Source organism: Carassius gibelio, chromosome B3, assembly GCF_023724105.1.
Source record: "Carassius gibelio isolate Cgi1373 ecotype wild population from Czech Republic chromosome B3, carGib1.2-hapl.c, whole genome shotgun sequence".
NCBI lineage: Eukaryota > Metazoa > Chordata > Actinopteri > Cypriniformes > Cyprinidae > Carassius > Carassius gibelio.
The window spans coordinates 35,242,691-35,313,979 of record NC_068398.1 but is presented as its reverse complement, the minus strand read 5'-3'; the positions used below and the strand labels follow the sequence as shown (position 1 = coordinate 35,313,979).

General features: G+C 40.9%; 2 long non-coding RNA genes across 5 annotated transcripts; both read left to right on the top strand.

Annotated features, from left to right (window-relative positions):
* Window positions 1-15,644: 15,644 nt before the first annotated feature.
* Window positions 15,645-49,852, top strand: LOC127953501 (uncharacterized). 3 transcript variants are annotated; one of them, XR_008153266.1, is made up of 4 exons: window positions 15,645-15,937; window positions 16,689-16,823; window positions 47,777-47,901; window positions 49,629-49,852. It is a non-coding gene; the product is annotated as an uncharacterized LOC127953501 (long non-coding RNA). The 3 variants fall into 3 exon arrangements; XR_008153267.1 differs by having other exon boundaries at window positions 47,777-49,269; XR_008153265.1 differs by lacking the exon at window positions 49,629-49,852 and having other exon boundaries at window positions 47,777-49,588.
* Window positions 19,242-39,637, top strand: LOC127953491 (uncharacterized). 2 transcript variants are annotated; one of them, XR_008153249.1, is made up of 4 exons: window positions 19,242-19,377; window positions 32,879-33,583; window positions 35,976-36,936; window positions 39,422-39,637. It is a non-coding gene; the product is annotated as an uncharacterized LOC127953491 (long non-coding RNA). The 2 variants fall into 2 exon arrangements; XR_008153248.1 differs by lacking the exon at window positions 19,242-19,377 and having other exon boundaries at window positions 32,802-33,583.
* Window positions 49,853-71,289: the final 21,437 nt, after the last annotated feature.

The window sequence follows — 71,289 nt, the reverse complement described above, 5'->3', positions numbered from 1 at the left end:
AGACAGAACAGGAAGACAGGGAATTGAGGAAGAAATACAGCATAACATTGGGAAAGTGAGGAGAAAAAAAACAACAACACCCATACTATGCTCCTTTTGGGAGTACAGAATGGGAATATGAAAAAACACCTCAGCAACAAAAGCACATACACCATTAACACAAGACTTTGCAACTGGGGACGGAAATTGGGGGGGTCGAGGTAATCTAGTGCAGGCAGCAGTCGTCCTACCCTGCAGCTAGAAAGCGCTGGTCATGGACCCGCTTGACAGACTGGCGGTACAAAGCGGTGAAGGCGAGGGATGGGGGTGGGGAGGTGAGTGCATATCTGTATATGTGTAAGAGTTTGTATATTAGTAGGCCTGGAGAGTTGCGATTCTCTCTAGATGCCTCAGTCCGCAGATTATACAGCGTCAAAGCAAGTTGCCATGGAGACAGCCTTGGTCAGGTCCTAGACAGAGTCAACAACAATCAACAGGTGTGGGGGAAACGGGTTGAGGGACGCAGAGCGTCTCGTTGCCATGCTTTCCAAGGGGAAAATTTGTTATCCAGCCAAAGCCAAGCTGGGAGTGGAGCCGAAAGAAGATAAGATACCAGTTGTTTTGGTCTAGTAGCCGCATTGCAATTTAACAGTCACTATGATTGTCTTTTTTGGTCTCCAAATCCTCCAATTTCCTTTCCAAATCTGTGAGCTTCACTGTGATGTTATCCATATTGCGGTTAATAGTCTCAGTCTCAATGCTGACCGCTCTGCCCACTACTTCAATCATGACGGGCAGCCTTGTGAGGCTTTAAACAGCTGTTCCCATCTTCTGAATTTGCCGATAATCCAGGGCAAAGCCTAATCCAATCAGCAGAAGACCTGTTATCATGGTTCCGAATAGGTAGATGTCTTCAATGTCCTCCACAGAAAGAGCCGCCAGACACACGACCCGCCAATTCGCCCCCGCGTCCATCGTGCAGCCCGCTGCGAACGTTCCGTCAGGACAGTCAGGTTCCCCTGAACCCAAGCTCCTCGTCGAGAAGATGGTGTCAATTGCGTTGAGAGACCAATTTATCAAATCCATGTTTTTAGTTTAGGAAAGCAGTGCAGAGAGTCCCTCAAAGTAGACAAGACAAGAGACAGGCGAAGCAGGCAAGGCAGGGGAAGAGAGGAAAGAAATGCGACCGCCTCCGTTGAGAGCTAAAGTAGTAGGTGGGCATAGTGGAAAGGAGAAGACAATGCATGCCATATCTAAAAGATATTACTGGCCAGGAATGACTATTGACATTGAAAACTGGGGGAGTTTTACTATAATTGCTATTTTATGTCCACAGTTCCAGTTCCTAAATATAAATGAGAACATTTAAAAATCAGTTAATTAATTGTATTTTTTATTTTTGTACCAATTTGCAGATTAAACAGTGTTTTGCGTGCCAGGCGAATAGATCTGTCAAAGTCCAGGAACAATACACTCCAGTAATTGTGTGTTTTATATTATTATTATTATTAGTGTTATTATTATTATTATACAATTTTTGTTCGAATAATTAATTGCCTAATTTGTTTGTGTACTGTAGGTCCATGAACCATGGGAGTTGGTAGGCATGGACTTAATTGGCAAGTTGTCCATGACCTCTTCTGGTAATCAGTACATTTGTGTGTTCAACGATTACTTTACAAAGTGGGTTGAGGCTCATCCACTTACCTCCAAGACGGCAGAAGAAGTAACAATGTGCATTGTTAAATTATTTTATCGTTTTGGGGCACCGAAAAGAATTCTTACAGACCAAGGCAGGGAATTTGTTAACCAGGTTTGTATTTCCATTTGCTCAACAACTTACTTTATTGTTGATGTAGTTGTTATAATTTTTATTATGACAATTTATTTATTTCCTCCAGATCAACATAGAGGTCTGTGAACTTTTCGGCATAAAACGTAGCCTATGTTCACCGTACCATCCACAAACCAATGGGTTAGTGGAACGGATGAATGGCACGATACAGAGGAAAGATTAGTAATTGTGTAATTGCAATAATAAATTGACAACAGAATGGTAGAGCGTGTGATCTACACAGAGGGCTACACAAATCAGTATCATTGATGGACTGTGAATATTCCTCCAAAATTGTGTGTGTGTGTTTGTGTGTGTGTGTGTGTGTGTGTATGCATGTATGTATTTACATCTCTCACATTTGCAACAAGATATTTTCATTCCTAAAATGTATTCTATTAATAAAATAAATAAATATGCATATGTGATATATGATTAAACTTAGAAAATTAACATATTTCATTTGATTAATTTCATTTATTTATATAGCACAAATAAACTGAACAGGAGTTGACCGCTGTGCTTTTCAGCCTAAAAGACTGAGATACATGATTAAAAAGAGAAATAATTCAACAACACATAATGAGTTGAAAACATAGTTTTTAAATGCCCAGGCAAGATGATAAGACTTTTATCTAAGATTTTAATTCATATAGAGGACAAGGATCTCAGATCTACGGGAAGGCTATTCCTGAGAATAGGTCCATCAATTGCGAACCCACGATCTCCTCTTTGACTCCAGCCATGTTCGAGGCTGTATCAGAGTGTACCTATTTGTGGCCCATAGATACTGACTACCTGAAATTTCTGACAAGCAAAAGGGTGCAAGACCATTTACAAATTTAAAAACAAACATCAATATTTAGAAATCAGTGAACTGGCAACCAGTTTAGAGGCATTAGAATAGATGTTGATGTTTGCGGACTCCAGCTAAAAATCTGGCTGCAGCGTTACCACATACCATATGGTATACCATATACAACCTTATTATCTTTCCAAGCACAGACTGTATTTAATTTGTCCAGCCAGAATGTTTTATTATGTAATCAGGATCAATCAAAACATTAGTATGCGTATTGACAGTGATTACAAAACAACATCATCAAACAAAACAGATTAAAACAAAAAAGATTAATTGTGACAAACTCTAAGAATCTAACTTAATATAAACAATCAGGTGATGGTGATTTGTTGTCTGTTGAGTTGGGGACTGTGTTTGTTGGAGTGAGTGAGCCAATGAAAATTTGTGTTTAATATAGGATTATCATACATAATAAAGTTAGTTTTGTATATATCAGTTTCATAAAGCAGTGTTTCCAGTTTAAAGTAGTACCAAGCTACACAAACAAAAAGTCAGTAGTAGTAACATAGAATTTTAATTTCAGCGCCCTAGGAAAACTGTGCCAGGAAAAACCACATCAGGACGAAAAAACAGCTTACAACTAAGTATTCCCCATTTCACCTTATATTTGTAAGAGAGGCACGCTATTTCTCTGAAGTTCCTGAAACTTTCAGTGTACGTTTTTTCACTGCATTAAATATATTTGATATTTTTTCACCTATTTTTATAACTTGCATAGATATCAAATTGTTAAAATGTATATAATTTCTTTATTTTTCTATACCTAGATTAATGCCACAGTGGAAGATATGGTCCAGGCAGGACCTTGTATATGAGGCTGCGAAAAATAATATGCAAGCCTCAAGGGACAAAATAAAAGAAAAAAAACAAGCTTCCAGGACGGCAACCCACACTTTTGTTCCTGGTGAAAAGGTGCTCAGGAGGAACATCCGAAGTCAACAAAGGAAAGGAGGGAAATTAGAGATTTTTTGGGACCTTTCACAATCACATCCATAAAAGGCAAAAGTGCAGATTTGATAAATGAGAATGGTGTGTCATTCTCAAAAATTAATTTTGATCACTTGGTGCCATTTGTGGACGAGGAATCTCGAATTCCTCACAGAATCAGAGAGTAAGCCAGTCAACCATCTGACAAATATTGTGATCTTGATTATGGTAAGTTGCATCCTAAATATAGTATAATTGTTGTAAACAGTACTTACTATTTGTAAATTTTTTCTTACATATATATCATACTATATTATACAGTTTTCTTCAGTTCCTAACAGAACTTATTTTCTTGTGATTAAGTTTGTTTAATTTCTCCAGTCCCCAGCACAGGGACTCCGGTCACCAGCACAGCGACTCCAGTCCTAAGGACAGCGACTCCAGTTCCCACCACAGTGCCTCCGGTCTCCAACACAGTGCCTCCGGTAACCAACACAGTGCCTCTGGTCACCAGCATAGTGACTCTGGTTCCCACCATAGTGCCTCCGGTCCCCAACACAGTGCCTCCAGTCCTCAAGACAGCTACTCCCGTCTCCAAAACAGTGCCTCCGGTCACCAACACAGTGCCTCCAGTCCTCAACACAGTGCCCCTGGTCACCACCACAGTGCCTCCGGTCACCACCACAGTGCCTCTGGTCACCAGCACAGTGCCTCCAGTCCTCAAGACAGCTACTCCGGTCTCCAAAACAGTGCCTCCGGTCACCAACACAGTGCCTCCGGTAACCAACACAGTGCCTCCGGTCACCAGCACAGTGCCTCCAGTCCTCAAGACAGCTACTCCGGTCCCCAACACAGTGCCTCCAGTCCTAAGGACAGGGACTCCGGTCTCCAAAAAGGGCCTCCAGTCACCAGCACAGTGCCTCCAGTCCTAAGGTCAGTGACTCCGGTCCCCAACACAGCGCGCCCGGTTCCCAACACAGCTACTCCCTTCCTCAGCACAGCGACTCCAGTCCTTAGGACAGGGACTACGATCCCCAGCACATTGCCTCCAGTTCTAAGGACATGGACTCCCATCCACAGCACAGTGCCTCTGGGACATCATGATATTAGTAAATCACATCTTAAATACTGTATTAATGTTGATGTTTTAAACAATGGTTATTGTTTTTACTTTTTTATACCATGGTCTAAAAATGTGTACTCAATTCTGATTTACCTGCAGGCCATTATTAACTCTGCTGTATCTTTTTTTGTGTGTGTCATACTGTATTTAAATCATTCCTTTGCTGACAAATCATCACCTTTGAATTATAAGGTTCCATGCAAACTTTTTTTTTTTTTTTTGTCAAAATCGATTTATTTACATATTCCTCTTCTCTGGACTTATTTTGGCAGGAATCAATGCAGTGTGGTCAGGAAAAAGTGGATGTGTACTGATGGCCAAAATTGGGCCATATAAAATCTTTACGATGGACATAGCATGCCTTGCACCTGGCAGAGAACTCGAGAGCGAGGTTTTCACTCAAAATAATTTTTATGTCTTATTGCTGCTTTAGTGTTGGATACTTAGCATTAAAGTAATATGAAACTCGAATCCTGATAATAATTAGTCAGTTTAAAAATCTGACATTCCTGTTACTAATATAACGTGTGTGTGTGTGTGTGTGGGTGTGTGTGTGTTTTTAAGGTTATTAATGCATACATTCTTTCACTTGTGAGGAAATATAACCAGGAGCATGAGGGCAAGGCCTACATGATTGACAGCTTTGCAATGACCAAAATATGGCAAGGGTCACATAAAATGTTAAGAAGGGTATGGTAATGTATTCCAGACTGACACCATGTCTACACTGGATGCGACAAAGTGACCATTGCAAATCATTTTAATGTTGTGTCAGTACTTCATAAATAAAACGAGGCAGCAGTGTACTGTCAAGGATTTGTTGTGTCGTGCCGAGGCCAGTGTATACAGCATCACTGATTATAATGGTTTCTATAGGATTTTGTTGCAAATGTATTGCTTCCATTCTGTATTAAGGGGGGGTGAAATGCTCGTTTTCACTCAATATCCTGTTAATCTTGAGTACCTATAGAGTAGTACTGCATCCTTCATAACTCCAAAAAGTCTTTAGTTTTATTATATTTATAAGAGAAAGATAGTCTGTACCGATTTTTCCCGGAAAAACACGACCGACTGGAGGCGTGACGTGTGGGCGGAGCTAAAGAATCACGAGCGCTAGTAGGCTTTTGCGTTGAGAGCGTTTGGAAGTTGTGACATTACCTTGAGATAAAAAAAACATCATCCAAAACAAACCATGGCTTTTTTATTTTATTTTAATAAAATATTTTATTTTATTTTATTTTTTATTTTATTTTATGATCCAGAATCAGATCCAGGGGCTGAAACTGAACGAGAGCAGCAGCAGCAACGACTCGCTCCGAGCGGGGCTCGAACCCGGGTCTCCGGCATGGGAGGGGACACACTAACAAGGAGGCAGAGATATTTTAAGCAGTTTGACTCACCGCCTGCGGTTCCAACACACGATCGTGACCCTTTTTCGTTGGGATTGCATCATCCTTAAGAAATAAACAATACGCAAATCTGTCATCAAACTGGGCCTTGTTTGTAAAACATGCATCTTCGAAATGCAGGGAACAAACAAAAACACTTGCACAACTCAGTTGATGCTCTGTAAAAATAAACTCCATCCACTGGTCCCTTAATGCTGTTTCTCTTTTGGTAATCTGTGCAGGGTTGTCTTGCCCTGGCAACCAAAAACACATTTCTTTTGTGACTTTTCGCGACGCTCTCGCTCTGATCAGTGAAGTCTGTTGTGCTCTCAGTGCTCTGCTATACGGGAGCGCGTGCTCTTCCGGCAGACGTGCCCGAGCACCCATATAAGGAAATTCCGCTCCATCTAACGTCACACAGAGCCATACTCGAAAAAAACTTTCCGAAACTTGTGACAAACCGGAAGGAGTATTTTGGGAACAAAAATACTCCTTCAAACGTACAACTTAATTTTTGAAACTTTGTCCACGTTTAGAATGGGAATCCAACTCTTTATCAGTGTAAAAAACTCAGTATGCATGAAATAGCATTTCACCCCCCCCCTTAAGCTAAATATATGTTACAGCTACCGTTAATGCTCTTATCTTTCCCTTCTAGTCTTTTTGTCCTTTTCCTTCTCTCCAATCCGATTCAGCCTCACAGGTGATCGGAGATGAGGAAAGTGCGTTCTCCGCTTTTTTGCAGTTCCCTGATTTTTATTTATTTTTATCCTTTTTTTCCTAATCAGTTTATCCTTTTCTAATAAAGCAGTGGTTTCAGTTTAATGTTTTATTGTTAATAAATGATAATGCGGAAAATAAATAATTGTTTTTGAATCTTCAGTTGCTTATTTGTCTCGCGAGAGTTGGCAACTGTGCTCTCATCTCGATGCGAGCCGACTCTTCTGATTCACTACAAGCATCGGCTCTCAGTGCCGCGTCTTTTGCGCATGACCCTATCATCACCCGCTATCATTTGTATTCATGCAACGAACAACTGTCTAAAGGCGCGGACACACCAGACTTTAATCGTGCAAAATTATTTCGGACACCGCTGCGAATATGGGCGGGAGTAATAAAACGGTCTTTCCTCAATTATCACAACATGGATTAATATGTGTTTGTACTGTGTCTTTTGCGACGGCGTCGAAAGCGTCTTATTATATTGTACTCTCTGTATCTCTCTCTATATAAATATATACACCCTAAGCAATAAAAAATTATAAAACATCCACATTCAAATGTATCATCTGTTCCGGTTGACACTACAAACCATGCAGATACTTTATTTTATTTTCTATAATCTTTTAAATATGTATTATATAAAATAGGACGCTGCGCTACAGCTAAAGTTATATAGCGCTTCCTTCATTCTTGAATTTCTGTACAGAGAGGTCATGCAGTGACGTATCGATCTTCTACTGGTCCCACATCTTCACGTGATGCGAATTCGCAGGTCAGAGTTCCCTATCTGTCGGTCACTACGAGTTATGTCGACCGACAAATGGGGTCTCACTTGGGAGGCCAATCATCTCTGATTTTAAGAGAAAACGCCAATGAAATTGGCAAGTGGATTAACACACCTGAGCCACTCCCCGTGCCAGCGGGTATAAATAGGGCGACAGGTGCATCCACTCATTAGATTTTTGCTTCGGAGCCGAGTAGTTGATGAAGAAGATCACTACAAAGCCATTCATCTTTGTTTTTGGTAGAGCTGTTCCTGGTCGGTGTGACGGCGCGTTACAGTGGTGTCCCTGCGAGCGGCGATTCCCCTGGGCGCTTCGACTAAAAGAGACAGTTCTCTAAAAGAGCAAATCACGGACGATTCGCGTCTTTTTCAAGATGCCGTTTCGTCCGTGTCCTTCTGGATGCGGTCGTTTCCTGTCTTCGGTTGACGGTCACGAGCGTTGTCTGCAGTGTCTGGGCGTCCAACACGCTGAGGCTGCGCTCGTGGATGATTCATGCGTCTACTGTGGGCGTATGAACATGGCAGCGCTGCGATCGCGTCTCTCACTCCTCAAGGGGAGTGCAGCAGACCCCTCTGTCGCCACCCGTCCCGGTCTCTCTGGCTCGAGCAGAGGGCCGCCGGCTGGCGCTCTGGGAGATCTGAGGATCACAGTGAGAGCTTCTCCGCCGGGCCACGCCCCACGGACCTCTCACTCCTCACGCAGCGACTGTCCCGTGCAGCTGCCGATTGATTCTGCTGGGCCGTCTCACAGCGGTCCCAGCGTGTCTTTCGGTGCGCCGCCCGAGGACCAGATGTCGATTGCTGCATCGGGGGATGGGTTATCGACCTCTGAGGATGAAGGTTCGGCGGGGCTGCCCCCCTCGGGTGTTGTCGCTACTGCCGAATCGGACTTGGAGTTGTCGGCCATGCTTGCCCGGGCAGCCGTGAGTATCGGACTGGAGGTGACTACACCGCCCAGTCCCGAGCCCTCACGGCTGGATGATTGGTTTCTCGGCGCGGGACGCGGCTCACAACCTCGTTCTGCTCCGGTGCCTTTCTTCCCGGAGGTGCATGAAGAGGTGACGAAGTCGTGGACGGCCCCTTTCACGGCCAGAAGCCGCTCTTCTCCCTCTTCCATCCTCACCACCCTCGATGGCGGGGCAGCCAGGGGGTACGTAGAGGTTCCCCAGGTGGAGAGGGCGGTTGCGGTGCACTTGTGCCCACAAAACGCCGCCACTTGGAGGAATCGTCCGCGCCTCCCGTCCAAGGCCTGTAAGCTGACGGCCGCACTCGCTGCCAAGGCTTACAGTGCTGCGGGCCAAGCTGCCTCTGCCCTGCATGCCATGGCTATCCTGCAGGTACACCAAGCCAAGGCACTCAAAACCATGCACGAGGGTGGTACCGACCCGGGGTTGATGCAGGAGCTGCGCACGGCGACCGACTTCGCCTTACGGGCAACGAAGGTCACGGCGCGGTCCCTCGGGAAGGCGATGTCCACGCTGGTGGTCCAGGAGCGGCATCTCTGGCTGAACCTGGCTGAGATGAGGGACATGGACAAAGCGCGCTTTCTCGACGCCCCCATCTCCCAGGCAGGCCTGTTCGGCGACACTGTCGAGGACTTTGCCCAGCAGTTCTCGGCGGTACAGAAGCAGACTGAGGCCATCCAGCACATCCTGCCCCGACGTGTCTCTCCGGCTGCCACCGTTCCGTCGCGGGTAGCGCCTCAGCCTGCTCGTCGCCGTGGGCGCCCCCCTGCGTCCTCTACGCCAGCTCCGCCCCGTGCTGAGAGTTCTTCGAGGCCGGCGCGTCGAGCCCCGCGCAGGAGAGCGGCGCCCCCCGTGTCACTCCCGGCTGCGAAGTCCTCCAGGAAGTCGACCAAGCGGCCCTGACACGGGCAACTCGGAGATGCGGAGAACTGCTCTTCAGGAGATGGCGAAGACAGCGCCACTCCTTCCCCCGGAGGAGGGCCGGGCGGAGAATCTTCAGTTTCTGTTTTGTTCTGTTCCGCCACTGGCCGGACGGCCAGTGGTACCCACATTTTCAATAAAAGAGCAAATTCTCCTTCCTCCGAGTTGCAAGGCTCGTGGCTTGACAATGAGCGACGCACAGCTTCCTCACTCTCACCCACGACGCCCCCTTTCGCCAGCGGCCATGAGGTCGCGGTTCGGAGACGCAACGCCTCTCCACGCGTCTCTGGCCAGTTCCTCCGGGAACACGAGGAGTGTGGTTGCGATGACCCAGGACGCTGTGCCTTCTGGGCCTTGCGGCACGACTCCCCATCGCTGCACCACTGCGGGTATGTCGACTGTCCCTTTGGTGCCACTTGTACGGTATCTGGGAGCGTGGCTTGCGCTGCCCAACCCGTCACGCTGGCTCATCCGGACGGTTCGACTCGGCTATGCGATTCAATTCGCCCGGCGACCCCCCAAGTTCAATGGCGTGCTCGAGACTTCGGTGGCAGTCCAGGACGCCCCTGTCTTGCGCGAGGAGATTGCTGTCCTCCTGGCGAAGGATGCAATCGAGCCGGTCCCTCCAGCCGAGATGAGGACGGGGTTTTACAGCCCTTACTTCATCGTGCCCAAGAAGAGCGGTGGCCTTCGACCTATCCTGGATCTGCGAGTCTTGAATCGGGCCCTACACAAGCTCCCGTTCAGGATGTTGACGCAGAAACGCATTATCAAATGCGTCCAGCCCCAGGACTGGTTTGCAGCGATCGACCTGAAAGACGCGTACTTTCATGTCTCTATCCTCCCTCGTCACAGACCGTTCCTGCGCTTTGCTTTCGAGGGTCAGGCATGGCAGTACAAGGTCCTCCCCTTCGGGCTCTCCCTGTCCCCCCGTGTCTTCACGAAGGTCGCGGAGGGCGCCCTTGCCCCACTTTGGGAAGTGGGCATCAGGATCCTCAACTATCTCGACGACTGGCTCATTATGGCCCGGTCCCGAGAAGAGTTGTGCGATCAAAGGGACTTCGTGCTTCGGCACCTCAGTCAGTTGGGGCTTCAGGTCAACCGAGAGAAGAGCAAGCTCTCCCCTGTGCAGAGAATCTCTTATCTCGGTATGGAGTTAGACTCGGTGAGTATGACGGCACGTCTCACCAGCGAACGTGCCCACTCAGTGCTGAACTGCCTGAGTTCCTTCAGAGGCAGGACAGTGGTACCACTGAAACACTTTCAGAGGCTCCTGGGGCATATGGCATCCGCAGCCGCAGTCACGCCGCTCGGATTGCTTCATATGAGACCACTTCAGCACTGGTTACACTCCCGAGTCCCGAGATGGGCATGGCGCCGCGGTACACATCGTGTCACCATCACACTGATGTGTCGCCGCCTATTCAGTCCTTGGTCGGACCTTGCCTTTCTACGGGCCGGTGTGCCCTTGGAACAAGTGTCCCGGCACGTTGTTGTCACAACAGATGCCTCCAACTCGGGCTGGGGCGCGACATGCAACGGGCAGGCAGCCTCAGGGTCCTGGACAGGACCTCGACTGCTTTGGCACATCAACTGCCTGGAGTTGCTGGCAGTGCATCTAGCTTTGCGACGGTTTCGTCCGCTAGTGCTGGACAAGCACGTGTTGGTCCGCACGGACAACACTGCGGCTGTTTCGTACATCAACCGACAAGGCGGGTTACGATCACGCCGCATGTCTCAACTCGCCCGTCATCTCCTCCTCTGGAGTCAGACGTGGCTCAAGTCGCTGCGCGCTGTCCACATCCCGGGGGAGCTCAATCGTGCAGCCGACGCGCTCTCACGACAGCTCACTTTCCCCGGGGAATGGCGACTCCATCCCCAGACGGTCCAGCTGATTTGGAGTCGATTCGGGGAAGCCCAGGTAGACCTGTTTGCTTCCCACGAGTCCTCCCACTGCCAGCTGTACTATTCCCTGTCCCAGGCCCCCCTGGGCACAGATGCACTGGCACACAGCTGGCCTCGGGCTTTACGCAAGTATGCGTTTCCCCCAGTGAGCCTGCTCGCACAGACACTGTGCAAGGTCAGGGAGGACGAGGAACAGGTCCTGTTGGTTGCGCCTTACTGGCCCACCCGGACCTGGTTTTCGGAACTCATGCTCCTCGTGACAGCCCCTCCCTGGCGCATCCCCCTGAGGAGAGACCTTCTCTCTCAGGGGCTTGGCACCATTTGGCACCCGCGTCCAGATCTCTGGAACCTCCACGTGTGGCTTCTAGACGGGACGCGGCAGACCTAAGTGATCTGCCCCCAGCAGTGGTAGACACTATCACTCAGGCTAGAGCCCCTTCTACGAGGCAGGCCTATGCTCTGAAGTGGAGTCTGTTCACGAATTGGTGTTCTTCTCACCGAGAAGACCCCCGGAGATGCCCGGTCAGAGTCGTGCTTTCTTTCCTGCAAGGTAGGCTGGAGCGTGGGCTGTCACCCTCCACCCTGAAGGTGTATGTGGCTGCCATTGCAGCACATCACGATGCAGTGGACGGCCGGTCCCTGGGGAGGCATGACCTGATCGTTAGGTTCCTGAGGGGTGCCAGAAGGTTACATCCTCCTAGGACACCCCTGATTCCCTCCTGGGACCTCTCTATTGTCCTGGCGGGACTTCAGAGGGGTCCCTTTGAGCCGCTGGATTCGGTTGAGCTGAAGTTCCTGTCTCTCAAGACAGCGCTCCTGATCGCGCTCACTTCCATCAAGAGGGTCGGGGACCTCCAAGCATTTTCGGTAAGTGAAGAGTGCCTTGTGTTCGGGCCGGCCTACTCTCACGTTGTCCTGAGACCCCGGCCTGGATACGTGCCCAAGGTTCCCACCACTCCCTTCCGAGACCAGGTGGTGAACCTGCAAGCGCTGCCCCTGGAGGAGGCAGATCCAGCCTTGTCGTTGCTGTGTCCCGTAAGAGCGCTCCGCATATACGTGGACCGCACCCAGAGCTTCAGAAGCTCTGAGCAGCTCCTGGTCTGCTTTGGAGGTCAGCAGAAGGGGAAGGCTGTCTCTAAGCAGAGGTTGGCCCACTGGATAGTGGACGCCATCGCCTTGGCTTACCGTTCCCAAGGCGAGCCGTGCCCCCTGGGGGTGAGGGCCCACTCCACACGGAGTGTGGCCTCCTCCTATGCGTTGGCGCACGGCGCCTCTCTGGCAGACGTTTGTCGAGCTGCGGGCTGGGCGACACCTAACACCTTTGCGAGGTTTTACAACCTCCGTGTAGAGCCAGTTTCCTCCCGTGTGTTGGGTAACAGGTAATTGGCGGGAAGGGCTGGCTGGGTGTCTCGCTTGCTGCGCCATTCCCCCTAACACGGGGATGTGAGCGCCTTCTTCTCCCAGTAGAGTTCCCCGGTTGGCGTACCCTGGTCGAGCATCCTCCAGCACCCTCGGCGTCAGACTTGGCGGAGCAGTCTGTCGCCAGGCCCAGTACTGGCGTTAGCATGCCCGGAGCCGGTCAGCCCCCGTACTGGGCTAGGTGTCCATATGGCTGGGTTCCCTGCGGGTAATCCCATATGTGTATTCTTCCACGGTAAGGTTTCCCTCTTGGCAAACCCGTGTCTTCCCTTGACAGATCGCTCTGTCTGTCTCTTCTGGCAGCCGTCCCATCCCTACTCCAAGGTAGGACCTGCCTCAGAGACCCCTTCCATATGTAGTACTGCCCCCTGGGTCAGTCCATATCAGTATATCCACATGTCACCTCCCTACGGGTAGGATGTGGTCTCCGTAGCGACCCTTCCTAAAGGCTCGCTTCCCCATTGTCTTGCCAGCTGAAAGAACAAATAGGGAAGATTTGAAGCAATCTTTCACTGAAGGTTGAAATCCCTTCCATTTACTTTATGTGGGCGGAACAGCAGCATGGCCTTCTCCAGCAGCGATGTACTCACCCTTTGGCCCCTTCGGTACCAAGGTCAGTGAATTTGCGCTGGGGCTTTGGGAAGGTTACGACCTTAAGCGTAGCTTTTGTGGCACGCCAAGGCTTGTCAACAATTGCAGCGCCTCAGGGTTGTGACAAGGTTCAGGTTATGGCGTTTTCCATAGGACCCCATTTGTCGGTCGACATAACTCGTAGTGACCGACAGATAGGGAACGTCTCGGTTACGTACGTAACCCTCGTTCCCTGATGGAGGGAACGGAGACGTTATGTCCCCATGCCACAACCTTGAACCATTCGCTGTTGCCGGGACACGTTCTCGGCTCCTCAGCGTAAAACCTAATGAGTGGATGCACCTGTCGCCCTATTTATACCCGCTGGCACGGGGAGTGGCTCAGGTGTGTTAATCCACTTGCCAATTTCATTGGCGTTTTCTCTTAAAATCAGAGATGATTGGCCTCCCAAGTGAGACCCCATTTGTCGGTCGACATAACGTCTCCGTTCCCTCCATCAGGGAACGAGGGTTACGTACGTAACCGAGACGTTCACCAAACTTGAACTTTGGAACGCAGCGAAATGCTAAATTTTTCGCATGAGCTTGCGTTTCCGGTCTGACGCATTCGCATGCGTATGAATGGAAGTCAATGGAGAGAAAAGTGCAGTGTGACCGCCCCATAAGTCCAAAAAAAAAAAAAAAAGATAACCATGTGACTTCAATGTATGTGTGCTAGTGATGGGAAGTTCGATTCTTTTCCGCGAACCGGTTCTTTCGGACGGTTCAATTCAATAAACCGGTTGAAAAAACCGGTTCATCAGTTCTTTCACGCTCGACGTAATGACGTCATTGGCGATGACGTAATGGCGTCACGTCTATCAAACATTCAAATATATAAAGTCAGTAACCATAACTTTAGTCAGTTAAAACCTCATAATCATGAAAAGTTTACATTTGAGTTTTGCAACAACACCTAAATACAGTAACAGCAATAATGTGCATATGAGGATTTAAGTCTTGAAGATATAAAGTAAATAAATTAGGTGTCATCAGCGCAGAAACCATGATCCACTTACTAAACATAATCCATTGCGATGTATTTGTTGTTAAATGAACTTACGTTTCGCCAGATTACCCTTCATCCAAGCCCTCGAAATACCCGCGCTCATAACATTACTAGTACAGAATCAGAATCAATCACCAAAAGAATGCCTTCGGTTCAGACATGCTGTGAGTCAGTTGGCTTCACGCTGAATCGCGCATGCGCAGTATCATCAATTCATCGGATCTCAATTCGGACGCGTCCGAGAGAAACGATTCTCGGTTGAGTGTACTGATGATCCGAAAACCGATGCAACCGGTTCTTGACTCAAGAACGAGAATCGCTCTAACCGGCACGTGCTGCAGTTCAGTGTCATCAGCTGCTCTACCCGTGTTCATGTTCTGTTTACTACAAACTCAATTTGTGAATGTGTCATCATTACAGTACAGATATCTCATAAATCATCCCTTATTTCCTATTAAACATTTAGAGTCTTAATTATTGTCCAACTTCCCTGAAAACCCATTTGGCCTATACATTATATACAATATACAGATTGGAAACATTAATCTAAAAAAATAATAATAATAAAAAATCAAAATAAAATATAGTTATTTTATCACACTTTCCGATGTTTAACAAAATACTTACAAAATTACACGCATGCGCAGTATCATCAGTTCATCGGTTCTCAATTCGGACGCATCCGACAGAAACGATTCTCGGTTGAGTGTACTGGTGATCCGAAAACCGAAGCAACCGGTTCTTGACTCGAGAACGAGAATCAGCTCAAATCGGACGCGTCCGACAGAAACGATTCTCGGTTGAGTGTACTGGTGATCCGAAAACCGAAGCAACCGGTTCTTGACTCGAGAACGAGAACTGCTCCAGCAGTGGGCGTGTTCGTTCATTATCTGGCTCGGCTCAGTGTTCATCTTCAGTTCGGTCTTCACAGCATTTCATTCAGTGTACTGTTTGAGTAAATGGATTACCCCGGGATATTGGTTTATTCTGACTCAGAGGGAGTGACAGTTACGTTAAAAAAGTTAACAGCTTAAGTAATTTGTGTATTTATGCTTATTGGAGACGTGAACCGTTTCAAACGATTCAGTTCGATTTGGTGAACTGGTTCAACCGGTTCACTAAGAAGAACCGGTTAAATTGAACGATTCGTTCACGAATCGGCCATCACTAATGTGTGCCACTTTGCATACAGAATCACTTTGGGGGGTGTTCGCACGACCAAAACGCTGAATTTAAAATTTTAAAATAGTCTCACGCCGAAAAACCGTTTATGTCCATTAACGAAAAATGGAGACGCCGGTTGCTTTCATGTCCGAAAAATAGACATTAATAGACAAAACGTCAGCAAAAAAAGGAGAGCGAACATGAATGAATGGAAGGACAGAGCAAGGAAGTCTTTGAGGGATGCTGGGAAACCATATGTGAACCGGAGAGGAGAGCAAAAACGAGGAAAAAGTCCACCAAAAGAGGTGAGTGAAAAACCGTATACAAAGTATCTACATAAAGTTAGCGGTGACAGTCAGGGGGGGCATGTAGGCTACTGGGCGTCGTCTACTACAGTTCATTCATATAACTCACTCTGTTTAAAGGTTCAAGTCATGAATGGGTCGATATGAAAGTTGAGAAAATTAGGATTCAGGGGACGTTTTAAACATGTCTCTAAGTTACTCCTTACAACCACGGAGAAATGAATCGAAACGCTTTAGGTGCGTCTCGAACACCAGCCCAGCTGCGTCTAATGTTAGGCCTGAATGTTTTTTTTTATTTTATTATTATTTATTATACCATTCATTGATTGTGTTATAAGCACTGCTGGCAGAATTTTCTATACATAAACAAACATATGTAAATTCATCCCCAGTCTTTAAGATGTTTAGAGTAGAATTTGATTGCTTTATGTCTTCACTGAAATTGGTAAAAAAAAAGAAAAAAGAAAAGAAAAGAAAAGTAATTGGCGTGTTTAAAATATTTTGATATAAATTTTGGACCCCTGTTACCATTTAATGCAACACTTTTTTTGTAATATTGTATGCTATGCTATGTTTGATACTTGTTATTTAATAAATAATAAAAATAAATTTAAAAAGGTAATAATAAAAAAATCCATTGATTGTGTAAGCTGTTATATATTCTAGCTAGTAACCTTAATAGCTGCTAATAGCTCTAGTGTTTTATAGCTCAAAAAAACAAAAACGCTAATGTTACTTTGTTTCTGTTAAGGGAAAGGCGTGCAAGGAGACATGTCCCAGGCAGTGTTCAAGCCTAACAGACCAAAGAAAACTCCAGCTCTTCACAGAGTTTTATGCTGTCTCTTATGAGAGGCAGCAGGCTATCATTATCCCTGGTTTGGACCAGGTATGCTAACTTTAGCAATTCATGACCATGTCATGTCAACAGCAGGGGCAGAGGCAGACAATGTAAACATTCGGGGCTTAGCCCAAACCTAGGGGGGTCCAGGGGCAAACTCCCCCGGGGAGATTTTTTCCCCCCATACGTCAGCTAAATGCACTATTTTGGATGCTGTTTGAGATAATAGAATGCCTAAAAATCTATACACTATCTGGGGAAAAAAAATCACCCAGTAGACTAGAGCCTACAACCTATTTTGTATTTAATTGTTCTCCAGCTATAGTGAATCCAAAACACCAAAAATGTTAAGGGTGACTCATTTTCACCCATGGCAACTAAAAAGAGGCAACCATTATCTGACTATTTTTTAGTTAGCCTATAAGCCTACATAGGAAATATTGGAATTTGGTGTAAACATCATTACTAATCTTAAGAGTTCAGTTCTGTTTAGTTTGTGCTTAGCTGACAAATTTGCTACATCAGAATCCATGCCATAATAATTTAGGCTGCTCTACTAGCAAACAGCTGAGGGGGTACTGTGGGAGATGAACCTGCTTTGGGCCACTTTCCGGAGTCCCTAGATCACTAACTGCAGTTAATCCACCTGCTGTCCCTTGCTGTGCTGCCTGTCCTTCCTCTTCCCTAGCTGACTCATTTGTGTGACAAAATAGTCCCTCAAACACAGTAAAATCAGAAAACATTAGCTAGCGAATAGTGATGGGTGAATGAAGCATTATGAAGCTTTGGGGCTTTTTTTTTTTTAAGTGCCAAAAAAGAGTGGAAGCTTGGGTGGCTTCAAACTCGGCAAACATCTAGTGGCGTGTAAAACTTATAACAGCCCTTTTAGCCCAAAACGCCACCATAACTCGCTGATAATAATTTAAGTCTCATGTGTGCAATAAAAGTTCCAAAAACATGTGTCTTATTATTAAATATGTATACTTTTTGTTCAGAATTTCTGCATTAAATATAGATGATATTGTGTAATATGTTACAGTAAAATAATGATGCGCAGTCCAAAAAGCTTATTCATTTAATTAGCAATACTCTGCTGCTTTATTCATTATTACTTTTCACCATAACAATTCATTTAATTATGTAAATACTAATACATTTATTAAAGCTGCAAGCAGCGATGAACGGGCCCTCGCACCCGGGCTCACCGGCAGCGAGTGGCTTTAGTTAATAGGTGAACGGTGAGAAATATGCGTTTAAACTCATAAATATAAGTAGAATATATCAATGTTTATTCCATATATGTGCCAATCTTCCTGTTGCCAGCAGGTGGCGCTATCATTATAATGGAATATTGGCCTTAAGATGTGTTCAGGGCAGGACTTTTATCGAACATGTGAGGTTTGGGGAGGATTGGACATTTTATGCCTGAGTTACAACAACATCCTTTTCATGGCGAAACATCAAAATTTGTCAGGCCGCCATGGACACGCCTTTTAACGAAACCTCAAGATCTTCACAATTTAAGATCGCAAAAGGCTTTAGATTACACTGACCAAGTTTGTTGTTGATCTGAATAAATCTCTAGGAGGAGTTTGTTAAAGTACAACCCCTGAAAATGGCCAAAACAACACTAATTTTGCAGAGAAAATTCTAAATAACTGACTTCCTGTTAGGATTCGGATTTCGTACCAAGAGACTTTTTCGTAGATATTGGTGTGTTACATGTGTGTACCGATTTTTGTACATGTACGTGAAACATAGCTCGAGGCGCACTCCGTTTAATGTGTATACGCAGTCCGTTGAAAGTGTATAGGTGGCGCTATCGAGCCATTTTGCCACACTCAATGGAATATTGGCCTTCAGATCTGTTTAGGCCAGGACCCTTATCACAAAAGTGAAGTTTGGGCAAGATCGGACATTTTATGCCTGAGTTATAACATCTTTTATTCCCATGGTGAGACATCGAAATTCATCACGGCACCATGGACACACCTTTTAACAAAAACTCAAGATCTTCACAACTAAACATCACAGAGGTCTTTAGATTAGACTGACCACAAAAAAGACATTGATGTCATAAAATTTCTAGGAGTAGTTTGTCGCAGTGTAAAATATGTAACTTCCTGTTGCCAATAGGTGGCGCTATGACTATAACTGAATATTGGCATGTAGATCTGTTCAGGTCAAGAGTCTTATCCAACATGTGAAGTTTGGGGCAGATTGGACATTGTATGTCTGAGTTACAGCCACTTCCTTTTTCATGGCGAAACATCGAAATTTGTCAGGCCGCCATGGACCCGCCCTTTAACGAAACCTCAAGTCCTTCGCAATTTATTATCGCAAAGGGCTTTAGATTACACTGACCAAGTTTGGTGTTGATCTGAATAAATCTCTAGGAGGAGTTTGTTAAAGTACAACCCCTGAAAATGGCAAAAACAGCACCAATTTTGAAGGGAAAATTCAAAATAACCGACTTCCTGTTGGGATCCGGATTTCGTACCAAGAGACTTTTTTGTAGGTATTGGAGTGTTACATGTGTGTACCAATTTTTGTACATGTACGTGAAACATAGCTCGAGGCGCACTCCGTTGAAAGTGTATAGGTGGCGCTATAGAGCCATTCTGCCACACCCGGTGGAATATTGGCCTGCAGATCTGTTCAGTTCAGGACTCTTATCACACATGTGAAGTTTGGGGAAGATCTGAAATTTTATGCCTGAGTTATAACATCTTTTATTCCCATGGCGAGACATCGAACTTCGTCGCGGCGCCATGAACAAGCCTTTTAACGAAAACTCAAGATCTTCACAACTGAACATCGCACAGGCCTTTAGATTAGACTGACCACAAAAAAGACATTGATGTCATAAAATTTCTAGGAGTAGTTCGTCGCAGCGTAAAATATGTCACTTCCTGTTGCCAATAGGTGGCGCTATGACTATAACTGAATATGGGCATGTCAATCTGTTCAGGTTCGGAGTCTCATCAAACATGTGAAGTTTGGGGCAGATTGGACATTGTATGTGTGAGTTATAGCAACTTCATTTTTCATGGCGAATCATCGAAATTCGCCAGGCCGCCACGGACACGCCCTTCAACGAAAACTCAAGATCTTCGCAATTTAACATCGCAAAGGCCTTTAGATTAGGCATACCAAATTTGGTGTTGATTTGAAGAACTCTCTAGGAGGAGTTCGTTAAAATACAACACATGGAAATGACCAAAATTACACAAAATATGCTCATAATATAAAAAATAACCGACTTCCTGTTGGGTTTAGAATTTCGCTCCAAGAGTCTTTTTTGTAGGTATTGGTGTGTTACATATGTGTGCCAATTTTCGTGCATGTACGTGAAACATAGCTGGAAGGCTGTTGATTTTCTTGGTATAGGTGGCGCTGTCGAGCCATTTTGCCACACCCTCTTCTGAATCCTATATCAGACGAAAATTTTCACCAGGTTTGATGCGTGTGCAAAGTTTCATGACTTTTTGAGCATGTTAAAGCCCTCAAAAATGCGATTCATTCGGGAGAAGAAGAAGAAGAATAATAATAAATATAGCTGCAAGCAGCGATGGCGGGCTCAAGCCACCAATGCCATCACCACCCCGGTGGCATCAGGTAAACTGTGCCCAGCGGGCACATGCATTCACAATATCCCTCTGGCAGTGAGGTTTTAAAGGATAGAGGGGAGCGTAGAGGGGAGCGTGCATTTGCAGTGGCTGGGCCACGACTCTGGAATACCCTGCCTTTAGAGATCAGACTGGCCCCTTCCTTGTCTATTTTTAAATCTTTGCTAAAAACTTTTTTATTTTCCTTAGTGTACTGACTACTGTGTTATGCTACATTTTGAAATGGGTGGTTTTAAATTTTTTGTCTGGTCTATTTTTAAGTATGTGTAATATTCTTGCTCTTATGTTAAAGCACTTTGGTCAGCCAAGAGGCTGTTGTAAATGCGCTATACAAATAAATTGAACTTGAACTTGAACTTGAACTTGATATGGCAGTTAAAGGGTTAATCCGAATCATCTAGACTTTAAAATCACATTCACAGAACAATATATATATATATATATATATATATATATATATATATATATATATATATATATATATATATATATATATATATATATATATAACTTTAGTAACACTTTACAATAAGATTTCATTTATAAACATTATGTTAACATGAACAATATTTATATAGCATTCATTCATGTCAGTTAATATTCCAAACTTAAACATTAAAACATTGTTTTATTGTGATTTTTTTCCAAGCACATTTTACCAATTCCAAACCATATCAATCTTAATAACTACCATTATTTTTTATTTAATCATTTATGAGTGCTATACAATAGTCCAGGAAAGCTGGAAGAGAAAAACAGGTCAAGAAGAACTGACAAAAGAATTGCAAAAGAATTAGGAATTAATGTGAAGATTAATTTTTAGTCAATTCTGCAAGACAGACTTTCAGGAAAGGAGGTGGAATAAAAATGAGCTCCTAAATCTTAATCCCGGATTCTGGAAGATATATTCCTCAAACCATCAAACAAGAGGAGGTGGTGCTGGTCCTTCACGAGTCAGTCTAATCTGTTCATTAAGCCTATATATAAAGTCTTAATATATAGTATTTCACAATACTTCATGGTATTCTAATTAAATATTTTTTTGGAATCTTAGATCTCTCAGAACCTGACACATTGTAATTCTGAGACTCCAGGAAAGTGGCAGTTCTGTAAAATGTTGGCGCTGGAGACTAAATGCTCACTGATAGTTTCACACCTAATTCACTTAAAACACACACAAACACACACACACAGTGACAGAGGGACAGAGTGACATCAGATGTATGTTTTTTAATTTTCTGTCATCCATATAATGTTGTATAGTCATGAAACTATGCATATTTCCTCAGAATGACTTGTCTTCTATGTGTACATTTTTTTGAAGTGTTTAGAAGCTGCACTTTTTTTTACTGGTTCCTTTTTTACTATTATTTCAAAAAATCACCACGACAAAACCATTCAAGCTATCCAAAATTCATTCACACCTGTTCTGTAAGATTAATTCTTTAAACAGTGGTAAAAGAGGATGTGGTGCTGAACCTTCAAGAGTCACTTAAAACGTATCTGTCCATAAAGCCTATTAAGAATTATTCTTAATATACAGTTCACAATACTTCAGCTTGTTATTCTAATTAAGTGAGGGTATTTATCAGTAAAATTCCTAAAATACATATTATTTTATTTGAAAGATTTCTATAAATTATTTAAATCATACTCGTTTCTCCAATAATTATTTAAAAGTAATCCTATAGCTCCCTCTGGTGGCCATTATAGGTACTAAGAATTGCAAGCTTGATTTATAAGTTATGATAGTTTTAATTTTATGCTGGCTCTTGAAAATGATAAAGCTATGAAACTTACTGTGCTTCCTTCAAATGAGGACTTCTACTTATATAAAAAATTATGAAGAGTTAGAATGAAAAATTTTAAAGATATAGTAAAATAACTATTGTATTATTTATGTTACTTTAATAAATCTCTATGGCAACACCATTTAAGCTATCCTAAACCCATTCACAATTTAACATCTCAGTATATTGGCATCATGTTGAAAAAGGAGTATGGAGTAGTATGAGGAGGAGTATGAATTCATTTACAGACTGATTTTATCATAAATCCACAATAAAATTTCTGAGTTCTGTATCAATCTGTGTTGTTGTTGTTTGTTTATTTTTATCTTTTATTTTTCATAGGAAGATAACTGACCCTTTACTCTCCTTTTTAATAAATGTGCTTATAAACCAAGGACAAGCTATTTATAGCTGTATTTATAAACTGCTTACTACTGACTATTAATATTGGGACAAGGCTTTATAAAGCATGAACTGACTATTTACTAATGAGTGCAGTCAGGGGCGTCGCTAGGCCCTAAACTTATGCCCAGCCCCCCTAAAAATTATTTGATTAATTAATTAGTGATCGCTTCAGTCCCCTTTAAAATCTCATTTGAGACGGTGGCAAGCTGCATCAAGTTCCGGCTCCTCCCCTGATCTGAGTCTGCACGGATTCAGCGCGTTTTTCAATCCACAGGGGCGCCGAGCAGAGCGAACATCAGAGAGTACAAGGTGTGTGTGTGTGTGTGTGTGTGTGTGTGTGTGTGTGCGTGTGCGCGTGTGTGTGTGCGTGCGTGTGTGCGTGTGGTGTGTGTGTTCTCGCATCCAATACCAGTACGTCTTCGCTGCGTTCACTTTCAGCCTTTATCACAGTGTGACAGATTTTTTTTTTCTTCCAACAAAAAATGAAGCGATTAACACCCATGAAAACATACTTTAGAAAACGATCATGATTTATTTTAATTTACTTTTTGAAATTGAAAACATATTATTGTGTATTTCGGCATTACATTATGCAGCCATGCAAAATAAATTATTAATGACACACATCATTGTCTGAAAGTACTAAATGGCACAGAGAGAGAAACATCATGTGGAGTTATTTTGTTTTCTATTATTAAACATAATTTTGTATTAAGTAATAATTAATCATTAGTGTATCATGATACATATATTAGAGTAAGAGTAGGCTAAAGGGATCTGTGATTTTTTTTTTTTTAAGTAATTGATTTATAGAAGTGGCAAATTGATAATGATGTTATTTTTAATAAATATAAATAAATATAGAATAGATTAAACATATTGCCAATAGACAATTACATTAATACATGTTTTGTCTATATTCTTAATGAATATTAGCTGGTTAGTTAAATGATTTGAAATGAAATAAATGTTCAGGGGCTGACTTGATGTATAACCAACCGTATTGTTGATTATAAAGGCTAAAAAGCTAAAAATTAATAATAATAATAATAATAAAAAAAATAAAATATAATAATTTATATTTCATTGTAGATGGATATACAACATTTTTTTTGTCGTGCGGGAGTAGGTCTGCAAATGAGCAACAGTCAGGTGAGAATAGAACAGACAGCCTCACACACACACACACAATACCACTGTGTTCCCAAGATTCATTGCAGTCATTGAACCCTTATGTTGTTTTAATTTTCTGCCAATTTCCACGTACATTTCATAAGAAAAAGCAGTGGTATCATCAAAGGATAAACATGAATGTCCTAATACTGAATCAGGAAGTCTTTATTGTAAAAAAAATTAAAAAAAATCTACATTCCCTATTCAAAATTTTCCAGTGACTGGTCACATGTAAAAAACTGTATTAGTTTTTTTTTACAGTGTTATATATGGCTCAGTCAGTACTCCTACTCCCATATATGAAATACAGGGAATACAATGGAATAGTGGATTGCAATAAGGTTAGTAGTATACAACCCTACCCTAATAGTAAAATAATATTTTTTAATCATACCCTTATTGGGGGCTGAGCCCCCCTAAAATCAAAATCTTAGAATCGCCCCTGAGTGCAGTTATTATAAAGTGTTATCAATGAATTTGCTAATGTTAACAAATTAGACATTATTTTACAGTGTTATCAAATCCTTAAATGACTCATAAGCATTTGTGAAAGTTCTGCTTGCATTACAGCTTAGTATTGATCTGTGAGCTGAACAGATTTACTGTTACATCTATGAGATTATGTAAATTCAAATAAATATAATGTCACAGGATGTCATAGGTCAGTATCAAATGAGTTTGAAATTATTATTTGCAGCACAAATAAGTTTTTTTTAGGATTTTTAAAAAACCCTAAAACTGTCAGAAAAAGGTTAAGGCCTAAGCTATTTCTATGTGAGTGGCTAAATTTATTTTTGTTTTTATAATTGTAATACACAAACTATGAAATTATACAAAATGTATAAAAAGGTAAATAAATAAATACGCACACATTAAAAAAGCAGCCAAGTCGAATGAGTTTCCTTTTTTATATAGATTAAAATTGAAGACAGAAGCAAGTGGTAAATGTGGTCACTTTAATATTCAAATCCAGTAGATCCAGTTTATGTTCACGTGGCTGTTTTCGTTTATATTCGCCAAGCTATTATGTATTTTGAAATAATCTTGTCCGTTATGTGTTCGTTCGTACGACGAAAGACAGAAACCTGCAGCTCAAGAGAAATGTTATTCTGCCAGTCGCGCTTTCAAATAGTCTTGCACACTTAAACGGGTCACAAACACCTGCATTTAGCTCTTGTAGTGTTACAATGGGTTTATTGTGTGCATTTGTGGAAATATTTTATTTAAAAAAGCTCTTAAACAAGAATAAATTCGTTTGTTTTGAGCTCGACACTGTACGCGCTGATCGGAGGCGGTGGTTTCAGATAGGCAGCCACAAATATTTCATTTTCACACAAACAGTTCAAAAACATCTGAATTTAGCTCTTGGTGTGTTCTAATTGGTTGATTGTGTGATATCGCTGTAATAATTTATTTTTAAAAGATTTAAAACAGGAATAAATTAGTTTTTTCTGAGCTCTTTACTCCAGACGCTTGTGATCACAGCGGTGATTCATCTCTCCTATTTCTCACGTATCTCTGGCCAGAAATAATTTATCCATGAGCCCTGAACCGGTAATAATCAGATATGTTGGTTTAGCTTGTCAGTGTGAATTAAATCTAAGTATTTGTTTGTATTTTTAACCGATTTAAAAGTGAAAGTAAAAGTCCGGGAATTGAACCTGTAGGGGCGCAATTTCTCTCAGACAATGGAAGTCTGAAGCACATATACTCAAACAGAGGGACAGAGTGAGATGAGATGTCTGACAGTTTTTTTTAATTTTCTGTTATCCATACAGTGTTGTAAAGTCGTGAAACTATGCATATTTCCTCAGAATGACTTTTTCATCTGTATGAAAAAATTCTTTGACGTGTTTGGAAGCTGCAATTTAAAAATACAATAATGATTCCCTTTGTAAGGTCATTTAAAAAAATCACCACGGCAAAACCATTCAAGCTATCCAAAATCCATTCACAATTTAAGTTCCTATCAGAAATACTGATGTGTGTTCAGAGTTTTGTGAAATTCTAAGTATGTTATTTGCCTCAAAATCACCTGAGAAGTATTCCAGTTTGACATGTTGCCACGGCAACAATTTTTTAGATATCAATATCCCCCTTGCAGATTTATATCAGCTGTGTTTTAACATTATTCTGATGAAGTTTGAAGCAAATCGAGTAATAATAAGATGCTGAATTCAAATCATTTTGAAAATGACACACTTCCTTCTGCCAGTTGGTGGCGCTATAACTTTGACTCCTAATAGTCACATATATGCGATCGACATCATACAACGAATAATCTGATGAAGTTTGATTAAAATCAGGAAATGTATGTGGATGGTATTAGACACTTCCTGTTTCTAATTTCTCGCCATAATTTCAACGCCTCGCCACGAGCAAACCGTTCGAGATATCAAAAATCCCCTGGCAATTTTTCATCCTCAGTGTCTTGAGATCATGTTGACCGAGTTTGGCGGCAATCGAGAAAAAAACCTATGACAAGTATTTCAAATTCCAGAGCATGCGCTTTTTACATAACTCTAAATAGCTGACTTCCTGTTGGGTGGAGCCTATGACATGCAATACGAAAGTTGTTCGGCACGATGAGATCTATATGTGTACTGAGTTTCATATGAATATGTGCAAGTATGTGTGAGCTATACATCAACATTTCTGACTGTGTTCCAGGGGGCGCCGTAGAGCCCCTGTGCCACGCCCGGGTCCCAGCCTCTGCAGGCTCCTAAAGGCCACAGATTCCAAAGTGTGCGCAAATTTTCAAGAGTTTTTGAGTATGTTAAGGACCCCAAAAGCCCCCACAACTTTGACGAAAAATTTGAATACTAAACCCTAAATAGCCAACTTCCTGTTGGGCGGAGCCCATGATATGCAATACAAAAGTTGTTTGGATTGATGAGATTTATATGTGTACCGAGTTTCATACGTCTACGAGCAAGAATGTATGATATATGGCCCTCCATATTCCAGGGGGCGCTGTAGAGCCCCTGTGCCACGCCCGTGTATCAGTCTCTGCCCGGCCCTAATGGCCGCAGGTTCCAATCTGTGTGCCAATTTTCAAGACTTTTTAAGCACGTTAAGGGCCCCAAAAGCCCCCGAGACGTTGGAAAAAAATAATAATAATAATAATAAATATAGCTGCAAGCAGCGATGGCGGGCTCAAGCCGTCAGTGCAACGCCACCCCGGTGGCATCGGGAAAACTGTGCCCAGCGGGCATAAGCATTTACAGTAACCCTCTGGCAATCAAGTTTTAAGGGATACGGCAGTTAAAGGGTTAATCCGACCCATCTAGACTTTGAAATCACATACACAGAACAATATATATAACTTTAGTAACACTTTATTTTAATATATACAAAAAATGCATAAGGTGTGCATTGTAGCTGACACCTAAATTAACACATTAAAATTGTTTTATGACTGCAAGTCTTTCTCCTCAAATGCTATTGAGCTTCAAATTTGCTTTTGAGTCCATGTGAAAAAGTAGCATAATTTACATATGACTTACAGTTTGTTTTAATAAACATCAAACATTTAATTTTATTGTGCATTATAGCTGTCACGTAGATGAACAATTACAGTTGTTTTTATGACTGTAAGTCATACTCTTCAAATGCTACTGATGTTAGAAAAGTGTATAACAAGATCACATATAACTTTAGAGACGGTCCCTAAATTTGAGACTCTCGAATGTCCAATGTCAAGCCAAATTTATGCCTGTTTTTTTTTTTTTTTTTTTTTTTTTTTTTTTACTTTCTCTAATTTTCTTTTCTCTGTGCCTGATTGCTTATGTCCTTTACCCGGGCTGATGTCCATCCAAAATTCAAAAATTGAGCCGCAAACATGAGGTGCGAGTGATCGCGAGCGCGGATGGGAGAATGGTGAATGTTTTTTTTTTTTTTAGCAACTGGGATGGTGTCCCCTCTGGACGTTGGTGCCCTATGAAGACTGCATACTCTGCATATAGGGAGTCGCGGTACTATCTGGAAGATATATTCCTCAAACCGTCGTTCAAGAGGAGGGGATGCTAGTCCTTCAAGAATCACTCAAAATATTCCGTTCATAAAGCCAATATATAAATTCTTAATATATAGTATTCCACAGTACATCATGTTATTCTAATTAAGTTCTTTTTTTTTGGGATCTTTTACATCTCTCAGAACCTGACACATTGTAATTCTGAGAGTCCAGGAAAGTTGCAGTTCTGGAAAATGGTGGCACTCTAGACTAAATGCTCCATTATAGTGTCACACCTAATTCTTAACTTTAATTCTTTTGCAATTTAGGTGTTTCTGTTCTTCTCCATCTGTTTTTTTTCTTTCTGACCCTTCTGACCCAGTAAGCATTTTGCTGTCCAGTGGTCATGTCTTTACTTTGTAATTACTGTAGTGATCTAATTTTGAATATTTCTCATGAGGATCTAATAATTTTGTTTTTTTTTTTCAGTCTGAGTGAAATGTCTTTTTTGGCTCATTTTATCAGTAAAGGAAAAGTTCCTTCATAGTTATTTTTTTCTCTTCCAGTCTTCATGGTCAACTACGTGTATATCACACTCGTTGCCTTTTTTTAGTGCAGCTCAACCAATTCACATCCCATTCGTAAATTTTTTCGATATCACAAATCCCGGAAAATGCTTGTTGTAGTCCAAACAAATTTTTTGTTGTAGTTTTTAAAAAGTGATTTTTGTATAATTGTGCATGTTCAAATTTCATATATATATATATATATATATATATATATATATATAATTAAACATAACCACAGCACCACCAAGTGGACAAAACCTTTACCATCCCCAACGTGTCTCCTACTATATATATATATATATATATATATATATATATATATATATATATATATATATATATATATATATATATATATATATATATATATTTCAAGTGTACAGTTTACTTTTATTGCATATTGAAATAAATATGTGCTTATAAATCAAGAACAAGCTATTTATAGCTGTATTTATAAACTGCTTAGTATTGACTATTAATGTTAAAACAAGGCTTTATAAAGCATAAACTGACTATTTACTAATGAGTGCAGTTATTATAAAGTGTTACCAATGCATTTACTAATGTTAACAAATTAGACATTATTTTACAGTGTTATCAAATCCTTAAATGATTTATAAGTTTTTTTTAATAATGATTTTATTGACCTATAAGCATTTGTGAAAGTTCTGCTTGCATTACAGCTTAGTCTTGATCTGTGAGCTGAACAGATTTAATGTTACATCCATGAGATTATGTAAATTCAAATAAATATCATGTCACAGGATGTCATAGGTCAGTATCAAATGAGTTTGAAATTATTATTTGCAGCACAAATAAGGTTTTTTAGGATTTTTAAAAATCCCTAAAACTGTCAGAAAAGGATAAGGCCTAAAATATTTCTATGTAAGTGGCTAAATGTATTTATGTTTTTATAATTATAATACATAAACTATGAAATTATACAAAATGTATAAAAAAGTAAATAAATAAATACGCACAGACATTTAAAAAAAGCAGCCAAGACGAATGAGTTTCCTTTTTTATATATATAGATTAAAATTGAAGACAGAAGCAGGTAAATGCGGTCACTTAATATTCAAACCGAGTAGATCCACTTCAGATTTATTTCTCAAAAGTTTATGTTCACGTGGCTGTTTTCATTTATATTAGCCAAGCTATTATGTATTTTGAAATAATCTTGTCCGTGATGTGTTCGTTCGCACGACGAAAGGCAGAACCCTGCAGCTCGAGAGATACGTTATTCTGCCAGTCGCGCTTTCAAATAGTCTTGCACACATAAACGGGTCACAAACACCTGCATTTAGCTTGCTGTGTTATAATGGGTGTATTGTGTGCATTTATGGCAATATTTTATTTGAAAAAGCTCTTAAACGAGAACAAATTAGTTTGTTTTGAACTAGTGACACTGTACACGCTGGTCGGAGGCGGTGATTTCAGATAGGCAGCCGCGAATATTTCGTTTTCACACAAACAGTTCAAAAACATCTGAATTTAGCTCTTGGTGTGTTCTAATTGGTGAATTGTGTGATATCGCTGCAATACTTTATTTTTAATAGCTATAAAACAAGAATAAACTCGTTTTTTCTGAGCTCATCATTCCACACGCTCCTGCTCAGAGCGGTGATTCATCTCTCGTGTTTCTCACGTATCACTGACCACACATCAATTATTAATGAGCACTGACATGGTAATAATCATATATGTTGGTTTAGCTTGTCAGTGTGAATTAAATCCAAGTGTTTATTTGTATTTTAACCGATTTAAAAGTGAAAATAAAAGAGAGTCTCCTCCCTTTTTTTTGCGGGAATTGCACCTGTAGGGGCGCTATTTCTCTCAGACAATGGTAGTCTAAGCACACACACTCAAACAGGGGGATAGAGTGAGATCAGATGTCTGACAGTTTTTTAATTTTCTGTTATCCATACAGTGTTGTAAAGTCATGAAACTATGCATATTTCCTCAGAATGACTTTTTTTCTGTATGAAAAAAGGTTTTGAAGTGTTTGGAATTTAAAAATGCAGGAAAATTAATAATTCCATTTTTACTGTCATTTAAAAAAATCACCACCACTAAACCATCCAAGCTATCCAAAACCCATTCACAATTTAAGTTCCTCAATGTTTTTTCAACATGTAGACAAAGTTTGGTGTGTATAGTGTTACTCTCCTCTGAGCAGTATGCATTAATTCACAGCTTAATGTAAAAAAAATCCACATTCAAATCAAAGTAGCCGACTTCCTGTTGGTCGTAGCTGATGACTGTGAATTAGAAAGTTGTCCGTCTTAAAAAGAACAATTTTTGTACTGAGTTTGGTGTTTGTAGCTAAAACTAACCCCCCCACTTTTGACAAAAGGTGGCGCTATAGAGTGCCTCTTCCACACCCTCTTATGAACTTTTGCCAGTGTCTAGCTGTCACTAATACTGATATGTGTTCTGAGTTTGATGAAATTCTAAGCATGTTATATGCCTCAAAATCACCTGAGAAGTATTCCAGTTTGACATGTTGCCACGGCAACAATATTTTTAGATATCAATATCCCCCCAGCAGATTTATATCGGCTGTGTTTTAACATTATTCTGATGAAGTTTGAAGCAAATCGAGTAAAAATAAGATGCTGAATTCCAAGCATTTTGAAAATGACACACTTCCTGCTGCCAGTTGGTGGCGCTATAACTTTGACTCCTAATAGTCACATATATGTGATCGACATCATACAATGAATAATCTGATGAAGTTTGATTGAAATCAGGAAATGTATGTGGATGGTATTAGACACTTCCTGTTTCTCAATTCTCGCCATAATTTCAACGCCTCGCCACGAGCAAACCGTTCGAGATATCAAAAATCCCCTGGCAATTTTTCATCCCCAATGTCTTGAGATCATGTTGACCGAGTTTGGTGGTAAACGAGTAAAAAACCTATGACAAGTATATCAAATTCCAGAGCATGCGCTTTTTACATAACTCTAAATAGCTGACTTCCTGTTGGGCGGAGCCCAATGACATGCAATACGAAAATTGTTTGGCACAATAAGATCTATATGTGTACTGAGTTTCATATGAATATGTGCAAGTATGTGTGAGCTATACATCAACATTTATGACTGTGTTCCAGGGGGCGCCGTAGAGCCCCTGTGCCACGCCCGGGTCTCAGCCTCTGCAGGCTCCTAAAGGGCACAGATTCCAAAGTGTGTGCAAATTTTCAAGAGTTTTTGAGTATGTTAGGGACCCCAAAAGCCCCCACAACTTTGACCAAAAATATGAATAATAAACCCTAAATAGCCAACTTCCTGTTGGGCAGAGCCTATGACATGCAGTACGAAAGTTGTTTGGTTTAATGAGATCTACATGTGTACCGAGTTTCATGTGTCTACGTGCAAGTATGTGTGATATATGGCCCTCAGTATTCCAGGGGGCGCTGTAGAGCCCCTGTGCCACGCCCGTGTATCAGTCTCTGCCCGACCCTAATGGCCGCAGGTTCCAATCTGTGTGCCAATTTTCAAGAGTTTTCGAGCATGTTAAGGACCCCAAAAGCCCCCGTAACGTTAGAAAAAAATAATAATAATAATAATAATAAAAAATAATCCTAAGGAAAACAATAGGGCTCTCGCCCTCCAGGCTTGAGCCCTAATAATAATTAAAGCTGCAAGCAGCGATGAACGGGCCCTCGCACCCGGGCTCACCGCCATCGTGTGGCTTTAGTAAAAAGGTGAATGTTGAGAAATATGCATTTAATGTCCTAAATATAAGTGGAATATATCAAAGTATATCCCATATATGTGCCAATCTTACCGTTGCCAGCAGGTGGCGCTATCATTATAATGGAATATTGGCCTTCGGATGTGTTCAGGCAAGGACTCTTATCAAACAAGTGAAGTTTGGGAAAGATTGAACATTTTATGCTTGAGTTACAACAACTTCTCTTGCTGTGACAAGACATCAAATTTTGTCATGGCACCATGGAAACGCCCTTTAACAAAAACTCAAGATCTTCAAAAGTTAACATTGCACAGGCCTTTAGATTAGACTGACCACAAAATATATGTTAATCTCAAAAAAATTATAGGAGTAGTTTGTCACAGTGTAAAATATGTAACTTCCTGTTGCCAATAGGTGGCGCTATGACTATAACTGAATATTGGCATGTAGATCTGTTCAGGTCAAGAGTCTTATCCAACATGTGAAGTTTGGGGCAGATTGGACATTGTATGTCTGAGTTACAGCAACTTCCTTTTTCATGGCGAAACATCGAAATTTGTCAGGCCGCCATGGACCCGCCCTTTAACGAAACCTCAAGTCCTTCGCAATTTATTATCGCAAAGGGCTTTAGATTACACTGACCAGGTTTGGTGTTGATCTGAATAAATCTCTAGGAGGAGTTCGTTAAAGTAAAACCCCTGAAAATGGCAAAAACAACACCAATTTTGAAGGGAAAATTCAAAATAACCGACTTCCTGTTGGGATCCGGATTTCGTACCAAGAGACCTTTTTGTAGGTATTGGTGTGTTACATGTGTGTACCAATTTTTGTACATGTACGTGAAACATAGCTCGAGGCGCACTCCGTTGAAAGTGTATAGGTGGCGCTATAGAGCCATTCTGCCACACCCGGTGGAATATTGGCCTGCAGATCTGTTCAGGTCAGGACTCTTATCACACATGTGAAGTTTGGGGAAGATCGGACATTTTATGCCTGAGTTATAACATCTTTTATTCCCATGGCGAGACATCGAACTTCGTCGCGGCGCCATGAACAAGCCTTTTAACGAAAACTCAAGATCTTCACAAATGAACATCGCACAGGCCTTTAGATTAGACTGACCACAAAAAAGACATTGATGTCATAAAATTTCTAGGAGTAGTTCGTCGCAGCGTAAAATATGTCACTTCCTGTTGCCAATAGGTGGCGCTATGACTATAACTGAATATGGGCATGTCAATCTGTTCAGGTTCGGAATCTCATCAAACATGTGAAGTTTGGGGCAGATTGGACATTGTATGTGTGAGTTATAGCAACTTCATTTTTCATGGCGAATCATCGAAATTCGCCAGGCCGCCACGGACACGCCCTTCAACGAAAACTCAAGATCTTCGCAATTTAACATCGCAAAGGCCTTTAGATTAGGCATACCAAATTTGGTGTTGATTTGAAGAAATCTCTAGGAGGAGTTCGTTAAAATGCAACACATGGAAATGACCAAAATTACACAAAATATGCTCATAATATTAAAAATAACCGACTTCCTGTTGGGTTTAGAATTTCGCTCCAAGAGTCTTTTTTGTAGGTATTGGTGTGTTACATATGTGTGCCATTTTTCGTGCATGTACGTGAAACATAGCTGGAAGGCTGTTGATTTTCTTGGTATAGGTGGCGCTGTCGAGCCATTTTGCCACACCCTCTTCTGAATCCTATATCAGACGAAAATTTTCACCAGGTTTGACGCGTGTGCAAAGTTTCATGACTTTTTGAGCATGTTAAAGCCCTCAAAAATGCGATTCATTCGGGAGAAGAATAATAATAATAATAATTAAAGCTGCAAGCAGCGATGAACGGGCCCTCGCACCCGGGCTCACCGGCAGCGAGTGGCTTTAGTTAATAGGTGAACGGTGAGAAATATGCGTTTAAACTCATAAATATAAGTAGAATATATCAATGTTTATTCCATATATGTGCCAATCTTCCTTTTGCCAGCAGGTGGCGCTATCATTATAGTGGAATATTGGCCTTCAGATGTGTTCAGGGCAGGACTTTTGTCGAACATGTGAGGTTTGGGGAGGATTGGACATTTAATGCCTGAGTTAAAACAACATCCTATTTCATGGCGAAACATCGAAATTTGTCAGGCCGCCATGGACACGCCCTTTAACGAAACCTCAAGATCTTCGCAATTTAAGATTGCAAAAGGCTTTAGATTACACTGACCAAGTTTGGTGTTGATCTGAATAAATCTCTAGGAGGAGTTCATCAAAGTCCAACCCCTGAAAATGGCCAAAACAACACTAATTTTGCAGAGAAAATTCTAAATAACTGACTTCCTGTTGGGATTCGGATTTCGTACCAAGAGACTTTTTCGTAGATATTGGTGTGTTACATGTGTGTACCGATTTTTGTACATGTACGTGAAACATAGCTCGAGGCGCACTCCGTTTAAAGTGTATACGCACTCCGTTGAAATTGTATAGGTGGCGCTATCGAGCCAGTTTGCCACACTCGATGGAATATTGGCCTTCAGATCTGTTTAGGCCAGGACCCTTTACACAAAAGTGAAGTTTGGGCAAGATTGGACATTTTATGCCTGAGTTATAACATCTTTTATTCCCATGGCGAGACATCGAACTTCATCACGGCGCCATGGACACACCTTTTAACAAAAACTCAAGATCTTCACAACTAAACATCACACAGGTCTTTAGATTAGACTGACCACAAAAAAGACACTGATGTCATAAAATTTCTAGGAGTAGTTTGTCGCAGTGTAAAATATGTAACTTCCTGTTGCCAATAGGTGGCGCTATGACTATAACTGAATATTGGCATGTAGATCTGTTCAGGTCAAGAGTCTTATCCAACATGTGAAGTTTGGGGCAGATTGGACATTGTATGTCTGAGTTACAGCAACTTCCTTTTTCATGGCGAAACATCGAAATTTGTCAGGCCGCCATGGACACGCCCTTTAACGAAACCTCAAGTCCTTCGCAATTTATTATCGCAAAGGGCTTTAGATTACATTGACCAAGTTTGGTGTTGATCTGAATAAATCTCTAGGAGGAGTTCGTTAAAGTACAACCCCTGAAAATGGCAAAAACAACACCAATTTTGAAGGGAAAATGCAAAATAACTGACTTCCTGTTGGGATCCGGATTTCGTACCAAGAGACTTTTTTGTAGGTATATGAGTGTTACATGTGTGTACCAATTTTTGTACATGTACGTGAAACATAGCTCGAGGCGCACTCCGTTGAAAGTGTATAGGTGGCGCTATAGAGCCATTCTGCCACACCCGGTGGAATATTGGCCTGCAGATCTGTTCAGGCCAGGACACTTATCACACATGTGAAGTTTGGGGAAGATCGGACATTTTATGCCTGAGTTATAACATCTTTTATTCTCATGGCGAGACATCGAACTTCGTTGCGGCGCCATGAACAAGCCATTTAACGAAAACTCAAGATCTTCACAACTGAACATCGCACAGGCCTTTAGATTAGACTGACCACAAAAAAGACATTGATGTCATAAAATTTCTAGGAGTAGTTCATCGCAGCGTAAAATATGTCACTTCCTGTTGCCAATAGGTGGCGCTATGAATATAACTGAATATGGGCATGTCAATCTGTTCAGCTTCGGAGTCTCATCAAACATGTGAAGTTTGGGGCAAATTGGTCATTGTATGTCTGAGTTATAGCAACTTCATTTTTCATGGCGAATCATCGAAATTCGCCAGGCCGCCACGGACACGCCCTTCAACGAAAACTCAAGATCTTCGCAATTTAACATCGCAAAGGCCTTTAGATTAGGCATACCAAATTTGGTGATGATTTGAAGAACTCTCTAGGAGGAGTTCGTTAAAATACAACACATGGAAATGACCAAAATTACACAAAATTTGCTCATAATATTAAAAATAACCGACTTCCTGTTGGGTTTAGAATTTCACTCCAAGAGTCTTTTTTGTAGGTATTGGTGTGTTACATATGTGTGCCAATTTTCGTGCATGTACGTGAAACATAGCTGGAAGGCTGTTGATTTTCTTGGTATAGGTGGCGCTGTCGAGCCATTTTGCCACACCCTCTTCTGAATCCTATATCAGACGAAAATTTTCACCAGGTTTGACGCGTGTGCAAAGTTTCATGACTTTTTGAGCATGTTAAAGCCCTCAAAAATGCGATTCATTCGGGAGAAGAAGAAGAAGAATAATAATAATAATAATAAAAAACAAAGCAGATACAAGAGGGTCCTCGCACCTCGGTGCTCGGGCCCTAATTAAAGCTGCAAGCAGCGATGAACGGGCCCTCGCACCCGGGCTCACCGGCAGCGAGTGGCTTTAGTTAATAGGTGAACGGTGAGAAATATGCGTTTAAACTCATAAATATAAGTAGAATATATCAATGTTTATTCCATATATGTGCCAATCTTCCTGTTGCCAGCAGGTGGCGCTATCATTATAATGGAATATTGGCCTTCAGATGTGTTCAGGGCAGGACTTTTATCGAACATGTGAGGTTTGGGGAGGATTGGACACTTTATGCCTGCGTTACAACAACATCCTATTTCATGGCGAAACAATGAAATTTGTCAGGCCGCCATGGACACGCCCTTTAACGAAACCTCAAGATCTTCGCAATTTAAGATCGCAAAAGGCTTTAGATTACACTGACCAAGTTTGGTGTTGATCTGAATAAATATCTAGGAGGAGTTCGTTAAAGTACAACCCCTGAAAATGGCCAAAACAACACTAATTTTGCAGAGAAAATTCCAAATAACTGACTTCCTGTTGGGATTCGGACTTCGTACCAAGAGACTTTTTCGTAGATATTGGTGTGTTACATGTGTGTACCGATTCTTGTACATGTACGTGAAACATAGCTCAAGGCGCACTCCGTTTAAAGTGTATACGCACTCCGTTGAAAGTGTATAGGTGGCGCTATTGAGCCATTCTGCCACACTCGATGGAATATTGGCCTTCAGATCTGTTCAGGCCAGGACCCTTATCACACAAGTGAAGTTTGGGCAAGATCGGACATTTTATTCATCACGGCGCCATGGACACACCTTTTAACAAAAACTCAAGATATTCACAACTAAACATCACACAAGTCTTTAGATTAGACTGACCACAAAAAAGACATTGATTTCATAAAATTTCTAGGAGTAGTTTGTCGCAGTGTAAAATATGTAACTTCCTGTTGCCAATAGGTGGCGCTATGACTATAACTGAATATTGGCATGTAGATCTGTTCAGGTCAAGAGTCTTATCCAACATGTGAAGTTTGGGGCAGATTGGACATTGTATGTCTGAGTTACAGCAACTTCCTTTTTCATGGCGAAACATCGAAATTTTTCAGGCCGCCATGGACCCGCCCTTTAACGAAACCTCAAGTCCTTCGCAATTTATTATCGCAAAGGGCTTTAGATTACACTGACCAAGTTTGATGTTGATCTGAATAAATCTCTAGGAGGAGTTCGTTAAAGTACAACCCCTGAAAATGGCAAAAACAACAGCAATTTTGAAGGGAAAATTCAAAATAACCGACTTCCTGTTGGGATCCGGATTTCGTACCAAGAGACTTTGTTGTAGGTATTGGAGTGTTACATGTGTGTACCAATTTTTGTACATGTACGTGAAACATAGCTCGAGGCGCACTCCGTTGAAAGTGTATAGGTGGCGCTATAGAGCCATTCTGCCACACCCGGTGGAATATTGGCCTGAAGATCTGTTCAGGCCAGGACTCTTATCACACATGTGAAGTTTGGGGAAGATCGGACATCTTATGCCTGAGTTATAACATCTTTTATTCGCATGGCGAGACATCGAACTTCGTCGCGGCGCCATGAACAAGCCTTTTAACGAAAACTCAAGATCTTCACAACTGAACATCGCACAGGCCTTTAGATTAGACTGACCACAAAAAAGACATTGATGTCATAAAATTTCTAGGAGTAGTTCGTCGCAGCGTAAAATATGTCACTTCCTGTTGCCAATAGGTGGCGCTATGACTATAACTGAATATGGGCATGTCAATCTGTTCAGGTTCGGAGTCTCATCAAACATGCGAAGTTTGGGGCAGATTGGTCATTGTATGTGTGAGTTATAGCAACTTCATTTTTCATGGCGAATCATCGAAATTCGCCAGGCCGCCACGGACACGCCCTTCAACGAAAAGTCAGGATCTTCGCAATTTAACATCGCAAAGGCCTTTAGATTAGGCATACCAAATTTGGTGTTGATTTGAAGAACTCTCTAGGAGGAGTTCGTTAAAATACAACACATGGAAATGACCAAAATTACACAAAATATGCTCATAATATTAAAAATAACCGACTTCCTGTTGGGTTTAGAATTTCGCTCCAAGAGTCTTTTTTGTAGGTATTGGTGTGTTACATATGTGTGCCAATTTTTGTGCATGTACGTGAAACATAGCTGGAAGGCTGTTGATTTTCTTGGTATAGGTGGCGCTGTCGAGCCATTTTGCCACACCCTCTTCTGAATCCTATATCAGACGAAAATTTTCACCAGGTTTGACGAGTGTGCAAAGTTTCATGACTTTTTGAGCATGTTAAAGCCCTCAAAAATGTGATTCATTCGGGAGAAGAAGAAGAAGAAGAAGAATAATAATAATAAAAAACAAAGCAGATACAAGAGGGTCCTCGCACCTCGGTGCTCGGGCCCTAATAATAATAATAATAATAATAATAATAATAATAAACAAAGCAGATACAAGAGGGTCCTCGGTGCTCGGGCCCTAATTAAAGATGCAAGCAGCGATGAACGGGCCCTCGCACCCGGGCTCACCGGCAGCGAGTGGCTTTAGTTAATAGGTGAACGGTGAGAAATATGCGTTTAAACTCATAAATATAAGTAGAATATATCAATGTTTATTCCATATATGTGCCAATCTTCCTGTTGCCAGCAGGTGGCGCTATCATTATAATGGAATATTGGCCTTCAGATGTGTTCAGGGCAGGACTTTTATCGAACATGTGAAGTTTGGGGAGGATTGGACATTTTATGACTGAGTTACAACAACATCCTATTTCATGGCGAAACATCGAAATTTGTCAGGCCGCCATGGACACGCCCTTTAACGAAACCTCAAGATCTTCGCACTTTAAGATCGCAAAAGGCTTTAGATTACACTGACCAAGTTTGGTGTTGATCTGAATAAATATCTAGGAGGAGTTCGTTAAAGTACAACCCCTGAAAATGGCCAAAACAACACTAATTTTGCAGAGAAAATTCGAAATAACTGACTTCCTGTTGGGATTCGGATTTCGTACCAAGAGACTTTTTTGTAGATATTGGTGTGTTACATGTGTGTACCGATTTTTTGTACATGTAAGTGAAACATAGCTCGAGGTGCACTCCGTTTAAAGTGTATACGCACTCCGTTGAAAGTGTGTAGGTGGCGCTATCGAGCCATTTTGCCACACTCGATGGAATATTGGCCTTCAGATCTGTTCAGGCCAGGACCCTTATCACACAAGTGAAGTTTGGGCAAGATCGGACATTTTATGCCTGAGTTATAACATCTTTTATTCCCATGGTGAGACATCGAACTTCATCACGGCGCCATGGACACACCTTTTAACAAAAACTCAAGATCTTCACAACTAAACATCACACAGGTCTTTAGATTAGACTGACCACAAAAAATACATTGATGTCATAAAATTTCTAGGAGTAGTTTGTCGCAGTGTAAAATATGTAACTTCCTGTTGCCAATAGGTGGCGCTATGATTATAACTGAATATTGGCATGTAGATCTGTTCAGGTCAAGAGTCTTATCCAACATGTGAAGTTTGGGGCAGATTGGACATTGTATGTCTGAGTTACAGCAACTTCCTTTTTCATGGCGATACATCGAAATTTGTCAGGCCGCCATGGACCCGCCCTTTAACGAAACCTCAAGTCCTTCGCAATTTATTATCGCAAAGGGCTTTAGATTACACTGACCAAGTTTGGTGTTGATCTGAATAAATCTCTCGGAGGAGTTCGTTAAAGTACAACCCCTGAAAATGGCAAAAACAACACCAATTTTGAAGGGAAAATTCAAAATAACCGACTTCCTGTTGGGATCCGGATATCGTACCAAGAGACTTTTTTGTAGGTATTGGAGTGTTACATGTGTGTACCGATTTTTGTACATGTACGTGAAACATAGCTCGAGGCGCACTCCGTTGAAAGTGTATAGGTGGCGCTATAGAGCCATTCTGCCACACCCGGTGGAATATTGGCCTGCAGATCTGTTCAGGCCAGGACTCTTATCACACATGTGAAGTTTGGGGAAGATCGGACATTTTATGCCTGAGTTATAACATCTTTTATTCCCATGGCGAGACATCGAACTTTGTCGCGGCGCCATGAACAAACCTTTTAACGAAAACTCAAGATCTTCACAACTGAACATCGCACAGGCCTTTAGATTAGACTGACCACAAAAAAGACATTGATGTCATAAAATTTCTAGGAGTAGTTCGTCGCAGTGTAAAATATGTCACTTCCTGTTGCCAATAGGTGGCGCTATGACTATAACTGAATATGGGCATGTAGATCTGTTCAGGTCAAGAGTCTTATCCAACATGTGAAGTTTGGGGCAGATTGGACATTGTATGTGTGAGTTATAGCAACTTCATTTTTCATGGCGAATCATCAAAATTCGCCAGGCCGCCACGGACACGCCCTTCAACGAAAACTCAAGATCTTCGCAATTTAACATCGCAAAGGCCTTTAGATTAGGCATACCAAATTTGGTGTTGATTTGAAGAACTCTCTAGGAGGAGTTCGTTAAAATACAACACATGGAAATGACCAAAATTACACAAAATATGCTCATAATATTAAAAATAACCGACTTCCTGTTGGGTTTAGAATTTCGCTCCAAGAGTCTTTTTTGTAGGTATTGGTGTGTTACATATGTGTGGCAATTTTCGTGCACGCACGTGAAACATAGCTGGAAGGCTGTTGATTTTCTTGGTATAGGTGGCGCTGTCGAGCCATTTTGCCACACCCTCTTCTGAATCCTATATCAGACGAAAATTTTCACCAGGTTTGACGCGTGTGCAAAGTTTCATGACTTTTTGAGCATGTTAAAGCCCTCAAAAATGCGATTCATTCGGGAGAAGAAGAAGAAGAAGAAGAAGAAGAAGAAATATAGCTGCAAGCAGCGATGTCGGGCTCAAGCCGTCAGTGCAACGCCACCCCGGTGGCATCGGGAAAACTGTGCCCAGCGGGCATAAGCATTTACAGTAACCCTCTGGCAATCAAGTTTTAAGGGATACGGCAGTTAAAGGGTTAATCTGACCCATCTAGACTTTGAAATCACATACACAGAACAATATATATAACTTTAGTAACACTTTATTGTAATATATATATATAAATGTATAAGGTGTTCATTGTAGCTGACACCTAAATTAACACATTAAAATTGTTTTATGACTGCAAGTCTTTCTCCTCAAATGCTATTGAGCTTCAAATTTGCTTTTGAGTCCATGTGAAAAGTAGCATAATTTACATATGACTTACAGTTTGTTTTAATAAACATCAAACATTCAATTTAATTGTGCATTATAGCTGTCACGTAGATGAACAATTACAGTTGTTTTTATGACTGTAAGTAATTCTCTTCAAATGGTACTGATGTTAGAAAAGTGTATAACAATATCACATGTAACTTTAGAGACGGTCCCTAAATTTGAGACTCTCAAATGTCCAATGTCAAGCCAAATTTATGCCTGTTTTTGTTTTGTTTTTTACTTTATTTTTCTTTTCTCTGTGCCGGATTGCTGATGTCTTTTACCCGGGCATAGATGTCCATCCATCAATTACGAACATTCATTCGCAAATGTCCGAGCGGTCACGAGCGCGGATGGGAGAATGGCGCATGTTTTATTTTTTTTGAGCTACTGGGATGGTGCCCCCTTTGGGAATTGGTGCCCTACGAAGACTGCGTATTCTGCATATAGGGAGCGGCGGTACTATCTGGAAGATATATTCCTCAAACCGTCGTACAAGAGGAGGTGATGCTAGTACTTCAAGAATCTCTCAAAACCTATCTGTTCATAAAGCCTATAAAGTCTTAATATATTATTCCACAATATGTTGTGCTATTCTAATATTATTGCGTTTTTTTATTGACATTGTTACTGTTGTTACTTGTTGTACGGTGACCTTGAGTGGTTTGAAAGGCGCCTTAAATAAAATGCATTATTATTATTATTATTATTATTAGCTGTACAGTTGATAAAAAAAATTAATATAAACTTATGCAATTATATATATATATATATATATATATATATATATATATATATAGTGTACAGTTTTCTTTCATTGCATCTTGAAATAAATGTTTCTGAGTTCTGTGTTTGTTTATTTTTTTATTATTACTTTTTTAGGAAGATTACAGCCTTTAATCTCCTCAAAATAAATGTGCATATAAACCATGAACAATTTAATTATAGCTGTATTTATAAAATGCTTACTAATGACTATTAATTTTGGGAGAAGGCTATATAAAGCAGCAACAGTTGATGTTGAGGCCTAAGATATTTCTTAAACTGTAATGATGAAAAAAACAACAACAACAACAACACAAAATTGCTTATTTTTTTCTGCTGGTGATTAAAGAGATGATTAAGTCTCCCTCCCTCTCTCTCTCTCTCTCTCTCTCTCTCTCTCTCTCTCTCTGACACCAAGCCCATCCCCTCTCCCACACATTTACACAAACTCAGCACACACACTTAACACACACACACTTAACACACAAACACACACACACACACATTACCCACAGTGACAGAGGAACAGAGTGACATCAGATGTATGGTAGTTTTTTAATTTTCTATCATCCATATAGTGTTGTATAGTCATGAAACTATGCATATTCCCTCAGCATGACTTGTCTTCTATGTGTACATTTTGTTGAAGTGTTTAGAAGCTGCACTTAAAAAAATAAAAGACATTTACTGGTTCCTTTTTTACTGTTATTTCAAAAAATCACCATGACAAAACCATTCAAGCTATCCAAAATTCATTCGCACCTGTTCTGTAAGATAAATTCTTTAAACAGTGGTAAAAGAGGATGTGGTGCTGATCTTTCAAGAGTCACTCCAAACTTATCTGTCCATAAAGCCTATAAAGAATTATTCTTAATACACAGTATTTCACAATACTTCAGCATATTATTCTAATTAAGTGAGGGTCATTTTATCAGTAAAATACATATTTTTCTTTGAAAGATTTCTATAAATGATTTAAATCATATTCGTTTCTACAATAATTATTTAAAAGTAATCCTATATCTCCATCTGGTGGCCATTATTGGTACTAATAATTGCAAGCTTGATTTATATGTTATGATAGTTTTAATTTTAAGCTGGCTCTTGAAAATGATAAAGCTATGAAACTTACTGTGCTTCTTTCAAATGATGACTTCTACGTATATAAAAAATTATGAAGAGTTGGAATGAAGAATGTTAAAGATATAGTAAAATAACTATTGTATTTTTTATGTTACTTTAATAAATCGGTATGGCCACACCATTTAAGGTATCCTAAACCCATTCGCAATTTAACATCTTCAGTATATTGGCATCATGTTGAAAAAGTTTGGTGTGAACTATTTGTGTCTTCTTGGAGGAGTATGATTCATTTACAGGCTGATTTGATCATAAATCCACAATACAATTTCTGAGTTCCGTATCAATCTGTGTTGTTGTTAGTTTATTTTCATTTTTTTATTTTTCATAGGAAGATAACTGACCCTTTACTCTCCTTTTTAATAAATGTGCTTATAAACCAAGATCAAGCTATTTATAGCTGTATTTATAAGCTGCTTATTAATGACTATTTAAGTTGGGACAAGACTTTATAAAGCATGAACTGACTATTTACTAATGAGTGCAGTTATTATAAAGTGTTACCAATGCATTTACTAATGTTAACAAATTAGACATTATTTTACAGTGTTATAAAATCCTTTAATGACTTACAAGCATTTGTGAAAGTTCTGCTTGCATTACAGCTTAGTCTTCATCTGTGAGCTGAACAGTTTTACTGTTACATCCATGAGATTATGTAAATTAAGATAAATGTCATGTCACAGGATGGAATAGGTCAGAATCAAATGAGTTCGAAATTATTATTTGCGGCACAAATAAGTATTTTTAGAATTTTGTTTTTAATTCCTGAAACTGTCAGAAAAGGATAAGGCCTAAGAGATTTCTTAAGCTGTAATGAAAACAGCAATGTTAGCAACAGCAACAAAAAATAACAATTTAAAATACATTTTTTTTTTCTGGTGATTAAAGAGATGATTAAGTCTCTCTCTCTCTCTCTTTCTCTCTCTCTCTCTTTCTCTCTCTCATTGTGTCTGCCACTCAGCTCATGCCCATCCCCCACTCACACACACACACACACACACACACACACTCAGTCAGCACACATACATTGCTCAAACAGAGGGACAGAGTGAGTTGAGATGTCTGACAGTTTTTTAATTTTCTTTTAATCATACAGTGTTGTAAAGTCATGAAACTATGCATATGTCCTCATAATGATTTGATCTCTGTATGAAATTATTTTTAAGTGTTTGGAAGCTGCAATTTAAAAATACAAGACAATTAATGATTCCCTTTTTACTGTCATTTAAAAAAATCACCACGACAAAACCGTTCAAGCTAACCAAAATCCGTTCGCAATTTAAGTTCCTCAATGTTTTTTCTTAATGTAGACAAAGTTTGGTGAGTATAGTGAACATTTCCTGTGAGGAGTATGCATTAAATCAGAGCTCAATTTAAATATTCAAATCAAAATAGCCGACTTCCTGTTGGTCGTAGCTGATGACTGTGAATTAGAAAGTTGTCCGTCTTGAAAAGAACTATTTATGTACCAAGTTTGGTGTCTGTAGCTAAAACTAACCCCCCCACTTTTGACAAAAGGTGGCGCTATAGAGTGCCTCCTTCACGCCCTTTTTAAAGCTTTTGCCATTGTCTAGCTTTCACTAATACTGATATGTGTTTTGAGTTTCATGTAAATCTGAGCTTGTTATCTGCCTCAAACTCACCATAACAGAACATTCAAGTTTGACATGTTGCCATGGCAACACTATATCAGATATCAATATCCCCACAACAGATTTACATCGGCCATGTTTTGTAATTATTCTGATGAAGTTTTAAGTAAATCAAGTAAAAATAAGATGCTGAATTCAAAGCATTTGGAAAATGACACACTTCCTGCTGCCAGTTGGTGGCGCTATACCGTTGACTCTTAATAGTCACATATATGCGATCGGTATCATACAACGAACAAACCAATGAAGTTTGATCAAATTCAGGAAATGTATGTGGATGTTATTAGACATTTCCTGTTTCTCATTTCTCGCCATAATTGCCACGCCTCGCCACGGGCAAACCGTTCGAGATATCAAAAATCCCCTCGCAATTTTTCATCCCCAATGTCTTGAGATCATGTTCACCGAGTTTTGTGGCAATCAAGTAAATAACCTATGACAAGTATATCAAATTCCAGAGCATGCTTTTTATAAACAGCCCTGGATAGCTGACTTCCTGTTGGGCGGAGCCTATGACATAGAGTGTGAAAGTTGTTCAGCTCAAAGAGCTCTATAAGTGTACTGCGTTTCATATAAATATATGCAAGTGTGTGTGAGCTATGGTTCAAGATTTCTGACTGTGTTCCAGGGGGCGCTGTAGAGCCCCTGTGCCACGCCCGGGTCCCAGTCTCTGTGGCATCCTGATGGCCGCAGATTCCAATGTGTGTGCCAATTTTCAAGAGTTTTTGAGCATGTTAAGGCCCCCAAAAACCCCCGGAAGGTTTAATAAAAAATAAAAATAATAATAATAATAACAAGAATAATCCTTAGAAGAACAATAGGGCTCTTCGCCCCTTCGGGCTTGAGCCCTAATAAAAAACAAAGCAGATACAAGAGGGTCCTCGCACCTCGGGCCCTAATAAAAAACAAAGCAGATACAAGAGGGTCCTCGCACCTCGGTGCTCGGGCCCTAATTATATTATTACAGGCACATCTCAATAAAGTTTTATATTGTGGAAAAGGTCATTGTGCTGCACCACCAGAACAAGAATGACAGATTAAATTCGCAGAAAACCTTTGCAGGTGTTTTGAGTTGATTAGCTGATTAGAAATCTTGTCAGATCAGAGATCTTGTATTAAAAAAATATTTGTTCTAAAATTCTAATACATTTTGAGATAGGTGTACTGGAGTTTTGATTTCCATGATTTATCATTTTGATTTATCATCAAGATTAAAACAATAAAAGGCTTGAAATATTTTACTTTTTATGTAATGAATGTAGAATATATTAAAGCTTTACTTTTTAGATTAAAGTATGGGGGGAAAATAACTTTTCCACGATATTGATGCATCTGTACTAGAAATTGTAGTCATCAGGAGGAGGAAATATACTTTCTCATGTCTTTCAAATCTTCTTTATCGCTATATTTCTCAATTAGTCTCTTCTTATCCCACTAATGTGCCGAGATTAGCTGTAAAACATGCCCTGAGATAGTTTCGGTTTTACGTGTTTCGGTTTTACGAGTGGCCCCGCCCCCGCTCCCCAAATTATCCAACAAATCATCCGACAAATCATCCACCCATCTCTATTAGGAACTAGGCTAATTTATCTTAATAACCCCTAACGTTAACTCTCTAGATAGCCAGCAATACAGTCACGGATTCACAAACCTGTAACACTTGTCCGCGGTTCGTCTGACGCTGCTTCTGAATCTCTCTCTGGCCGTTGAGGTTTATTGTTAGTGTTCCGTATAAAAAACTTTGTTATGTCCATAACTTCAGCCGGTTAGCCGGTGAAAAACAGTAGCCCGCCAGTAACAATAGTAGTAACTATAGTAACAATAGTCCGCCAGCCCCTGATGACAACGACGAAGAAGATTTATATTCTTCTTCGTTAGTTTTTATTGGCAGTTGGCAAACAAGCTGAGTGATGCGCGATGCATTACCGTCCGCCACCACGCACGGTATGTGCTTTTGTTTCATTTTTTGCCGCTCCAGTCAGAAAGACTGAGAGGAAATTAAACAAAGTTGAAATTATTTTTAAAAATCTAAAAGATTCGGGGCTTTTGACAAAACATTCGGGGCTTAAGCCCAATTAGCCACCCCCCCGCTCCGCCCCTGGTTTTAACCGACCATATGTTGAAGCAACGCGTTTTGGAACCAACCGCGGTGCATGTTCAGTTAGCAACAAACAAATTTGATCCCAAATCAACTGCGATACACGTCACGTTAAACGCATAGCAAAATTAAAAAAAACAAAGAATATTATTTTATGTTCTATAATTGTTAGAAATGTAAATGTATGCAATACTATAAATCCATAAAATTCCAAACCTTGTGACCTAAAGACATGCATGTGCACATTATGCAGAAAGTTTTTCGCTCAGCCTTGTGCAATATAGAGAATAATCATAATAATAATGACATTTATTGCCTTTTGCTATAAAAGTGACATTTTCTTGAACATTTCTTAATGAAGACATTGAAGGGGTAATTTAAAAATAAAAACTAGCATCCTGCATCTCTGATTGCCAGATTTCTCATAACACGCATAAATATAAACAAAAAGACTCAAGTTATAGCTCTTAAAAAAAACCTGTGTGTGTGTGTGATAATGTCATATAGTTAGTTCAAAATTGCTTTGATTTATAGGGATTTAATTTAGTGACTTTACCATTTGTTTTAATGATGTTTATTTACAGTGCAATCTATTCTGCTTACCTGACTCATGCAGACTTCTGTCCTGATGTTTGGCTGTAGTCCTTCCATCATCCAGTCTTTTGCAACCGGTCTATTTATGGAGACCACCATGATGGCCAAACTTTGGGTGAGGATCTTTCTCCCACTGTTCACCACCAAACCTCTTCCTATATGTAAACAGTTGTTTAGCACACTGTTGTCTATATTTGAATGGGTAATTTTTAGGCCGCAACCAATTATCTTAATTAATGTTCTAGATTAATTTGATAAAATGCCACATTTTATTTTCTTTATTTTTATTTTCCGCATCTACTTACAGATGTGAGTCTCAATGTTCTCTGCACACAACTGCTTACAATAGTGTTTCGATTGCTGTCTGTGTGAAAAAGTAACTATATGAACAAGTAACTAAAGTCAAGCAGTATTTAAATTGTATTTATTTACAGAGGTATATGAAGTCACACTTGTCTGTGTGTGAATATGTTGTGCAGCACAAATCCATGAATGAATGTTCTTGAAGCGAGTTAAACTTCAACAGATATACCCTGCTAAGGGAGTAGGGAGCAATGAACACTTTGTAGGGACCATGTCAATGGGAACACAGGTTATGCACGGAGCTCTCTTCTAACGAGCTGATTATCTGAATCAAAAAGAGAGACTTACAAAAATATGTAGAGCTGGTGGGCACGGGGACTGGAACTGAGAACCGCTGCTCTGATTAAAGGAAAGTAGTATAGTAAAGTATTATCAAAGATGGCGACATCCATACAATTAAAAGTCTTCTGTTAAATCTGAACCAGCAGCATCTTTTATTACTTGAAGTAGATAAGATTATTTGGGTCACATACAGAGTACAGAACTTGAAAGTAGCGGAGAAAATGCTTCAGTAAAGAAATATTATTTGCAGTTTGCTCTGACAGATGCTTTGACAGATGTGTGTGTACCTGAGTCATGTTTTTCCAGAGCACAACTTACATTTGATGGTAGAGTCCTTGTCTAATTTTGGAAATAATTGAAGAGAATAGGAGTGCAATGATTCTGACTACAATTTACGTTGTACTAAAATATTTATTTTAAATGTAGGTTTAATATTCTATGTTATATTTATGAGAGCATTAAATGTAAAGGAGTATACATGTAATTACTACAGTTACTACACGTAAAACAATTGCTATGTTAAATTTACTATTTTCAGAATATACGGGTATATTAACGTGAATACATATTCCCCATAACAGTTAACATTTAATGGGTGTTTTGTTTTTAGGATTTTTTATATGTTTTATGCTTTAAAATGGCAAGCAAAGAGTTTTTTTGTTTTACAATGTCATGTTTGTATTTTAACCCTTTTTTTGACTAATGTGTAGCACAACTTACATAAATACATTCACTATATTTGTTTTCTTTGACTTCAGTTTTCACATTGTTTGGAGGACAAAATCGGGAAGGATGTAGGGGCACACAGTTTGGGCACACATACACAGATCATCTTTGGGTTTGTTGCTCTGTGCTGTTTGATTGTATGGTAGTCAGAACTTTGTTCAGTTTTATTCATTACTGTCAGCTTTCACAGCAATACTGCTTAATGAGCAATTATCTCTATCAAACATGGACCTTAAAGGGATGGTTCACCCAAAAACATTATTCAAATAAATATTGTGACAATCATGTTCATGAATCTGATTTCAGTGGCACAGCTGTGTAGTATCTAGTACAGAGGTCGTTGACAGTATTGTGTTCATTGTATATGATGTTCACTGCCCAGTATTGTATTATTGTTTACACAGTAAGTTTTCAGTAACATTATTTCCTTATAAAACACTAACATTTTTTTCCTCTTCTTTTGTCCACCAGACACCCTAGGACAACATCCTTAGCACAGATCTACCTATAGCCCTCCATCATTCCCACATCCATCTTGCAACAGTTTCATTAAGTGCAGTCCATAACCAGTTCACAGTCTACACCTTGTCCATTGCAAATGTTATGGATTATTCTAATAGAGATCTTTCTATTATTTTTTTTGAGACAGTTATTATGTACTCTGTTATGTTGTGAATAAAGTCAGCCCCCCCCCCACCTCGATGCTTTCAGCAGTTAATAGATTAAAGTGTGTCCTTAATGTTTTATTATTTAAAGATTGTTTTAAAGTTTATTACAGGCTCAGTTTATTTTTTTTCACTAGAAAATAAAGTGGAGTATTAACTGTCATAATCAAGTATGAGACTTTTGTCAGTATCATTAATTCTATGAGGCAATATGAATCAAATTAACATTTGTTTAGGGTTTTCATCCGAAGGCTTCTTCCTCATTCAGTTAAACATCAAGGGTTTTCTATGCCTTTGTCACCTTTTACTTTCTCATTGGAAATTATGAGCATCATTATTTGGAAGAAAATAAGAATATGAAAATGGCTTTGATTTCAATGTATTGAATGGAATCAAAGAACCACACAAACCTTTGACCTTCATACAGGCATGGTATAAATTAAAGTGTTACTCAAATTATCAAGCTTGTAATGTTTGTGTTTGTGTTTAATGTGTGTTTATAGTTATGGTTGTATTTGTATTTTATTATAAATGCATGTGTCTAGTTGGACGCGAGCGGAGCGATGCAACGCAATAAGATAATCACTGATATCGCCTACACACACTGGAAGCGGACGTACCTGTGCTATCTGGGTCTAGCCCCAGCTGGCCCGCTTTGGCCCAAGGATTTCGTCGGGCCGAAAAAACCTGGCCGTTGGCCCCAAGGAAGCCCCGGCGAGGCACGATCAAGCCCCGGTAGTGACAGTGGAAACGCGACTGGCCATGGCACGCACTAGCAAGCCCGGTCCTAGCTCGATAGTGGAAACATGGCTAATGATGTGCCAGCTTCATCAAACCTGCCATGCCATTTAAAGTTCTGGCAGTGGTTTGTAATGGAATGATTTGTAACATTATTATAATTGTAACGAGTAACGATGCAGCACATAAAAAAATATCGGAGTAAAAGTATTAAACTAAGCGAAAATATGTACCGAAGTAAAAAAGGAAGTAGGAGAAAAAAATAATACTCCAGTAAAGTACAGATACCGCCTTTTAGTACTTAAGTACAGTAGTGAAGTAGTTCTACTTCGTTACTATACATCTCTGCACGTAACTGCTTTAGGCTGAAAAACTACTTCTAAAGAGGGACCATGTACCAGGAACAATTAGTTTTGAGACAGTCCATACCAGGGAGAGGTGCATGAGATGTACATGAGCTATGAGGTGATGTGCACTGAGCAACATGATTGGCTCAAAGGTCCTAGTCTGTCCTTCAATGTATCTTTTAAATTCTATAAAAAGTGGGCTGTAAGTCTGTGGGTTATCTCTTTGCACACACACTCAGAAGCTGTGTGTAAACCAGATCATTCTCTGCAAAGAATTAAAGCAATACAAAGACAAAACTCTGTTTGGTTTTTCATTCTCAGTCTCTACAAATTTTTATTGAATTAGAATTTCCACTACAAACTTGGCGACGAGTGACGGGATTCCACAGCTGATCATCCGGACTTGAGGACTTTAGTTGGCCAAACATCCTAAACCCACAAAGGGTTTAGCCCTTAACGCCAAAAAAGTTTCAGGGAAGGGGGGACTGACGACTTGTGGACCTTCACTGCTGGCTTCTCAACGGATCAGAAAATGCGTGCTACAAATGGTGAGACTGATTTTGGTGTTTGGAAGTTGGTATTTTAAATTGGCAAATTAAGATCAGGGCCCGTATTCATAAAGATTCTAAGAATCCTCTCAGAAAACTCTTAATTTAGCTTAAAAACTTTTATGTAAGAGTCTTAGCTTAAGAGCGATTCGTGACTGATCTGAGAGCAACTGTTTCATCTTAGTGAGGAGGCGGGGTTGAGCCTATTGCTATGTATTACACCATCTTTTGAAGACTGTGATTGGTTGGTTGTACAAGAAGGAAAAAAAAGAGTGATTTTAAGTATAGGATGTATTCTAATTCTCACTTTGAATTTACATGCGTGATTTATCCTGTTTGACTGTTCTCTCTCACACACACACACAAACACACATTATATGTGTGTATCTAAATCCTTTTTTTTATTTACCATGCTTTTAATTTCCTATAAGGAATTTGATTGGCTTAGAATGATAAAAATCGTGGCCTAATGGTTAGAGAGTCAGACTCCCAACTGAAAGGTTGTGAGTTCAAGTCCCGTCCCGGGCCGGCAGGAATTGTGGGTGGGGGGAGTGCATGTACAGTTCTCTCTCCACCTTCAATACCACGACTTAGGTGCCCTTGAGCAAGGCACCGAACCCCCAACTGCTCCCTGGACGCTGCAGCATAAATGGCTGCCCACTGTTCTGGGTGTGTGTTCACAGTGTGTGTGTGTGTGTTCACTGCTCTCTCTGTGTGTGTGTGTGTGTGCACTTTGGGTGGCAGAGCACAAATTCTGAGTATGGGTCACCATACTTGGCTGAATGTCACGTCACTTCACTTTTTTTTTAATGTTTCAAATATGGAATCAAAACCAAGAAGGGCGAGAAAGCCAAACTGGACAGAGGAACAGTGTTTACTGTTAGCCCAGTTGGTGGATGAACACAGGGCCATTTTTAAAGGAAAATTTTATCCGGGTATCTCAGCAAGGGACAAGAAACAGACATGGGAGCGTATAGCACTAACTATTAACGGTTCATTCCCCCTGCTTGTGCGCACCTATAAGCCTGCCATATTCATAAAGTTTTTTGAGCCTGCAAGTAAATGAACTGTGACACAATAAGATGTTCTGAAAGTGCTGTAATTGTTTGTGATCACTCTGGTTGTGACAGACCCAAATCATCACTATTGTTGAATTTTCCCAGTTGCCAAATATCGTAATGTAGTGATTAATTTATATATTAAATTATAAATTATTATATAATTTATACCGTCTTATTAACTCACTGTCATCCATTGTCTGCAACACATTTCTTCTTCTTCTCCTCTGCTAAAGAAACTCTTAAGCCTCTTAAAAGTCCTTGTCTGTGCTCCTAACAAGTTTGACCTTAAGACCTCTTTTAAGGGTTAAGATACTTTTTTCTTTACTAGGACTTTTTCTTTAATTTTAAGAGTAAACGCCCACATTTCTAAGAATTTTCTTAGAATTTTGTAACTAGGAGCTCCTTTTTTGCATTAAGATTCTTTATGAATACGGGCCCTGGTATTCTGAGACTTTACTGGCCTAAAACCTCCATTGCTGCAAGTCCAAGCCACCCCGTTTCATAAGAAAGTGAAACCAGTTTTTGCAGGTAAGCGAAAATAGGTCTGCAAGTAAGCAGGACCAGGAACGTCTTGCATGGTAGCAAGTCAGGGGGGTGACATGGCAAGACTTCGGCAAGTAAGCGCGAAGCCACACTGTAGTGACGACTAAGTGTGAGGAAAAGTGGACGCGTTCCAGAAAGTCTCGGATTGTGAATATGGGGTCTGGGAATGTCACAATGTCACAATAATACTGGCACTGAGCCTTTCAACTTTATGCAAAGGTTAGACTAAACTCATCAACCTGGGCCTAAAAGGTCCCCCCACCAATCTTCACCGATTCACCATTAGGTATCAGCTACGTGGGTACATGCAAGTCACTGCAGGAAGGTTCGAGCGCCACCAGAGGGCTACAGCTCAGTAAAGTGATTGACCAGCTGCCCCATGCCAAGGGTGAGGGTCTTGCTGACTTAGGTGAAAAAACGTACAGTGGTGTATGGGAGCTGAACACGCAGCAACATCACTGTATGGGGGTGATCTGAGGTCAGTTTGGGCCAACGGATGACAGCGAGGGACTTGAGCTGTTAGGAAACATACCATCTGACCACTGCAGCGAAACAACACGACCAACTCGACAAGAGGGAACACAGGCTGTGGAACAGAGCTGAGAAGTTCTTCCATGCTGTAATTACACCACTTGGGGTCAGCCTTCTTCAAATTTATGTCCAAATCGCAAGGTATGAACTGATAAGTTTCATAAACACTACTAAGGTGATGATGGAAGGCACCAAGAAGAAACTACGAGGACTGAGGCCGACTGCACTGCAAGATTTGTCCTGGACCAGCTCTCCGCATCTCCTGTCGGGGATGTGTGTTTACTTGTGGGAAATGTATTCAAAACATGACTAATTCAATTCACAGGTTAACAGCTAGAGAAGTAAATGCCAATGATGATTGGGGATGAAATGGGTTAAAGGGTTTATGGCAGAAAGAAGAATACATTGGGTTAATTGCCATCTCAGCACTGGCCAAGAATTTTATTTTTGCTATGTATGTGACCTTGTGTAGTGGGAATGATTAGAAGAGTTGTAAATTCAATCATTTAATCTTTAGTAGTTCATCAGATGTCAATGTACAATGTCTTGTGTGAAAGTAAGAATAATGTGAGTGTTTCTGATGAAAATTATGAAGACAATGAGATGCTAAAATCTGACACCTGCAGCAGCTCTACAGAAGAAGAGTAGTAGTAAGCATACATGCTGTGGAATAAAGAGGGTCTAAAGCAGGTCATTTTCCGTGTTACGAGATGATGCAAAGTTAAGAAAGTTTCTTCTGTCTGAAGATCACACTACGATTTTTACATATAATCAAATATAATCACACCTGATATATATGTCGTCTCACTGTACGTCACCTCACATGACGCCTGATATTACGTCGCCTCACATGACACCTGATATATACATCGTCTCACTGTACGTCGCCTCACATGACGCCGGAAATATACGCCACCTCAATATATGTCGCCACACATGATGCCTGATATATACGTCGTCTCACTGTACGTTGCCTCACATGATGCCTAATATATACGTCGTCTCACTGTACGTCGCCTCACATGATGCCTGATATATACGTCGCCTCAATATACGTCGCCTCACATGACACCTGATATATGTCTTCTCACTGTACGTCGCCTCACATGACACCTGATATATACATCGTCTCACTGTACGTCGCCTCACATGAAGCCGGACATATACGCCGCCTCAATATATGTCGCCACACATGATGCCTGATATATACGTCGTCTCGCTGTACGTTGCCTCACATGATGCCTGATATATACGTCATCTCACTGTACGTTGCCTCACATGACGCCTGATATATACATCGTCTCAATGTACATCGCGTCACATGACGCCTGATATATGTCGTCTCACTGTACGTTGCCTCACATGATGCCTAATATATAAGTCGCCTCAATATAGAGTGGCGAAGTTATGATGTCACTTTGTAGGCCAACCCGGAAGTTAGCGGCACATGGGTTCCCTCGATCGAAAGCCTATTCATTTTCACCATAGAATTTGGAAAATCGCAAAAAATAAGATCTATGTTCAACAAAGAGTTATGACCCTTAAACGTTTTGTCTATCAAGATAATCTTTACAAGTTAATCCAAAATGTATACATTTTGAAGCCTAAATAAAGTCGTCAGACATAAAATGCTAACGGTAGGCTATAAATGGACTACAGCACACCATGGTCGCGGATCAATGTCATCATCAAGCTTCATCAATCTTTATTTAAAAAACACGCTCGCTCGACTTCCGGTGTAGCGCTGAAGCAGATGGCTGCTTGAAATAACGTCTCCAGACCGGTCGATTGTAATCCCCTGGAAAATACACTTTGGAAGTTTAAAACAAGCTGAAGTTTAACATGGAAGGGGAGAAGCAAAAAAGGGTTAAAAATACAGCAGGCTCCAAACGGGAAAAAGGAGAAACAACCGAAGATATGGATGGCGGCGAAGATGGTAAAGGAATTAATGGCGAGGCCTGGAAAGCAAGCGAAGCAGCAGCAAGCTCTGGAATACAGACCATTCGAGACGAAATACGAGCGTTTAGAGCAGACTTCAAAAACGACATGGGTGCATTTCGGCTCTCAATTCGGGATGATATGCGGAATGAGCTGACCGAGCTTAGAGAAGAAATTAATCAGAAATTTAATGACTTCTCAGGCGAACTGCAAACCACGAACAACAGAGTGAGAGAAGCAGAAGAACGCATTGCCGAACTGGAAGAATTGAATGTAGCGGCAAGTGACGCACTCCTTGAAGAGTCAAGATGCTCTGCATACAAACGGAGATAGGAATACAGCGTTGCCACAGAGCACTCGCACCAAAGCCTCCCCGCAACACACCCAGATCAATGGTTCTCTGCTTCCAAGAGTTTAGAGTGAAAGAACAAGTACTGCACACAGCGTGGAAAAAGAAAGAAGTTCGATTCGAAGGAAAGAGGATATATTTCGACTCGGACTACCCTCCAGAGATATTGAAAAAGAGGAAGGAATATGTGGGGATTTTAAAGGAACTCAAATCCAAGGGGATTCGATTCCAAACGCCATACCCAGCAAAGCTGAGAGTGTTCTTTGAAAATGGTACCCAAACCTACGAGAATGCAGCAGATGCAGTTAAAGACTTGAAGAAGAAAGGATTCTCTTTTGATAACTTCAAGGAGCCTGAACCAAAACAGCGGAGACTTGCAACGTGGGAAAGAGCAGGTGCGAACCGACGCCGCCAAGCAGCCGTAGTTCAAGAACGGATACGGGAGAAGTTACGAAATTTTCACCGTGTCCCCCCGGGATTAACTTATGATAATACTGCTGCATGATATTCGCATAAAATCAACGGGAATTGATTGTCTGATTAGGATGTCTGCAGCAGGAGCCATAAACCTTTAGCGCATCCAAATGAGTGAAATTAGACCCTAAAGCTCTTTTAGACCATCTAATTCCGAGAAACTTTATAGAGTCTTAAATAAAAGGGCAATATCCCGTTATTATATCTCCTTTCTAGTTTGTTGTAGGTTAAATATTATTATTTTTCCCTCCCCCCCTTTTCCCCTTTTTTTTTTTTTTTTCATGAGCCTGCCTGAGTTGAATCTTTAAACCGGTTAAGCGGGTCCTAGAAATTACCGGTGCTTCGAATATCTTAAGAGTATCTTCTTTTGCACTGCAGAGAGGCCCTTGACGGATACAAGGATTTCCTCTCAAATTGAGGATCTACTTTAAACCTCGGACTTGGAAGTCCCCCTTTTTTTTTTTCTTTCATTTTATTTTATTGTTCTCTTTGTTATGATGGTTCATACATTGTTCATTCTGTTTAGGTTGTCATGGGAAATGTTATACAAAGTTATACAAATTGAGACAAATAAATGCATGGTCAGGAATATAAAATAATTACACTTAATGTCAATGGACTACATAATCCAATTAAAAGGAGTAGAATTATTGCAAAAAATGAAACGAGAAAGAATACAGGTAATTTTTTGGCAAGAGACCTATTTGTCTCCATCAGAAAACGAGAAACTAAAGAAACTGGGCTTTCAAAATACTTACTACTCATCCCATAAATCAGGACGAAGGAGGGGAGTGGCTATCTTGATTTCTAATGCAGTAAATTTTGAATTTAAGTCTGAAATTAAAGATAAAGAGGGAAGATATATTTTAGTTAAAGGTAAATTAGATGATAAAGAAGTAACATTATTTAATGTATATGCTCCACCAGGAGACACTAAATCCCTTTTTAAGAAAATATTTGATTTAATAGCTACAGAATCCTATGGAACCCTTATATTTGGTGGGGATTTAAATGTGCAACTTCAGCCTGGACTTGATACAACTAATCCATCCAAAAAGAAAAACTCAAATACTAAAATGGTTATAAAATGCTTAAAGAACTGGGTTTGATGGATATATGGAGAGAATTACACCCAGGAGAGAAACAATTTACATTTTATTCTGCAAGCCATTCTATGTACTCAAGAATTGGTTATCTATTTATGTATAACTCAGATAGACATAAAATTAGAAATTGTAATATTGGTACTAGGGATGTATCAGATCACTCGGGGGTATACCTTACTTTACATTTAGAGAATCAACAGAAAAATACACTTTGGAGACTTAATACGAGTATCCTGAATGATACAGCGATACAGAAGCAGATTGAGAATGAATTTGAAATGTATTTCCAATGTAATGAAAATGGGGAAGTATCTCCATGTACCCTGTGGGATGCTGCAAAGGCTGTAATTCGAGGCAGAATTATTGCTCTAACTGCTTTTCGTAAAAAAGAGAAACAAAAAAGATTATTAGCTTTACAGGAAGAAATGAAAAACTTGGAGATCAGACACAGCAAACAGAGAGATCCACAGATACTGATTCGGTTAAGAAAAGTTAAACAAGACCTAAATGGAATTTATGATGAGGAAATAGAGAGACGGATCAAATTTGCTGAACAAAGGTATGAAACAGGACCTAAAGCAATGAAACTTCTATCTTGGAGGATAAAGAAACAACAGGCAAAAAATACAATTTATAAAATTAGAAACACTAAAACCCAAAAGGTATGTAATAGATTAGAAGATATTCAAAAATCTTTTGAATTATACTACAAGGATTTATATACTCAACCTCATAGGGCCGATACTTTAACTATAAAAAACTTCCATCAATAGGGGAACAACAGAATAGAATACTGCAGGCTGAAATAACAATAGAATAATTAAATTGGGCCATATCAAATCTGAAAGCAATCAAGGCACCAGGCACAGACGGCTATCCGTCTGAATGGTACAAAATATTTAGATCCCAAATAACACCTATATTGCTTAACTGTTTTAATGATATATTAAGAACAGGTGAAACCCCTCGGTCATGGAGAGAAGCGGTAATTTCAGTTATTCCAAAGGAAGGGAAAGATAAGAAAGAATGCAGTTCATATAGACCGATATCAGTCCTAAATGTGGACTATAAAATATTTGCTTCAATTTTATCTAAGAGATTAGAGGTTATAATCCCTGAGTTAGTGGATCTTGATCAAACTGGCTTTATACAAAACAGACAAACGCAGGATAATATAAGGAGAGCATTGCAAGTAATGAGTCATGTTGTAACAGAAAATATAAGTGCAATGTTGATGAGTCTAGATGCTGAGAAAGCTTTCGACTCTGTGGGATGGGATTACTTGTATCAGGTATTGGCAAGATTTGGGTTTTATTCAATGTATTAAAGCATTATACTCCTCACCAGTAGCTAGGTGTCAGGACAGATGAGGACCCAAGAGCGGAATGAGGCTGGAGAACAGAGTTTTATTTCAGAGGACGACTTAACGTCAAAAACAAAACAAAATAAAACAAAAACCCCTCAAGGAGGAGAGAAAAAGTCTTGACTTCACGCTGCTCAGCGGGCAGGTCGAGCGCTCAGCCTCCGCGAACGCCAGGAGAGAGGGAGCAACAAATCCAACAACGGCAGGCAGGAGAATAGTCGGGCAGACAAGGGGTCAAGCGAGGTGCAGACAGGGCTGAGAACGGCGGGCAGTATCAGAGTCAAAAACAGTCCAGATCGATAACCAGAAGAGCGGTCCGAAATCCTCTGAGGGCAAAACACAGGTTACACTAACTGGGCAGACAAACCAACCAGTAAACTGACCAGAACTGGACAGAACCGAAGCCAAAGGGTCACAGAACACACTGACAAGGAAGGGTGAAAACCAAGCAGAATAAATAGGGTGAGTAATGAGATACCGGGAACAGGTGAGTAATGAGATAGAGGGGGAACAGGTGCATCAGACAAGCCGCAGCCTAGATTGCAAAGCGAGATCAGCTGGCGCTAGGGCGAAGGGAAGAAAAACCAGAAAAATATAAAAAAATCAGAGAGAAAGAAAAAAAAGCAAAGAAAATGAAAACAAGTGTAGAAAAATGAGTAGAAACGAAAAAATAAATATAAAAACGAACGAAGTAAGAAAAAGGAAGAAAAAAGGACAGATCATACCCGAGTCCTGACACTAGGATAAAAATTAATGGTCACTTGTCTGAAACAATCCATTTGGAAAGAGGAACACGTCAGGGCTGCCCCTTAAGTCCGGCTCTGTTTGCCCTGTTCATTGAGCCTTTGGCCCAAGCAATAAGAGAGGATTCAGAGATAAAGGGGATCTTGATTAGGGGAGATGAACATAAGATCTGTATGTATGCAGATGATGTCCTGTTGTTTCTGACTAATCTAAAGTCGAGTATTCCTAAATTGATGACCCTTTTAAAAACATATAATTTATATTCTGGGTATAAAATAAATATACAAAAAACTCAAACCCTTATTTATAATTTTAGACCCAATCTGCATATAAGACGACAATATGATTTCAATTGGAAATCTCGGTCAATAAAATATTTGGGGATGACTCTAACAAAAGATATAGCGAAACTTTTTGAAAGTAATTATGGTCCTATTAATAAGGAGATTAAATCTGACATTTCTAGATGGACTCTGGAGTCCATTATTATTCTTTTTTTTTTTAAATTTTTTATTATTTAATTTATATAAACCTTAATATTCTTTTCTCTGTGATCAAGATTATTGTACCTGATCATTGTGTCCCAAATAAACTTTAAAGATTATCTTCCACTCTGTTATGTTTGATTGTATGTTTGCATACCATTTACTAATTCGCCAGAAAAAAAAGCTCTTTTACCATCTCAGAAGCACTAACGTTAGCTATGGCCATATCAATTTCCCATCTTATGTCATTTTTCTTAGACAATAGAAAAACTATAGATCGAAGAGAAAACCACTATAAATATGGACATGTAGAACAGTGCAGCTTAGATCTGGTTTACTTAACGTTATTAAGGGCCAGCATGAGGGACAAGGTTTATCGAGTCTCGGTAAGTAAAACTAGGTAGAGACATACTGAGTTATAATAGTGTTTTATGTATTTAAGATAACTATACAAATAATCTCTGAACAAGCATAACACAGTTAAATTCCAAAAATGTAATATAATAGTTGTATATAATTATGTTGAATTTAAAGAGAATTGTCCAATAGCATCAACAAATGCTTATTATAATTAAACCATATATGTTCCCTAAATAAACCATATATACTAATTTTGTTCGCATTTTCTATGTATTTTTACCTGGTAATCCACAAGCCCCAATGTGAGAGGCAGTGTAGTAAATTGTATCTCATATTCACATTCACATTACTGTGAGCTGACTGGAGTGTAGTTACAATAGTATACAATAGTTTAACATTTAATTTTTGGTATTTGTCAGACAGGCGACTTACAGTGCATTCAGGCTATACATAATAGCGTGTTCTGTGGGAATTTAACTCGCAACCTTTCGCACAGTTAACAAAAAGCTCTAATCACTGAGGCACAGAAACCTTACAGCAAGAGATCTTTATTTTCAGAAAACAAGTAAACTGAAAACAATCTATATACTAATTGAAAAAATGATAATTCACATGACAGGTCTCTACAGGGAAAGATGGCATTGTTGCTACATAATGTGAATGCCCACGTTGGGAGTACAAATGCAGCCATGCCGCTGCTTTGGCCATCTTTGCCATCCACAATTTCAGCTGCACAGACACCACATGTCAGTGGAAGAAGCCCAAAGCAGCTAAGAGAACACACTCCATAGAGGAGCTGTTCCCTCCACCGAATGAGCCTTATTCAGTTGTTAAGTGATGACGTAAGAAGGGCTGTTTCCGGGTCCAAGCCTCAACTCACTTCACTTGTGAATATGACCTCAGCAGCCGTTTATGAGCACTGTTTATTCAAATTAATAATTTAAGCTAAACGCTTTCAAACATACGGTATACACTACAGTCTCCGTGCTCACAGTGTCCCAAACACAAATAATTTTTACATATTTTTTTATATTTATATTTTCATTGTCTGGCTATATGGGACTTCGGTATGGAGTTAAAGGTTAAGATCATAACCTTTTCGCTAGTATTCTATCAGATTGTGAGTTTATATTAGCACCTTTTGTTGTTTTCTCGTGGTAACTCATAGAGCGTTTGGACACGGAAGTGCTGCTACGTGACGTCAGACTTAACAAGCGAATAGCCCACTGACACGAGAGCCAACAGCAGTGATTGGCTGATTGGAACAGACTCAGGGGCAGGTTCTAGGGAATGTCCTGGCTTCTCTCACCTGAGCCTTAAGAGAATCCTCACACCTTGGAAGCACATTCTGTTCCTAGAATTTTAGAGTCTGTAGGTCATCAGGGGTCTGAAGCTATCCTGGCCAGTATGGCTTTGTCAGAGGAGGAACGGAGGGCTATTCAGGTGGCAACAACTGGTCAGCGCAACAATCTAAACTGGCATTTATTTAGACGTGGAAGGCTGACTGCCAGCAACTTTGGAGCTGTCCTTAGGTCAAAGCGTGTGACTGCTTCACTTCTTGCTAGGGTGCTGGGAAAGCAACATGCCCTAGAAGGTGTTTTGTCTGTACAATGGGGTATTGTGAACGAGAGCGAAGCCATCCAGGCATTCACCACAGCAACTCAGATGCCAGTCCAGGAGTCTGGCTTGTGGCTGTCACCATCAGGAGTGTTGGGAGTGTCTCCGGATGGTCTGGTGGGGTCATCTGCAATACTGGAGGCCAAGTGTCCCTTCGATGCAAGAGAAAAGTTAATTAGTGAGGCAGTGCAAAATAAGGGCTTCTGTGTCAGTATGGAAGGGGGTGTTTACAGCCTGCGCAGAGACCACCCCTACTGGCATCAAGTACAGGGGCAGCTTCACCTCACTGCAAGAGAAACCTGATACTTCACTGTGTGGACCACAAAACAAAGTGTCATCATCCCCATAACCAGAGATGACACTTGACAATCAAACCTGCAAGTCCTGGAAGACTTTTTTACATCCCACATGTTTCTACAGCTGGCACAAAAGTAAACAGTAAATATTGTTCAATATATATAAATAGTTTATAAAGAGAACTGAATCTTAAAGGCAGGGTAGGTAAAAAATTTATAAACAACTTTCTTCCAAATTCGTTTAAACTTTCTGTATATATCAATGCATAATTAAAATGTAAGTACTCTGATAAAAAGAATATAAAAATCGAGTGACTCTATACTGTTTAATCTGTATTAAACACAGCTCATTATTTCCATTCGGGACGAAACATAGGATTGGCTTAGGCGACTGTCACTCTCTCGCAACCATGGCAACCACACTTTTTCCACACATGACCTGCCCACTTGCGCGCGTACGTTTGATTTGAGGAATTCAAGAGGCACGGATCCTAGGAATACCAAAAAAATTGTAGAGAAACAGCAAGCAAAATTCACAGTACCGGCCTATGCAGTTAGTGAAGGCAAACCAGGCAAAAAAAGGAAGACAGTAACAGTACAAGAAAAGGCAATGAACAAAAAGTCTTTGGATAAACAAAGAAATAAAACGTGAGTTAATATCGGCGTGGCTTTCCAGTGATGCGATAACTGAGGGAACTCAAGGGGCTGAAAAGTGACTCCTTGATGGCTTTATTTCTGCTGGACAGGTAAATCTTTATTTTTGTATTTTGATTATACATATTTTTTTGTTTATTTTTTCATGAAGCATGTGTCATTAGCACACGTAGCTGCATAATATAGCTAACATAACATTACTTAGCGAGCCGTAGTAGAGACGATAAATAATCTATAGGCCTAGCTCAAGATGATAGCTATAGCGTGGCTTTGGAAGGAGCCCAGAAGGGAGGGGGTGGAGTGAATGGAAATAATGAGCTGTCTTTAAAACAGTCATGAGAGGTCTACAGACACTCGATTTTTATACTTTCTTTGGTTGCACTTTATTTTACAGTACGTGTACTTACATGTACTTATAGTGTACTTACAGTGTATTTATCTAAGAAAGTTCTGGTAATACAAGGTAACTACATGGGGTAGGGTTAGGTTTAGGGGTAGGTTCAGGGTTAGTACCTAGTTATTACATAGTTATTGTAATTACTATAATAAGTACATAGTATGTACATGGGGAACAGGACTGTAAAATAAAGTGCTACCCTTTCTTTTTCAGAGTACTTACATTTTAATTATGTATTGATATATAAATAAAGTTTAAACAAATTTGGAAAAAAGTTTTTTATATATTTTTTACCTACCCTGCCTTTAATTTTTGGGGTAAACTTTCAATTTATTATTTGGCGGTTAAAGGGTCCTGAATGTGGTGTTATGCTTCATTTTGTTAAGAATTAAAAAAATAGTTGTAAAAAATTTGAACAATCAAAAATTTGTTGAAATATTTCTTACTGTATGAGGTTGTGGTGCAATGCGAAAATCCCATTAGAATGAGCCATGTGTCACATCGCACCTGGTGTAGACAAAGTGTAATAGAAGCTGGGCTGAGCTTAACTGAACGATGAGAGAATAGAGGTATCTAATAAACTTACTAACCTTTACATTGAGGTAATATTAGAAACTTAAGGAAATCCATTGCTTCTGGCTGGATGGAGAGCAGGAGCCTGACGTTAACGGCTGGATGGAGAGCAGGAGCCTGATGTTAACGGCTGGATGGAGAGCAGGAGCCTGATGTTTCTGGCTGGGTGGAGAGCAGGAGCCTGATGTTTCTGGCTGGGTGGAGAGCAGGAGCCTGATGTTTCTGGCTGGGTGGAGAGCAGGAGCCTGATGTTTCTGGCTGGGTGGAGAGCAGGAGCCTGATGTTTCTGGCTGGATGGAGAGCAGGAGCCTGATGTTTCTGGCTGGATGGAGAGCAGGAGCCTGATGTTAACAGCTGGATGGAGAGCAGCAGCCTGATGTTTCTGGCTGGATGGAGAGCAGGAGCCTGATGTTAACGGCTGGATGGAGAGCAGGAGCCTGATGTTTCTGGCTGGATGGAGAGCAGGAGCCTGATGTTAACGGCTGGATGGAGAGCAGGAGCCTGATGTTTCTGGCTGGATGGAGAGCAGGAGCCTGATGTTAACGGCGGGATGGAGAGCAGGAGCCTGATGTTTCTGGCTGGATGGAGAGCAGGAGCCTGATGTTAACGGCTGGATGGAGAGCAGGAGCCTGATGTTTCTGGCTGGATGGAGAGCAGGAGCCTGATGTTAACGGCTGGATGGAGAGCAGGAGCCTGATGTTAACGGCTGGATGGAGAGCAGGAGCCTGATGTTAACGGCTGGATGGAGAGCAGGAGCCTGATGTTTCTGGCTGGGTGGAGAGCAGGAGCCTGATGTTAACGGCGGGATGGAGAGCAGGAGCCTGATGTTTCTGGCTGGATGGAGAGCAGGAGCCTGATGTTAACGGCGGGATGGAGAGCAGGAGCCTGATGTTAACAGCTGGATGGAGAGCAGGAGCCTGATGTTTCTGGCTGGATAGAGAGCAGGAGACTGATGTTAACGGCTGGGTGGAGACCAGGAGCCTGATGTTAACAGCTGGATGGAGAGCAGGAGCCTGATGTTTCTGGCTGGATGGAGAGCAGGAGCCTGATGTTAACGGCTGGATGGAGAGCAGGAGCCTGATGTTAACAGCTGGATGGAGAGCAGGAGCCTGATGTTTCTGGCTGGATGGAGAGCAGGAGCCTGATGTTAACGGCGGGATGGAGAGCAGGAGCCTGATGTTTCTGGCTGGATGGAGAGCAGGAGCCTGATGTTAACGGCGGGATGGAGAGCAGGAGCCTGATGTTTCTGGCTTGGTGAAGAGCAACAGCTGGATGGAGAGCAGGAGCCTGATGTTAACGGCTGGATGGAGAGCAGGAGCCTGATCTTTCTGGCTGGGTGGAGAGCAGGAGCCTGATGTTAACGGCTGGGTGGAGAGCAGGAGCCTGATGTTAACAGCTGGATGGAGAGCAGGAGCCTGATGTTAACAGCTGGATGGAGAGCAGGAGCCTGATGTTTCTGGCTGGATGGAAAGCAGGAGCCTGATGTTTCTGGCTGGGTAGAGAGCAGGAGCCTGATGTTAACGGCGGGATGGAGAGCAGGAGCGTTTTTGCACAATTCTGTTGCCACTTCTTTTATGAGAGGACTTTGGAGGTTCACTAGTGCAGAGCATACCTGAACCAGTTTATCTGCAAAGTGTCGCAAGTGAGATGGAATAAAGCTCAGAATCTTTTAAATGGCCATTTGCCCTCTCTAAATGAATTCTGTTCTGTGCAACCAGCTTTGTAGCATGTGCTTCACTGTGTGTCAGATGGCCGTGACTGAGGAATGGGGGAATGTTTACTGTGACTCCTTCTGGAAGAATGTTGTGGATTAGGAATCCCTTGTCAGCATCTGAGAGGCTGAATACCTGTCATGACAGCTACTCGACTGCCCCTGGAGTTTGTCTTTGAGAAACTGAATCTCTGCTATTGAATGCTCTAACTCAACCTCAAGCTGGATTCTTTTTCTTCGTTCAGACTGCAGCTCTTCTTTAGTTGTGCTACAATTTGGTTGTTCCTCAGAATTGATAGTGAGGGCTTGATCAGCGGGAGATGGTTCATCATCTTTGTCAGCCATAAATTGTGTAGCCATTTCCTCCTCTTCATCCATGGGTGGTGGAAATGTTTTAGGCACATCAGCGTTATCCTGTCTCAGGGAGTATGAATGCTCTTCCATAATTTGTCCAGTGGGAACATAATTTGTGGATAGACACAAAACGGGGACATTTTTTCCCCCTGCAGGAAAATGACAGCTGCAGATGCGACACTGGGCTTCCGGTCAGCTCGTCTAAGGATTAATTCAAAATAAGCAATGTTAGTTTTATGGAAGTTACACCTTATCAGATTAAAATTACAAAGTGCAAAGTAAACAAGCTTTTAGATATTTTAAGAGAAAGACAAAGGTATTTTAGCTTTTAACATTTATTCTTGTTAGCTATTCTTGTTTTGTAACTCCATCTGACTGTCAAAGTAACATTAGCGTGTTAAGCAATATGCACCATTAAAGTTTCGTCATGGCCACATTAAGGCAGTAAATACGGTGTTCACATGGAAATCATCATTGTGGGTAACATCGGACAGAAAATGATAAAACGACCATCTTTCATTCGATGACATGTGGTTGCATTTTGGGACAAAACAAAACACCATTGTCGAACTACAGTCTCTCCACAGAAATAAAGAACTGCAATTTGAAAAGACTAAATATATGTTGACTGTTAACTGAAATTTAAACTTGCAAGAACGTAAGGCTGAAACGCGGGCTAGTCAGAGATGTCCTGTTTGTCTTGATGACGTCTAAAGGATCTATTCCCTTTTAGCAACTTGTTAGCAACCACTGATTTTAAGACACAATCAAGTTTTAAAAAACCAAAAGCAGGTTCAAACTGGTGTGTTTTATGTAATAGATCGAAACGTGAAAATATTTAGAGGCTTTGTTAACCACAGACCTTATTTCAGGTGATTTAGCAAAAACCCATTCAAAAAACCCATAGACTTTAGGGCGAGGGAACCCGTAGTGCTAAAATGCTAACTCACTTCCACGTTTTGGCCTACAAAGTGACGTCAGAATTCGGCACTCTATACGTCGACTCACATGATGCCTGATATATACGTCGTCTCACTGTACGTAACCTCACATGACGCCTGATATATACGTCACCTCACAATGCCTGATATATACGTCGTCTCACTGTATGTCGCTTCACATGATGCCTGATAAATATGTCGCCTCAATATAAGTCGCCTCACATGACGCCTGATATATACGTTGTCTCACTGTACGTCACCTAACATGACGCCTGATATATACGTCGCCTCTTTATATGTCATCTCACATGACGCCTGATATATACATCATCTCACTGTACGTTGCCTCACATGACGCCTGATATATACGTTGCCTCAATGTCACCTCACATGACGCCTTATATATATGTCGTCTCACTGTACGTCGCCTCACATGACACCTGATATATACGTCATCTCACTGTACCTTGCTTCACGACGTCTGATAAATATGTCACCTCAATATACGTAGCCTCACATGACGACTGATATATACTTCATCTCAACATATGTCAACTCACATGACACCTGATATATACGTCGTCTCAGTATACGTCGCCTCACATGACGACTGATATATACATCATCTCACTGTCCGTTGCCTCACATGATGCCTGATATATACGTCGCCTCAATATATGTCACCTCACATGACGCCTTATATATATGCCGTCTCACTGTACGTCGCCTCACATGACACCTGATATTTACGTCTTCTCACTGTACCTCGCTTCACATGACGCCTGATAAATATGTCGCCTCAAAATACGTTGCCTCACATGACGACTGATATATACTTCGTCTCAATATATGTTGCCTCACATGATGCCTGATATATACGTCGTCTCAATATACGTTGCCTCACATGACGACTGATATATACGTTTTCTCACTGTACGTCGCCTCACATGACGCCTGATATATGCGTTGTCTCAATATGTCGCCTCACATGACGCCTGATATATACACATCTCACTGTACATCACCTCACATGACGACTGATATATACTTCGTCTCAATATACATCGCCTCACATGATGCCTGATATATACGTCGTCTCAATATACGTCGCCTCACATGACGCCTGATATATACTTCGTCTCAATATATGTCGCCTCACATGACGACTGATATATACGTCGTCTCAATATACGTCGCCTCACATGACGACTGATATATACGTCGTCTCAATGCACGTCACCTCACATGACGACTGATATATACTTCGTCTCAATATACTTCGCCTCACATGACATCTTATATATACGTCATCTCACTGTACGTCGCCTCACATGACGCCTGATATATACGTCGTCTCAATATACATCGCCTTACACAAAAGGTAAAGTTTGCATTACAGTGGATGTATTTGTAACATGTTATTAATGTTATTTAGATATTTCCCAAAAAGTGGTAATAGTGCATAATAATTACTGCATAATAGAGTCTATTTTATGTTTGATAAATTCTGTTTAGCTGTTAAGTTGGTGTTGAAGTGAAGTAACTTACAGCACATTAATGTTTAGTTTGCTTGGATACTACAAAAAATACGGAAATGACTTCACATGACGCCTGATAAATATATCGCCTCAAAATACGTCGCCTCACATGACGACTGATATATATACTTCGTCTCAATATACATCGCCTCACATGATGCCTGATATATACGTCGTCTCAATATACGTCGCCTCACATGACGACTGATATATACATCGTCTTACTGTACGTCATCTCACATGACGCCTGATATATACTTCGTCTCAATATATGTCGCCTCACATGACGACTGATATATACGTCGTCTCAATATACGTCGCCTCACATGACGACTGATATATACGTCGTCTCAATGCACGTCACCTCACATGACGACTGATATATACTTCGTCTCAATATACTTCGCCTCACATGACATCTTATATATACGTCATCTCACATGACGCCTGATATATACGTCGTCTCAATATACATCGCCTTACACAAAATGTAAAGTTTGCATTACAGTGGATGTATTTGTAACATGTTATTAATGTTATTTAGATATTTCCCAAAAAGTGGTAATAGTGCATAATAATTACTGCATAATAGAGTCTATTTTATGTTTGATAAATTCTGTTTAGCTGTTAAGTTGGTGTTGAAGTGAAGTAACTTACAGCACATTAATGTTTAGTTTGCTTGGATGCTACAAAAAATACGGAAACACTGAGAGGATATGCATGCAACAAACTACAGCTAGTCCAAAATGCAGCAGCAAGAGTTCTTACTAGAACCTGGAAGTATGACCATATTAGCCCGGTCCTGTCAACGCTGCACTGGCTCCCTATCAAACATCGTATAGATTTTAAAATATTGCTTATTACTTATAAAGCCCTGAATGGTTTAGAACCTCAGTATTTGAATGAGCTCCTTTTACATTATAATCCTCTACGTCTGCTACATTCTCAAAACTCAGGCAATTTGATAATACCTAGAATATCAAAATCAACTGCGGGCGGCAGATCCTTTTCCTATTTGGCGCATAAACATACTCGGTTACGAACGTAACCTCGGTTCCCTGAGATACGGAACGAGTACTGCGTATGGGGAAAAGCTCCTTTTTTCCTCGATACTGAAGCCTTTTTTCAATAACGCAGTGCAACTGCACAGTACTCGTTCCGTATCTCAGGGAACCGAGGTTACGTTCGTAATCAAGTACGTTCCCTTTCGATACTTCACTCATACTGCGTATGGGGAACGAATTCAACCGCGCCGTGCCACGGTAGGGAACGACAAGACTTAACTTGAACACCCTGGGGTCCAGAGGATAAGTGAGAGGGCCAGAGCCATCGAACCCTTGACGCTACACTGCTAAGAGGGAGCTAGCTCCCTGGAGGTGGTATGATGACAGAGTCTGCTAGAGGCCGTCGTATCAAACCGAAAGAACCCGAGCATGCAAGGTCGGGATATCCAAGTTTTAGAATCTGACAAAAGTGGACGGCAAGGACCAGCCGGCCGCCTCACAGATGTCCTTGATAGAGACACCACTAGACCAGGCCCATGAAGAGGCCATCCCTCTAGTAGAGTGGGCTCTAACTCCTATGGGGCACTCAAGGCCCATAGAGGAGTAACATAGAGCGATAGCTTCAACTATCCAACGCGAGAGGCGTTGCTTTGAGACCGAAGACCCTTTGGTGCAGCCACCAAAGCAGACAAAAAGCTGGTCAGATTGCCTGAACGGCTGCGACTGCTCAATGTAAATCCTCAAAGCCCTCACTGGGCAGAGTAAATCCAGCTCTCGCTCACCTGACAATGGAGGCAGAGCTGAGAGGGAAATTACCTGTGCTCTGAATGGCGTCTAGAGCACTTTAGGTACGTAGCCATGCCTGGGTTTTAAAATGACCTTAGAGTCATTGGGCCCAAACTCAAGGCATGCAGGGCTCACCGAGAGGGCCTGCAAATCGCCAACATGCTTGACCGATGCTAGAGCAAGTAGCAGAGCGGTTTTGAGCGTCAGGGGCCGAAGGTCAGCTGACCGCAGCGGTTCAAAGGGAGGTCCTTTGAGTGCTCCAAGGACCGTGTGAAGGTCCCAAGTGGGAACGGTGAGAGGACGTGGGGGCTTCAACTGCCTAGCACCTCTCAGGAAACGCACAGTGAGGCTGTTTCGACCCACTGATTGGCCAGCAATGAAAGCATTAAATAAAAAAGTAGCATGAAATGCTGCAATGGCTGCTACGTAAACCTTGAGTGTGGAAGGGGTGAGACCCTTTTCTAGACGCTCCTGGAGAAATGACAGTATCGGAGATACATCACACTCAACAGGGTCTTTGTTTTGTGCTAAGCACCAGTCAACAAAGACTGACCATTTTTGGGCATAAAGGCGTCTTGTAGACGGGGCTCTTGCCTGAGCAATGGTGTGTAGCACGTCCCCGGGGAGGCTCAGAGGCTCCCATCGAGGGACCATACATGCAGAGCCCAGAGTTCTGGCTGTGGATGCCAGATTGTCCTGTTCGCCTGAGAGAGGAGGTCCCGCCTCAGGGGGATCGGCCATGGGGCTTTCATGGAAAGCCTGAAAAGCTCAGAGGACCAAACTTGGGTCCTCCAGAGTGGGGCCACTAGGAGGACTCTGTGTCTGTCTTCCCTGACTCTTCTGATGACCTGAGGGATCAGAGCGATCGGGGGAATAGCATAAAGAAGGAGGCTGGGCCAGTTATGGGCCAGCGCATCTGTTTCCTTTGAAAAATAAGTTGGGCAATGAGAGTTGCTTTCGGAGGCGAAGAGGTCGACCTCTGCCTTCCCGAAAATCTCCCAGATTTTGA